Source organism: Arachis hypogaea, chromosome 17 (genome assembly GCF_003086295.3).
Source record: "Arachis hypogaea cultivar Tifrunner chromosome 17, arahy.Tifrunner.gnm2.J5K5, whole genome shotgun sequence".
NCBI lineage: Eukaryota > Viridiplantae > Streptophyta > Magnoliopsida > Fabales > Fabaceae > Arachis > Arachis hypogaea.
This window is the reverse complement of record NC_092052.1, coordinates 126,645,036-126,717,124: the sequence shown is the minus strand read 5'-3', so window position 1 is coordinate 126,717,124 and position 72,089 is coordinate 126,645,036. Positions and strand designations below refer to the sequence as shown.

The window sequence follows — 72,089 nt, the reverse complement described above, 5'->3', positions numbered from 1 at the left end:
GATAAAATATATTAATAAACAAATTAACTAAATTAACGACCTCAATTATACTTGGACTATTCAACAATTCAACAAAATCTTTTCAATTTGGAATTAACTACTAACCATAGAAAATAGACAATTTAGAGTAATTTAGTATTATTAACATTAATTATGTGTCGTAAAATAACCTAAAATCATAATATAATTTATTTTTAAAAAATTAATCAAGCATTATTGTTAATTATGAAATAACTTAAAATTATAATGCATTTTATTTTAAAGAAACAATCAACCATTAACATCAATAAATAAAAACTATCGTCAAAATGTTTTGATTAAAAATATGAGGGGTTAATTACTATTCATTATTAATAATATATCGATTATATCAAAAAGTAAAAATATAATTATCCGCATTTACATTATTAGAAGAATTAGCATCACAAGTAGAATTTTATCATAAAAAAAAGAGTAAAATTGCATATATATATATATAAGAAATAAATGTTATAAACTATATTCTTTCATAAGTAACCTTTTTAAGTTGTAGGTTATGTTTGGCATGGTTTATTTGTATATCATTTAAATTGCCATTATTTTTATAACGATCATTTATTCTTAATAATTGTCAGAGTTTTTGATGCCTTACAATAATTATCTATAAAGAAGAAACATATATATTCTGAAAAAGTTATTAAATAAATTTATTCTTTTTGTCCTATTTTTATATTAAAAAAAATTTTGTTCTGTCTTTTTTTAACTATTATCATGTTATTATAATTGTTAAATAATATTAAAAAAATCTTTAAAAATAGAAATAACGATGACACTTCGAATAATGAATTCAATAGAATTAAACTTAAATGAATAAGATGATTTAATTAATTATATATATAATAGTATATTTATAAATATTAATAATAAAAATAGTCTTACTAATGCAAATGACCAATACAATAATTATATGAAAAAATAAATAATTATATAATTGCATAATTTTCAAGATCCTATATGATTGAATTTAATGGACAAATTCAAAAATATCTATACGATAATGTCCTAATATTTTAGCATACTATAAATCATACTATAATTTTATATATCATATTATAACTTTAAGTCAGCTCTTTAAACACATAAAGTACACATGATAAAAGAGAATATTAAAACAAAATTATAGTAAGATTATTTAAAAATACCGTAAAAAAGACACATATCTTTTGTTAATCAAAAGTTAGAAGGAAAAAAATATGTGCCTAATAATGAACAACTAAAATAGACAAAAATCTTTAAAAAATATAAAAAAAATGAAATATATAAGTAGTGATAAAAGAAATAAAAACTAAATAAATTACAAAAATTGTACCCTAAACACAAGAGAGAGAGAAAGAAAGAGAGAAAAGAGAAGGAATGAGTAAAAAACATATTATGATTTCGTATAAATAGATGACATTGAAAAAATAAACTAATTAAATTAATTCATGTATTTTGTTATTATATTTATTATTTACTAAAATAATTTGATATTTACTCCTATCAAATCAAATCAAATAATTAATATAATTAATAAATTAATTAATTAGTATAATTAATTGTGAAATTTGAATGTCTAATCAAATTAATTAATTGATATTATTAATTAGTTATAGTTAATTTGCTTTACAGAATTAAAAGAAATAAATCGAGAAACACTCTCAGAAGCATGCCATGTCAGCTCCATCATTAAGTGTAGAAATCTGATTTTTATATAATAGAATAGATATATATGATTTGATTTGATTTAATTATTAGTGAAAAATATATTGAGAACCTATTTTATGCATAGATTTGTTATTTTAATGATTAATTAATTAATCTAATTAATTAATTAATACAGATAATTAGTATAATTAATTTAATTTAATAAATTAAAAAAATAAATAAAAAAATACTAACAAAACATTAAAAGAAATAAATTAAAAATACTACCAAATCAATTTGATATAAATGATAATAAATTATGTGATATTTAAATATCTAATCAAATCAATTAGTTGATATAATTGATTTATCATAATAAATTGTATTTAATGAGTTAAAGGAAACAAATCGCTAAACACTCTTATAAGCATGCATGTCACGTCAACTCCATCATTAAGTGCAGAAACTTTATTTTTATATAATAAAATAGATATTAAATAGAATATATGAGAATATGATATGAGACATATTTTAATTATGAAATTGGTATTATATAATATATTTTTTCTAAATTCTTATTACTTGTTCGTTGCTAATTTTTACGTAATTACTTAATAATTTTTGCCTATGAAACTATCAACTACCTAATACTATGATTTAATTAATAAGAATGATGACATTAATATTTTTCCATAAGTCTTGTTATTATTTATAATTAGAAAATAGCTATAAATAAATTTATTTCCTTAATGAGTGTTAAATTTGTTGTCAAATTCTATATTACCTTTAAAATTTTAGCGTAATTGAGTCTAATTTCTACATTTTGAAATGAATTTACTCAAAAAATTAATATGTAAATCACATTATTATTACAAATTACTTTTTTAACATAATTAGTGGTGCTTATTTGAACCATTAAATTTAGCTTCTAATGATATTAAAGTCAACCTATTTTATTATCTTGTGCCTTCAAAAATTTACACGACTAACATAAAAATATAACAATTGAAAAAAATAATTACAATGGGTATATTCATTTTAACAAATATTCTTCTATCTAATACTATAAAAAAATACATTGGCCACTTTGAATTGCTACAGGTCAACTTCCATCCATATTAGTAGAATGCCTAAATTAAGATATATTCATCAAATAAACAATCAATAAAACACTCATCCGTACTTTCTCATTTTGGGTACATTTATACATAAAAGAAATTATATATATATATATATATATATATATATATATATATATATATATAAAAAGAAGAAGAAAAGAAGAGTTGAAATAGTAAGAGTAATAAAAATTATGATTCTTATAATTTTGTGTGGCCATCTATATATAGTAGACCAGACAACTATGATTATCTAACAAAATTAATTATTTATTGCACTCAACTTGAATAAGTAAGAAATTATCTTATTTTAATTTAGTCTTTAATTCACATGATTTGAATTTAGCTTAATATATATTATTTGATTTGATTTGATTTAATTATTAGTTAAAAATATCTCAATTGTCTATTTTATTCATAAATTTATTATTTAATGACTAATAAATTAATCAAATTAATTAATTAGTACACACAATAAATTTGGTTTAATAAATTAAAAGAATTAAATTAAAAAATACTAACAGAATATTAAAATAAATGAATTAGGAAATATTACCAAATCAAATTGATATAAATTATAATAAATTATATGATATTTAAATATCTAATCAAATCAATTAGTTGATATAGTTAGTTTATCGTAATAACTTGTATTTAATGAGTTAAAAGAAATAAATCGGAAAACACTCTCAGAAGCATGCCACGTCAGCTCCATCATTAAGTGCAAAAATCCGATTTTTATATAATAGAATAGATAGAATATATTATTCTAACTTTAATTTCAAAGATCCATTTTTTTTTTTTTTTTTTGCGTTTAGAACAAGTTTGCCGCCTCCTTCGACAAATCTTGTCATTTTTACAAGGTTGGTCACTCCCACGGCAAACTTCGTGTAATGTATATAGTTCGCCGTACTTCTGGATAAATTTTAAACTGCTTTCTCACCAAGGCTAGTCAGTCACCAAAATCACTACTAGTGACTCATCTTTTTTTTTTATCTTCTGTTTAATCTATATATTGTCTAAAATTCTATTATTATCCATTCATTATAATGGTAAAATAATATATGATCAAGAGAAATCTATCGTGTTTAGTTCTTCTCAACCAGTATTTGTATATATGCCATCTAAAGTCGAAAGTCTAACTGCATTGAAGAATTTGATATTGCATGCCATTGGTCAACAACACACGAAAATCGTAAAAAAAATTACTACATATATCCATCCGAAGTAGATAACACTTTGTTTTAAAAAAAGTATATCATAGATTACAATTATTATTTTGTTATTCTTTTATTTGATGATAATTTTGATAAGGTTTTATGTTTTTGTGAATTAGGTATCGGTTACATGATGACAAGGACATACGTCTTATTAGCATGGTTCTGAAAACCGAACCGGACCGACCGGTTCAATCGGAAAAATCGGAAACCGGCCACCTAACCTGTCCGGGTAAGGTCAGAAACCGGCTGGCAAAAAACCGGTGAAAAAACTGGTCGAACCGGCGGTTAACTGGTGAACCGGGAGAACCGTCCGGTTTTTTCACGGTTTATTGGTTTGCATATTAAACTTCAAAACGGCGTCGTTTTGAAGGGAAAAAAAAAGAAAAAAGAAAAGGGCTATCAGCTATGCACAAACCCTAATAGCCACCACCCTCAGTATCTCAGTATCTCTCAACTCTCACCCTCTCACCCTCCCACAGCCCCTCATCGCCGTCGCGGAGCTCCTCTCCTCCATCGTAGTCGCCCAACTCGCCACCTCCACCGTCGCACCTCTCCTCCATCGCCGTCGCGGAGCTCCTCTCCTCCATCGCCGTCGCCCAGCTCGCCACCTCCACCGTCGTCGCCTAGCTCTCCACCTCCACCGTCGTCGCCAGTAATACTCTGCCTTCCACCTCGGTTCATGTATGCGGGTATGTTTCTGTTCATGGTTCTATTCCTATTTGAGTTCATGTTCCTATTTCTGTTCATGTTCCTATTTCTGTTTATGTTTCTGTTCCTCTCTATCACAGAAAACATGCTCTTTGATGTTTATCTGGATTACATGATTTTGAGTTGCTGCTTCATGTTTATCTGGATTACATGATTTTGGTTTCTGTTTGATGAATCTTGAATCTGTTTTTGGCTTTCTATTATGATGCGTTGAAGGCAGTTGGGGATTATTTTTGCTGCTTCAATTTTGCTGCTTGATGAATCTGAGTTCAATTTTTGCTGCTTCAATTTTTGCTGCTTCAATTTTGCTGCTTCAATTTTGAGTTGCTGTTTCTTCAATTTTGCTGCTTCATGAATCTGAGTTTAATTTTTGCTGCTTCAATTTTGAGTTGTTGTTTCATGAATTTTGCTGCTTCATGAATCTGAGTTCAATTTTTGCTGCTTCAATTTTGCTGCTTCAATTTTGAGTTGCTATTTCATGAATTTTGCTGTTTTATTTTTTGTTTAGTTATCAATTTTGATGTTTGAAGTTGTTTGTGAACCTCTAATCTTAAGTAATGGATAATTTATTATGTGAAATATTAAATTTTATTAAGTTATAAATTATTGAATTTTATTAAGTTTAATAATTTTATTTAATATTTAATTAAACCGATTGAACCCTGGTTGAACCCCGGTCGAACCAGTAAACTATTGAACCAGTGACCTCACCGGTTTATTGACCGGTCCGGTTCTCGCAACCTTGCTTATTAGGGTTTGACACAACTATTGGACAAATGTCCATCTGTTGGAATTATTTTTTTTTTTCTAGTCGACTTGGATGGAGGAACTTCTGCGGATATTGTTAATGATACCCTTTTAAGTGGGGCAGTTAGAATAAATATTAGAAGGACGATGGTTGACCTAAATAGGCCACCTAAAGGTAATCAAGAGGGATCAAATGTCGAGAATTCTAATGATGGTATGATGCAAGCTAATGTTAAAAGTCATGAGAGTTCTGCTATTAGAGACCCGATGATGGATCTTTATCAAGTTAATCCTGATGACGGTGAAGATACTGAAGTTGAACCAACGAAAATTTCAGATGAGAAGGAGGAAGAGATGAACTACTTCAGTGACACACAAATCGTGTTGACACAGCCTATCATTTTCGATCATATGATCGGCTGGATCACTTTTTCACACTGAATCTCGAAACAATGACTTCTTATTTATTCTAGGAGGCCCCGAAGATGATCTCACCTATGAGAAAGTTATTATGTTAGTTAAGACATATAACATTTAGAGGGTTATGGAGTATAAGATACTAAAAAGTGATCAATTGAAGTATGTTGTACAGTACATCTTCTTTTGGTCTGGTTTTTGATAGAACATACGCATATCTTATTGTCGAAAGTAGAAAAAATGGGAGGTGAGGAGATACAATCATCTCCATACTTGCATGCAAACATCAATGGGTCAAGACTATAGAAGGTTAGACTTAAAGGTAATTGCTTAGTACATATTTACAATTGTCAAAGCAGATCCAACCATCAGTATAAGGATTTTGTAAGGAAGTGTGGAGAATCACTTCGGTTACAAAGTGTCGTACAGAAAGATATGACTTGCAAAGCAAATAGTCATTGCTAGAATATATGGAGATTGGAAGGAATCATACAACGAACTTTTTCGTTGGTTATTCGCAATACAGATGTACTTATCTGGTAAGATTCATTACATTGCCTTTTCTTATCTATGCTTAATTAATTCATCACTTATATATTATAACAACACTAGTTAGTTAGGTACTTGGGTGCAACTTGTAACACAACTTTTGCTTGCTTTAGTTGATAGTGTCATGTTTCATCGAGTGTTCTGGACATTTCTTTCTTGTGTTAAGACTTTTAAGCACTGCAAACCACTTATTTCCATTGATGGCACTCACTTGTATGGTAAATATGGAGACACTTTACTTATAGCTATTGCTCAAGATGGCAATTCAAATATATTGCCTATTGCTTTTGCCGTGATCGAGGATGAGACGAAAAAGACTTGGTCATTTTTTCTTTCTTATCTGAGGCAGTATGTGACACCTCAACTAGGCCTGTTGGTGATTTTAGACAGACACAAATCGCTTGTTGCTGCATTGAACGCTGATAGAAGTATATGAAAACCGCCACATGCCTTTCAAGCGTTTTGTGTAAGACATATTGCTGCCAACTTCATGACACACTTCAAGAACAAGGACATGAGAAAGATACTTATTAACACACTTCAATAATCTAAATAAAATAATTTAAAATTATCTAACTTATTATCAAATACATTGAAAATAAATCTAAATACCTAGCCCATAAACTATAATTTTACCCTAAATTATAATTAGTTCAAATAAAATCATAAACAAAATAAATTTTTTATTAACTAACATCTATTAATCTCCTACTATAATCACATGATCGTTTAACATTATCTAAACTAATAATAAATGATAATCTAAACTAACTATATCATCTAATTATCAAACCAAATAATTATCAAACTAACAAGAAAAGTTAATCTAACTAGATAAATATGATAAAATCATAAAATAATAGAACAATAAATTAAATTAAAAAGAAATAAAAGAACAGAATTACTTAAAGTGACAAATTGAAGAGATAAAAATATCAAAACAACCAAAATGAGAAATAAGACAAAAGAGGACAAAAATAAATAGTAAAAAGTGAAAAGTGAAATCTGAGAGGGACTACAAGTTTTTATATTTGGACAAATTTACTTAAAATTTGCCGAGAAGTACAATGAAACTCATACATTACATAGAGAATGGCGAACATACTCTAGACACCAAAAAAAATTTAGATCTCCAAAATTAAAATTAAAATAATTTAAATTTTAGCAAAATATACTAGTACTTTTTGTTAGAAAATATTAAGAATTAAGTAATTAACATTTTTAAATTTTTTAATAAACATCAAAATTAAAATTTTAAATTAATACTAATTAATTTTTTATTTTTCATTTAAAATATTGTCTCATGACATTCCCTCTTTTATTATTTCTTGTCGGCCGAAAGGAATGAATTTTTTAATGCAAAATACTTAGAGCAAACATTTTAGTAAAAAATAAAAACTAAAATGTTAAATAAATAAAAGAATCTTGATCTTTAAATATTTCTAATTTTGAATATATTAAATATAATTTTAATTTTTATATTAATTTATACAAATAATCAATTATATATCACATTAAAAATAATTCATTTTTAAATTTATTATTTAAAAATTTTGGTGTAGGTATTTAATTGAAAGAAAAAAAAGTATAAAACTTTAATTGAAAATTTAGTGAAATTATAAAAACGAACAGAATAATTAAACCTTAAGAGCCTGTTTGAAATGTTAGGAATTAAAATTCACTCAAGAGTTAAATTCTTTTTCTTATTTTGGAACAACTAAAAATAAATTATTTAAATTTTTTTGAGAATTCTAATTCTCATTTTTCTTTCATTTGTAAATCAGACCAAAATGAGTTTGATTTTCAAATGAGAGAGTATAGGTGAACATGTAAATGTTGAACAACAGTTTAAAAAAAGAAGGTTAAATTAATTATTAAAATCAGATTCTCAATTCATTAGAATAATCAATTTTTGAATTTAAATTATTAGGGTTAGACAATGTTCCTATTCCTTTTCAACCCTCCTCCACTCACATCGTCGTTCATCCCAACGCTCATCCCCTCTTTTGCTTAGCCCGACACGCCTCCACTTTCGCCGGTTAGCCCAACGCTCCTCCCCCTCCGGCGCTCAGCCGCTCCCACCGACCCACCTATAGTACACCCTCGCCCATTGTTAAAGCTGTCTCACGTTCTCTCTTCATTATGTCGACATTGTAAGAAGCCATGGACGTCATCGCACTACATCCCCGTTATTTCGCTGTCGTTGTCTCTATGCAACCTTGCAGTCGCAGCTGTGCGTTTTTCATGAATTCGTGCTCCCGCCGTCATTGCGATTCACGACACCAAAACTACTACTGCAAGATACTGGCTCATGACCAAGCGTCGCCGCTTGTAACACCCTACCACATAGATCCTTATACTTAAGTCATAAGACAGAGGTGGTAAGGTATTACGACCTCTAAAGTAAAATTTTATATATTTAGTAATAGTGAAAAAGATTTTTAACTAGGAGCCTTTGAAGAAAAAAGTAAAGCAAATTCATCAAATCGAAAAGCGCAGCACTCCAAAAATCGATAACATAACCGAAGCAGACAAGGATGAGTTGATACGGACATACATACATATAAACAGAAGAGTGCCAAAATACAAATAACAAAACTCAAGACTCGGTTCGCGAAGATAACCGGTCTGAGCATATATATATATATATATATATATATATATATATATATATATATATATATATATATATACACACACATATATATATATACACACACATAGGAGAACCCCAAAATAAAATCCAAAAGACAGAATTATATAACCTGTTTCTCCAAAATAACCTCTATGAGGAGTTAATACAATATATATATATATATATATAAACAGTGGAGAATATAAGTGTCAAACTAAGTACAAATAACCAAAATAAAGCCCAAAAGATAAAGATCTTCGCGACATCAGAAGCTTCCAGCATGCCTCAGTGAGAAGTCTCACATCTTGCATCTGAAAATCACAAAATCCACATGGGTGAGAACCAGAGGTTCTCAGCATGGTAATAGTGCCCACATATCTAACATATAATGTCCTGGAAAAGCCGAAGGCAATCTTAGAACTTCCAACATATAATTAAAGCTTATAAACATAACTAAACCATGAGAAATGAAAATAGGCAACTAACTAAGGGTCTTCGGTCTAACTAAAACTCCACTTTCCAACTCCCCCGAACCTCCCAACCGCCACCGGTAATTTTATATTGCAAACACAATTATATCAAGTAAGGAAATTACAAACAGGAAGCAGATACAACAGTTAAACAAGTAGCAAGTATTTATGCAGACAATTAGACATTCCAAACAAATCACACCAAACAAACATATAAATGCATATGATGCATGCCTGTCCTAGTGGCTGATGAGTCTCATCTGTCGGTTATCAAGCCAACCCGACGTGTCCGGTAGCTAACTCGGGCATAATCTCTCTGTTGTGCCTTAATAACATTAGAGGAAATCCGTGCCCTGTCACCATTAGTCTCTCTGTTGTGCCTTAATAACATTAGAGGAAATCCTTGCCCTGTCACCATTAGAGGGTATCTGTGCCCTGTCACCATTAGAGGGTATCTGTGTCTTGTCACCATTAGAGGGTATCTGTGCCTGTCACCATTAGAGGGTATCTGTACCCTGTCACCCTTACAACCAGAGAGAGAAATACAAGCATAGTTATCCAACATTTTCCATCATGATTCATTTACTACATTCATTCATTAACTCATATAGGCAACCCCGGCATACTCGCCACATGTTCAAGCTTCCTCAATCAATCATAATCATTTAATCATGAATCATATGTATATACATGCCCAGTCCTAATTCAATGTTTATCACAGCCATCCGGCTCATAACACACAAAGCAATTTCACCATCATCCTCAGCAACTCATACAATCATTATTACTCATGATTCCTCATAATTTTCTCTTTTCTTCATCCACAAGTTACCCCCTTCCCTAACTTCTTCTTAATTACTAGGCATTCTATTGTGATATAGTACTTAAAGGATGAAAATGGGGGTTTAGAAGTTTAAAATTTGGTTTTAAAAGCACAAAACACATGTTTGCTGGAAACCAGGTCACGCGTACACGTGGGTCACGCGTGCGCGTGAACGCCAAAGAAATACCAAGTCACGCGTGCGCGTGAGCATGCATGTTGGCCCATTACGCGTACGCATGGCTCTTTTTCGCGTACGCATGCGGACCAGGTAGAATCGACTGGTCGCGCATGAGAATTTTGCGTACGCAAAATCTCCATGTCACATTTACGCGTGGGCATGCGATTTTGCCCGCGTATGGGCTGTATGCGTATGCATATAATGCAGCAACACAAAAAGCTGCTGAGCCCTAATTTTTCAGTTTACGCACCGAACTTCGATCGAGCATAGCTTCCTCATTTCAAAATATTTTTCCTCCGTTCTTCAAACAGCATAAACATCTCGGACCCAATTTTATTTCTAAAGAAGTTTGATACTAATTGGGGGTTCCGAGATTAAGTTATGCTCCACCAAAGTTGGGTTGAAAATCATAGTTTAACAAAACTTCACAAATCTCCTAATTCAAAACATACAAGTTTCCAAACCTTTTAAAAAACACCCAAAACTTACCAATTCAACATCAAACATTCTCAACCAATATTTTCAACTCCCTCATAATATCTACATCCTACCAATTCTCATCCTTCATCAATCATAACTCAATAATTGAATCTCAACTCATATTCAATATTCCAAATTCAACATCACGCAATACTTCAATTTCCAACAATACTCAACTTGATCAACTATTATACATACAAATTAATATCACATACCAATTACATACTCCATCAACAAGAACATCATCCACAATTTCCAATCTTTCCAAGTTCAATAATACACAACAAGCATTATCAATTACTCATCCACTTAGCCCCCAACATGATATCAAGTTAATCACATCACACAATCAAGCTACAACTTCCAACATCACTAACCACATATTTAATAATACAATCCATACCAACCAATCAACCAAAACAATTCAATTCCTATCTTAGGGTCTCTAGCCTAAGTTTTCACATTACATTACACTTTAAATACAGGAAATCAAAACTATACCTTAGCCGATTTTCACGTGGTTCCCGAGACAACCCCACCAAGCCAAACACAGTGACCCAAGGTCCAAAGTCACCCAAACAAAAGCACTCAACCTCCACCAAACTCCAAAGCTTACCATTTAAGTTCCAACATACACATATACACACCTATTACATATATACAACATATATACACCCACATTCAATGCCCAAAACACCAATTCAAGAATTTAACTAGGGTTGAGGATCCTTACCGCACCCACGGACCAAACGAACCAAATCCAACGAGTTTTGTAAGCTAGATTGAACCTAAGGTACCAAAACCCACAAAATCTCAACACCACCTCAATGAATTTCGAAAATGGGAAGGGATAGAGCAATTGGGGTGATAAAGTGGCTTACCTATAAAATTGTTCCTGTAGAATCGTAGAACTCGACGCGGTGGTCGCGTGGCCACAAACGATGCGGCGATGGAAACTCGAAATAAGAAGTTATGGTGGATTGATTGAATTCAAGGGTTTTATCTCTCTTCTTCCCTTCTCTTCAATGTTGCAGCGTCAATGAAGAAGGAAGGAAGGGAAGCTGAGTTCTTCAAATGCTTATTGGGTTGGTTTGGGCCTTTGGGCCAAATTCTTTGAAATTAGTGTCAAAATTCTCGTTTTATTTAACTCTATCACATTAAACTACAAAATTTTATTTTTCTAATCTTTTTGATTAATAATTAATTTATTCAATAATTATTTGCTAATCTCTCGAGTTTTACACTGCTGCTGCTAACCCAAGCTCATTACCCATTTTTGGTGTTGAAGGCGTGATATTGGGACTATTAATGGAGTCATCAATGGGTGAAAGGTATGCCGTGAAAATTTTATGTGCATACAAATATTTATTTTTCATACAAATAGAATGTTTATTCTTAATGCAAATGAGATATTTGTTCTTAATGCAAATGAGATGTTTGTTCTTAATACAGCATTCAAGTTGGTGACGACGGGAGAGGGCGGTGCGGGAGAGTTTTCTCACTGGCGAGAGGCTGCATGCTGGGGTAGGTGACGGACGGCTGATTTGGGTTAGAAGAGGATGTAATTAGGTTAAAGCGAAATTAAGTAAAGTGGTGGGTTTAGAGTGAGAGTGAAATTAGATGGTTAGTGGGCCTAAAACGCAGTGCTTGTTCACACATCTCATTATTCACATAGTGAGATTCTTTTCAAATTAACTTTCACACTCTTTAAACTTAAATTTTATTCTATTAGTATATTATAGTCATTTTAAATAATAAAATTGAGTTTTAAATAAAAATAATTTTTTTTATTAAAAGAAATCGAATTCTTTTTTTATATCTTAAATGGTTTCAAACCAGCTCTAAATTAAAATATGAAAACGTGCAAAAAGTAGAGAGGCTCTCTGACACGTGCACGTCAAAACGACGACTCTCTCAATTTTAGGAGAAAATTGAAGAAAATCAATTGGGGTTTCGAAAGCGAAGCACTTTGCCCAATTCAGGTTCCGATTCCACGTTCCCTCCTCAAATTGATCGTTGTCTTCGTGATGGGACACCACCGTGAAGCCGTAGAGGTGGCCAAGACGGTGCTTGAGGTTGCTGATGTCACTTTTGCCGCCGTCGAATACGGCCATCATTACCTCCACCACAAGCACCACAACGCCGCCGTCCAGGAACCTCCGGCCGCTAACTGTCCCTCGGATGAAGAAGAATTACAGTCTCTTCGATCGGAGAATCGCCGCCTCAGGAACTTGCTCGAGCAGAATTTGAAGCTTCTTCAGAACCTATCTGAATCGCCCTCTTTTCTGAACAATTGTCCCTCTGATGTATGTTTGTTCAATACAGCTTTATTTCCTTGAGGGATCTCGTTTTCTGACCAAAAAAAAAGTTTTTTTATTTTTTTTATTTTTTTAATTGGGCATATTGGTAGTGATAGATAAACCTTACAGTTTGTTTCTGTTGATGGTTATAGCTTCATGATCGGTTAGTTTCCACCGTGGAGTCTGATGAGTACTTGGCTAAGCTCAAGTTGTTGCAGCAGGAAGGGTTTAATGGTGCCATGCAATTTCCTTTTAAGGAAGCCACTGGTATATATGCATTATGCAATTATGCATTTATATTAAAGTTTAATTTTTATGCATTGATCATCATTCAATCAAATTCATTCGTTTAGATAACCATTTAAGTACACATCCAAAGAAATAAATAAATTTAAGTAGTGGGTAAAGAAGGTAGTTACTTTAGCTCATTTACTAATATATGATATGATATAATTAGATGTTTATATAAAATGTTTTTACATTGATAATGGATTAATTTACTTGGGTATTGAACGTTTGACAGAATTGGATCATGATTGTGCTGATATTTTGATCAATGTTGATTCCCAACAACCGAGTTGGTGGGTTTGGGTTACTGATGATCTTGAGCCAAGTAATGCGGAGGAAAGGAGTGGGATTGATGATGAAAGTTACATAGTCATCAGTGAGGAACATGTGGTTGATGGAGTTGCAAACTTCATGGCAAGATGCATTCTGTCAAATCCTAAGGCTCTGGTATGTGTTTGGTTGCTACTTATGCATGTTATTGCTTATTTGATAAGATGTATCTAATGAATTTGTGTGGTTGTGATTCGTTAATTGCAGAAGTTATCTCCAGAGCAACTGCAGAAAGGTAAATTTGCAGTCAGACCTTCAGATTTTGAATAATTTGCTTCTTCCATTAGATCTATAGAAATTATGTGTAAAGATCTAGTCTGTTGCTCGAATGAAATGGGTAATGATTCTACTGAATTGTGCCATAGTGCCCATGTACATTTTTATGCGTGAAAGGGTGAAAATAGGTATATAATAACCATAACCATAAACCTGGTTTGTCATCTCACTGTATCTTTTGAGCTGTTAAGACCATTATTATTGATGGTAAATATATATAATTGATATTCCCTGATAAATACGCTGGATGAGTGTAATACTAGTTTCTCTAGTCATATTGGTTTCTTCTTTTTCTGTTTGAGATTTTTATTAGTATTAAGATTGCCGATTAACCAGGATATTGTTTTATATACCATAGTACTAATTGTATTCACTTTTTGTTACTTCGGTTCTCTTGCATTCATGCAATTTTGTATGAAATATTCAACTCTGCACTAGCTGCAGGTGCAATCAACAAATTGATTCATCTTATATTTTAAATCATTTCATGGCAGTTCTATCAAAAGCTTTGGCTGGTACAAGCAAACTGGAAACGGTTTTTAATATCTGGGAAGCTGGGAAGTTGTTTTATGCTTTGTCTACCTGGGGACTTGCTTTGGCAGGGTCTCTCTCTCTCTCTCTCTCTCTCTCTCTCTGTGTGTGTGCGTGTGTGTGTGTGTGTGTGTGTGCGCATACTGCATACTTGTTTGGCCTCACCTTTCCTAGCCATAACAAAGATATAGACACTGCATAATGGAAACTGTTCTTTGGAACCACCTTTTGCTTCGATATTGAGTTTGAAAAAATAAGTTAATATTTTGAGCAAGGTAATCAAACTCGAGTTCACCTTAACACATGAAGCTTACATGAGTGAGATGAACTTGAATGGTAAAGCTCAACTCACAAACTCGATGAGAGACACAAATTTGTAAACTCTCTACCCTCTGTTGAGATGAGTTAAAGGTTTGATAACATTGAATTTGAGAGACTGCAAGGACAAGCATATATAACGGTTATCTATGATCTGCCATGAGCCCATGACCTATAATCCTATTATTATTGTTATTGTTATTGTTATTGTTATTGTTTTTTTTTTAAATTTGGATCCTCTAAAGTGAGGAAGCTAGTAAAGTGATAAAGTGAAGGGTTAATCACTATTGATTTTGTAATTTCCATGAAATGTGTGCCCACTATCTTAATTTAAAAGTGATTAACTCTTCAGTTTACCACTTTACTAACTTTCTCACTTTAGAGGATCTTGACCCATTTTTTTTTATCGGATTATGATTATCATTATCATTATGTAAAACCTGTCTTTTTACCTAGCATTTAGCAAATAAGACAATAAAGAGAGTTCTTTCAAGGCAGTTTATAGTTTACTGAGAATTCCTTTGTAAAAGATGTCAATGGCTATTTCCTTTATCCGCTATTCTGATTTCTTAATGTCTTTTATGACCATAATAGGCTGTACAAAAGTCGTGCTGTGTTAAGAGTTGCCGCAAAGGGTATTCACAGTGGCAGTAAACTCGCTCTAAAGGCACTCTAATGATGATGCGTCTTCCATGGCCATGTTGAATTTCAAATGAACATATCCAGCATGGAGCTTATAGGGCCTTATCCAACATGTAAAACGAATTCGTTCATTATTTCCTATCAGTTCCAGGCCTCATGTAAATAATGGTAAATAACATTTACATCTGGTGCTTGTTAAAACTGTATCATTTGGCTTCTAAAATATTGCTTTGTTTCATTGATTGATTGTACTGTATAGATTATCAAAGCATTCAATGATACTAGTGCTGCTGTTAATGTTTGAATGACCAATTCTACCATGTGATGAGTGCAATTTTTAAGAATAAACCCTAGTATGCATATTGTGAATTGGCACTTAAGAGCAGGTTTATTTTTCTGATTACTTAATAGGCGGTTGATGGTTTTTATGCTCACTTTGATCCGTGTAGGTACATGATGAGTTATTTCGGTCCTGGAAATTTTAATTAGTCAAAATAGTCATTCTAAGTAGTAAATGCAAGTCAAATTAGTCCTTTGAAAATACATGGAACTAATTTCAAGCAACTAATGTAACTCATATTGGTCTTATGGGACTTAATTTTGAAACTTGTATGGATCAAAATGATTCATGCATCATGTAAAAATTAAGCCAATTTAGAGATTATATATTATCAACTTGTTAAATATCACTTTAAAATTAAAATTGATTTCTTTCTAATAAATATTTTTTCGACGGTATAATAATTAACTCTCAAATAACAATAAATAACCATGTAAAAACAGTATACAATTACTATTTTAAAAAAATAAATACTATAAAAATTATCTTCTCGGTTTATAATATTTAACCATTTACATTTAGATAGAAGTTAAAATAAATACAATCAAGAATTAGTTAATTTTACCAAAACACTAGTTTAATACTAACCATTATTATATGTTTAACAGTGACAAGAATACTTAGGAACGTTGTAATTAGTTAATTAGAATTTTGAAAAAGACAAATTAAACCAGAAGTTCTCATCTAAGGCATGTATGTAACTAAGCCATTTGCCGCGAGAGAGAGAGAGAGAGAGAGAGAGAGAGAGAGAGAGAGAGAGAGACAATCAAGACACCTTGTACTCTGTTCATAAGGTTACCAATGCAATTCTTGATTACGTTGCCGGTGCTGTTAGACATCATTACAAAATGGACGCCTTTTAATAGAACCCAACTTTCTCCAATACAAGAAAAGTTCACGATGGTTCATCAGAGAGGAATAGATGCTATTAAATAAAGTTCGCCGCCCACCATGTGGATATGGTGCTAATAATAGCTTTCTACGGAAATGACAGGCCATTACGAAGCTTTTCTGTATCTATCCTGCTATGCAACTATCCAGTATACACAATGACCCTCATTTTTCTGGGACCTACAATGATCTCGTAAGAAACTTCAGTTGCCCAACAAGACAGTCGAAGTAATTTCTCGCCAAAATTTCGTCGCGCTGCTTACATGGAAGAGAGAACCTTGATCGATCTGCTTTCTAGTGGAAGTAACAAAAAATGTTAACCATCGAACACACCATAATGTATCAAGCTTTTCTTTTCCGGTCAGTAGATGAGGGAACATTTGATTGAGCCTGGCCAAATACAGACCTGCAGAACGTTCAAAGACCAAAAACAGGGCAAACGACATGAGATGAAACTGGAACCCTCGGGTTAAGTAATTATCATGAGACTATCCACGTTATATTCATTCAAGGTCAAAGAATCTTATATGCAGCTTAGAGGAACAGACTATCAAATGGCCATGATATAAACACTCACCCACAAGTGGAACATTTATCATGATGCTCACAGAATATGGATAAGCATACAGAGCATACATAGCCCATGTCAATTGTTTGCTTATGACAGAAGCACCTGCAAAATGTTACACAATTAGCCAGGTGTAGGTATCAAATGCATAGTCTGATTTTCACATTATAATATTCACATTTATATGGGGGATACATAGTAAGGTAATGAGTGTAATTTGGGCACAGGCCAATTAATGGAAGTAAAATTAGATATTAGATATTACTAGAAATAGTATAAACAGGAGTACTAGAAATTGTATTATCAAATGTTGAATGTTAATGAAAATCCCCTCCCCCTTTGAATTCTCACTATCTTCTCTCTGGTCAACAATCAGTTAACAAAAAAGAGTCCCAAGGGGAAACCCCACCATAATGTACCGCAGAAGCAACAATGAGAACAAAGTTTGAATAGCTATGTACTGCCTTCAAATCCACATGAAATAAGAAAGAAAGAAAAGGTACATTGGAAAAAAAGAAAAGAAAAACATAAGAATCATAAGTTTGCTCGAACCTAGGGTGCAGTCCAAATGTTCTGAGCATTATAGATGGGAGGGAGAAACATATAAAGAAGAAATGATGATAAGAGATCTACAACAGAAAAAGATAACAGCACATGAAATAACTTACGATGCACGAAAATCCACACCCACAGATTTAGGAAGCCGCAAAAAGGCACGAGAATGCAAATCAGTTGCAAACACCGTCTGTATAAACAAGTTAAACTAACATCAAAAGTCGAGAAATTAAAATCATAATATAAATAACCTGATGAAACAAAAAAAAAAAGATCCTACCGCAAAAGAAATCAAAAGTTGTAAAGGAATCATTATAAATCCTAGAATTTGTTTCCAACCATATACACCAAAGCATGTAAAAAAAGACACTTTTTTTTTTGGGTTGCAGGTTTCTAAATCTTAAGAACTACACAGATTATTACTTAATCATGAACAGTAAGAAGTGGCAAAAAAACAAAATCACAATTCCGCCAATTAAGAGAACTTACTGAAAAATATTGGAAAAGCCCATCCAAATGGGGAGGCCTGTAATATATGCCACCGGTTATGTACGAAGCCTGTTATTCATGTTATAAAATGAAATTGTTAGTGCCAATATAACATATCAGTAACTGCAACACCAAATCATTCAACATGCATTTGTATTATTTAATCACCTGTTGGAGGAATGCAGAATTGTTAGAACCAATATAACAAGAATCTATAGGGACCTGTGTTACAAAAGTATTAGTCATATATAAAAACACTAGCAATTTTATGTCCCATTAAATGACTACTCCCTAAAAAAGCCCAAGAACATAACAGCTAGCCCAGAAAAATGCCGAGGTCAAAGTGAAATACAGAGGAGAAAAAGAAAAGTAAAGTGAAGATTCACTACATACTGTTGAGTGCTGCGCAGAGAATATTGAATTCATGATTGCCACATACCTACAAGGGAGTAAAATAAAGTGAATGTTCATTGCAAAAATGAATAATGTGAAATAATAAAATATAAAGATCAGGAGGAGCATACTGTTCTGGTCCATCAGCAGATCCTTGTAAGCACAAAATCTGTTCATAAATTAGCAAATACATGAAATTTATTAGTCAAAATCTGCAAATCTTTAACAAAATGGTAAAATAAAGCCGAAACACGCAAATAAAATAAAAGAACAGGTGAATCATATCTCAATACTCATTCTACGATTTATACCAGTTCAGAATAAACTAGATTTCACAACTCATTTATAACTTGGAATGATCTTTATTTAGGTCTTTCCCTCTCATTTCTGGTAATACAATATCAACTAAAACACATGCCCACTAAAACAAAAAGATATTACTAAGCCGATCACACTTGATTAATAGCAACCCATTACATTCAAGTGCAGTATAAAACTCTATCTAAGAACACACTCATGATCAGGCATTAGGCAAGCATATAAGAATGTATATATACACACCCGAGGCTGAGGATGAATGGGTCCCGAACGAAAAGCTCTCTGTATATCTGAATAGCAAATCAGGTCAAGCAAAAATCTCACAATAAACTTACAAGTCCATAGTGAAAATTCTTAGATATCAGAAGTAATACATAACTAAACTTCTACCCTAATCATTTAAAATAAGACATTTTCATAACTAAAAGAAGCATTGAATGCAATGACTGGAAGAGGATACAACAAAGCGCCATGGACAAGGATCCCGAAAGGAGCGAAGGAGGAGGAGCTCCTCCACCTGCAGCATTATCCCTGGGCTTTGCCAAATGCTGGTCCTTAGCTAGGAAAACCTCGAGATTGTGCAGCAAATCGGAGTAGAGGGAGGGCATGGAACCGGTGGTGGAGCCATGGTTCTTATCGGAAGAAGAATCGTAGAGGTAGGTGCAGGAATTGCAGCCAGTGGCGATAACCACAACCTGATTGAGCTGACTAAGAAGCAGGATCGAGTTGAGAAACGCAAGCACCTGAAAAAATAAAGAAAGAATTAGGGGGAAAAACGGAAGGGAAGGGGGTCTAGGGTTTATGAGAGGAAGAGGATGAAGTTGGTTACATGAGAGAGGAACTCGGAGAAAGGGAAGGAGAAAGTGGACCAGAAGAAAGGGTTGGTGTCTAGCGTCACGACGAGGAGGCTGACGTCATCTGCAACGGATTGAATGAAGAAAGGGATCAGAAAATGAATGGAATTGGAAGGGCAGGTGAAAGCACAGTACGAACCTGAATAGAGCTTTGAAGGAGCAGAAGGCATGCTTCCACTTTCACACACTGCCACCGCCACTTACTCAGCCGCACTCCGCCCACATAAAATGTCTCAACTCTCAGATTGTCCTTGGTTAATGGTTACTATCTAAGACAATTTATGACCCAATTAACGGAAGCGTCTTTCCGAGTGTATTTTAATTTTAGGTATACGATATAACAGTATAAAATTAATTACAATTTAGTAGTTAACAATAGTGTATAAATAATCTTTGAGTAAGGTAATAATTAGGTAATTGAAGATTTTGATTTTGGATTAATTAATTTCTGTCTATGATAGTAAATAATAGATATGTGATGTTATTCTATTAAGAGTATTTATTTAAATTGGTCTCTAAAAAATTTTAAAGTGGATGTTTTAGTTCTCAACTAAAATTAATCACTCCGTTAGTATTTAATGTTTTCTGGTGTCAGACAAAATGATCCTTCCGTTAGATTGGTATGTTAAAGTCTAACGGCGAAGTCCAACGTGTCACATTGAGTTGATGACACAAATGGTAAGTGACACGTGAAAAAGCAGATAAAGTGGTCCCTATGTTGAATTGTACAAAAACGACAATGAAAAATTGCATATAGCCATGAAACGACGTGTGAAATCAAATTCTTCTTCTTCCTCTTGCCAAAACCCTAAATTATCGAAAGCTATAGTTGTTAACAATGACAACCGGAAAAAGTTGTGGAAGTTCATATCAGCGGCGAGTTAAAGCTAGTGGTGACGGAAGTGTTAGCAGTGGTTCTGCCCACGGTGGTAGGTTCAGAGTCGCCAGAAGAAAAATTCGAGATGTCATTACAGAGTCTATGCCATAATTGTAGAGTTTGAAACGGAGAAAAATATGAAAAGACCTTTCTTTGGCTGTCCTTTTTTGAAGGTAATGTATCGATGATTTTAAACTTTTTTTGTATGCAAAACATTATTTCTGATAATGTTGTACCCTAAACCCTTCTATCTGTATGGGTAGGAGAAAACTCCCCACTGTGATTTTTTTGTGTGGTTTGATAGGGTATTTCAATGTGATGGTCATGGTGGAGAAGATGATGATGCTCTTGCGGAGAAGGTGAAGAAGCTGAAAGAATTGCTTGATGTATTTGAGAAGAAGAACAAGAATGCCGTTGAGAATAGACGATGGTTTGGGTGCTGCAGTCCTGTGTTCTTTTTCATTCTAGGATTTATGATATGTGTTCTTGTAGGTAGGATTTAGGTAGATTGAGGAAGATTTTATCTTATGTTATATAGTTGAATAAGTAATTACAGTGTTAGCTTTTGTTTATGCAACACTAATCTGTAAGTGCTAGGACAAGCAATGAACGATGAGTAGGTGAATGATGAGTATTTGCTGATAGAGAAAAGTTGTATTAGAAATGAAATAAAATCAGACGTACTTAAATTTAAGTACCATACTTTCATTCCATATAACCAAAGTTTTAAACAAAAAGGTAGTTAGTCTTTAAGTTTTTGCTAGGACTAATAAGATATTCCACCAAAAAAGTGCAGTGACATGCATTATCAACATAATAACCAAACATAGACAGATCACATTGTCTCAATAAGATGCACTAACAACATAACAAAATATGACAAAGTTGTATTAAACTCATAAAACTACGTTAACATAGTAGGATCAAATCTATTTTGGAAACCTTAGTCCAGGTGTTGGCATGAACTTGAAGATTCTTGAAGCTGTGCTAGAACTTGTAGCAGCAAGTGTTTCAGGTGATGCTGATTGGGTAGGCCTCTGTGGTGCTGCGGAGATGGTTGGACTTGGAGAAGGTGCTGAAGTAGATGGTGGGGTAGGTGTTGGAGTAGAATGTGGCCTCCTAATTGGTTGTTTAGGTCTTGGAGGGTAAATGTTGATGGGGGTGCAACACGGTTTGACATGTTAGTTGTTTGCTCCTAATACAACACAAAATAACCAAATTGTTAGACTTTTTGATTCCCAACTAAACAGTTTATCTGACATATAGATCCCCAAATAAGAAATTTATTAGGCAAATGGATCCCTAAGGATCAAGCCAATCAGTCACTATCACATTGAAGATCATATGAATGCAGGTAGCATGACAACAACACGATCATAACAAATTCAATTGATATTTTACCTGTGGCAGTGGTTGGGATGCTATTTGGGAGACTTGGACTTCATCTTGTGATGGTGGAGCAGATGAAGTATTTTTTTTTAGCTGTTGGCTGTCCATTTCTCTTGACCTTTCGGGGGTGGTTTAGACTTTGGTGGTCCCTTGCATGTCTTTGCATTGTGACCACTCTGACCACATTTTTGGCAAGTAACCATGAATGTTCTTCTTCCCTTTTGTCACATCTGGTGAATCCTCAATAAGATTAGGTTTTCTCTTTTTCTTGGTTGGGCACCCAGGTGGTCTCTTAATGGTGGGTGGCTTTGGAGCCAAGAGATTACTCTTTTTTCAATACTCCTCTGAGTTGACTGTCTGATTACATGTCCATATGTGGCTCTAAATGCATCCATTTTGAGCCAAGGGTGCACATAAGGTTCTGGCCTATCACACCTCTTTTATATAGTTGTCAATGCATGAACACATGAAATTCCTGCTCAAGATTATCAAGCAGTAACATCAGATAAGCAAGTACATGTTAAACAACAAAACAAATTATTACATGTTAAAATCACAACTCACAAAAAATGAATAATACATCAAATTATTATCTGTTAGTTGCCACAAATTGCAAACTACAAGTGTGCCTTCCAAGATGCACACCAACTTTTTTTTAGTGTTTCTGGACTTCGAATACATTACGATTGTTGTCACCAGTCCACTGAGCTGTCCAGAACTTAGTATCCTTCATAATATCTTCCATTTTCCTCTGCTGAATTGGTGCCAATACTCTAGTGTATGTGCTTAGAACCTTCTTATGCTTGGCCATTCTTCTCATCAAGTAGCAACGGATCTCTTCCAATATGGTAAGAATGGATTTTCCCCTGTAGTGGTTTATTTTGGCGTTCCAAACTTCAATCATGTTGTTTGTCACGTTGTCAAGCTTAGGCCAATAGCTGAAATGGGCTTTGGTCCAACAAGATGGTTGGAAATTTGCAAGATAGGCCATGCACCCTCATTCATTCTCTTCAGCCGCTGTATGTGATGCTGGAATTCAGCATCTGTGCTACTCCTTGCACATGCCCAAACCATCAGAGATTGGATCATCAGAAAAGACATCGGCCTCTCTATTGTCATCAGTGTATTCTTCATTCATGTTGTTATTACCGTCATCTCTCTGACCGAAATTCATCTCATCTTCTTCCGACCATTCAACATCTTCCATTATTGGGTGGTCAAAAAACAAGTACAACTCATTAGTTTCTCTGTCCTCCCTCTTTGCATCACACATCTCTCTAATTTTTTTATCTCCATAAATAGGGTGTAAGCTTGCTTCCATGCTAGGGGCTCTTGGATCATACCAACACATCTTCTTGAATTCATGGTAGCCAAGATCTTCAAACAATTTCTTCAAGTCAAAGTAATTCACTAAGTCCAGATCCATCGGAGGAAATCTTTTTACATTGCCATTAAGATAGAGAAGTTCATCCTTGTTATCTTTGACAAAGCTCCTCCCATGTTGAAACACAGGGGTAACCCACTCAGTCATCTGTAATTTACAAAGATGGAATAGCACTATCAATGTCAGAATACTAAACGTTACCCTTAAATTCGAAACTTCTACCTAGTAATGGCATACCAAACCCTACTTCTCTTATTTGGATAAAATTTCATAATTAGATTAATCCATCAATACAATGTGTTTATCATGAAATATTGAGTCTTTTTCATGTTAACCTCATATATCTATGCACCACAACTCTTATCAGTAACACATGTGAAACAGTATCAAAGAATCAAAAACAATTTTTATTTCCAGCAACTAATAGTATTCTAATAGAAACAATTACTACATGGTCACACCGTTAAACAATGGCAACAATGATCAACTATACCATCAACAACTTAATAGATAAACTCATAACTATACTAACCTCGACCAGTGGTAGTGGTGAGCGATACACTCACAGTATCTTCTTCTGCAATAACTCTGACTCGTTCAAACCCTAGCGTCGACAATGTCAATGGAGGTGGTCGGAGGACTACAAGTTGACGTGGTGGTGGCTTTCTTAGTAAAACCTAGGAGAAAAAAGGGAGTTCAGAGTAATTTCGTTTTGGTGGAGGGAAGGTGATGAGTAGAATTTACGCAACATAAATTCCTCCGGCAAGTATACCGGATCGCTAAGTTATAACTCACTGTTGAGTGAGGTCGATCCCACAGGGATTGATGGATCAAGCAACTTTAGTTAAATGGTTTCTTTAGTCAAACAAATATTTGATGATTTTGTGTGATTAACTCAACAGAAAAGTAAATGACATAGAAAGTAAAAGTGCTGAATCTAAATGACTGAATAATAAAGGGCAAAAAGTAAATTGCAGAATAGTAAAGAGCGGAAACTTAAATGACAAGAAAGTAAAGGCAAGAATGTAAATGAAGGGAATGTAAATTGCATGAAAGTAAAAGGGATTTTGGGTATTGGGAATTAAAGGAAACTAGAAATTCAGAGGAATTTAAATGAAGAAGAATAATGGGTAAGATTCATTAGAGGTTGGAGATGTCATGATTCTTCATGAATCAATGGGTTTCAACTTCCTCTCAATCATATGAAGTAGATCCATGGCAGATTATAAATAATTGAATTCCAATTTCTCTTAACACAATCAATCGCCAATCTTTTGATCTAATTGTTCACGAGAAGAGCTGAAACTCAATTTCTAATCCAAAGGCCACATAACCTTCAGGATCTCAATTCAAAGCGGTTATATGTCACGTACCAACTAAGAATGTATTGATCAAGTAGATTATGAGAGTTAAGCCTCAAACTAAATCCTATGATCCCTTTCTCAAGGCTCACATAGAAATTCAAGTAGATCCAATCCCCCCTCTCAGTAGTAATTGGATCTATGAAGCACAAAAGCTTTCCCTTAGATAAACAACAATTGAATTGGGAAGAAGAAGAATTGCATTAATTCATTGGAATTACAACAGCGCCCTCCCCTAATGAGTGGGGGTTTAGTTGATCATCGCTCTAAGAGAACTTGAAAGAAATTGAAAGTGCATGAAAGTAAAACTACGCTAAGTACAAGCAAGTACAGAAATGTAAAGTGTAGTGATCTAATTCCTACTCCATAAGCCTTCTCTTGAAGTTCAAAACTTCATCTATTTATAGCACTTTCTCCCAAAGTCTTTACTTGATGTACTTGGGCTTTTGGACTTTGTAATTCTGGCGATTGGACCTGGCACTTGGTGCTGAGCGTGAAAAGTGAGCGCCAATTATTGTGCGTACGCACCAAGGGTTATGAGTACGCTCCTTTGCAATTTTCACCAGTTGTGCGTATGCATGAAGGGTTGGGCGCACGCACAAGTCCAAATTTCTTCTTGAATTACTCATCAATGACGCTCACTTGCGAGCTTGAGTGCGAGCGCTGGGGGCGAGCGTGACATCTCCCAGGAGAGCGCTACGCTTGCTCAAGAGCATCACCCAAAGAGCGTTGTGCACATGAAGATTGGCGCTCTCCAGCAAGCTTGCTAGAGAGCGCCACTTGAGAGCGTGGCATTGAGCTTCCTTGGATTGTTCATCGAAGACGCTCTCTGGAGAGCTTGAGTGAGAGCGTGGTGAGCGAGCGTGACACTTCCAGGAGAGCGCTAAGTTTGCTCAAGAGCGCCCTTTGAGAGAGTGACATTGGCATTGTTGGTGATTGGCGCTCTCCAGCAAGCTTGCTGGAAAGCGCCCAAAACGAGCGTGACACTGAGGTTGGTGTGCTTGTCTTGGCGCTCTTGAGAGAGCTTGAGATGGAGAGTGGTGTATGCAAGTGGCACTCTCCAGCAAGCTTGCTGGAGAGCTAGTGGGGAGCGTGGGATAGCTTATGAGTGAGGCTTTTGACAAAGGTTGGCAAGGTGTGGTGAAGGTTGCTGAGGTTGGGCAAGGTTGTTGAGGTTAGTGACAAGGTTGGGGAGAGTTGTGACAAGGTGTGGTGTGGCTTGACGGTGTCAAGGCAAGGTGACAAGGGGTGGTGCTGTCAAGGCATGATGTGAAGTGGCGCTAGTGTGCGAGCGTGGAAGCAAGTGCCCTTCAATTTTAGTGCTGATTTTCCCCGCGACGCGTACCCGTCGTCCATGTGTACGCATCGTCCACGTGTACGCGTCGTCCTTGATTATGGCGCTCTCCAACAAGTGTGGACACGAGCGTGATGGCGAGCGCTGGGTCTTAGCGCTCTTGGAGGCGAGCGTTGCAACGAGCGTGGCGCTATCAGCCTTATCACGCGTACGCGTTGCCCACGCGTACGCGTGACCCTTGTATTTTCACCTTATGACGCGTACGCGTGACCCTTAACGAAGGCGCTCTTGGACAAGCACTGCAACGAATGCTAAAGGAGAGCGTTGATGCCTCTCAGGACTCTATATCTGTGCCCCTGTCACAAACCAAAAAAAGTGCATCAAAGTGTTGGTATTTCATGATTTAACTCAAGGTTTTCTATCCTATCCAAATGCATGAAATCACTTAATCAAACCATCTTTTAAATACCACTTCTTGCATTTTATAGCTCTTGTTGTTTCATGAATTAACCACAATTTCCATTTATTTTTTATGCATTACTTCATGCAGAGATATCTCATAAAATTTTATTGTTTATTAACTACATTTGCACAAAATAAGACTAAAAATTACTAATAATAACAAGTAAAACCAACAATGATACTCATGCATCCGAAGGCCAAAGAGATGCTTCAGTCTTGATAGACTCTTCCTTTCACAAAACGATGTCGTGTCCTATTCCAAAATGTAGCATTTTGTATCAATCCGTCCAGGGACCAATTTGTCCTAATGAAACACGTGGAACTTAATGGCTGACTCATCACAGTCATGCGACACATCACCTCTTTTTGTTAGTGGTTAACGGAGATGAGAAAAAAATGATCAATTTGTCTGACGCCAAAAAACGTTGAGGACTAACGGAGTGATTAATTTTAGTTGGGAACTAAAACGTCCACTTTAGAATTCCTTAGGGATCAATTTGGGTATATACTCTTCTATTAATTCATCATGTAAAATTTAACGGTGGTGTTTATATGTATTGTTCCTTCTGCTATGACATAAATAAAACATGTCACAACAGATAATAACTTTTGGAGCAAAACTTCACTTGTTTTAGTAGAATTCGTAATAAATAAAGAATAGTTGATAAACGTTATATGAAAACTATATCCTTTCCATACTTACGTGACAACAACGAAACATGCACTCCCAATTTTGTTTCATTTTGTACTATTCATTGATAAAAAATATATGTCCAATATTTATTATCGTGAATGATCTAATTGATATTTTTTTTTTCCTTCAAAAACTAATTAATCAAAGATCAAAATTCTTGAAAATCTAATTGTCACTTCCCTAGTAATCTTTTCATATTCGAGTCACTAATTCACTATGAGTGTTTTAATATGCATCCCAAGAAGAATTCGAATGTCTCTATTTTAATATCTTATCAGGGTCCATGGTTCAAATTGTAGCCTTTCCTGTATTTCTTTAAATTGTTTTCCCTTTTTCATAAAAAATTCTATTTTAAGTTTTGCAACAAAAGATGAACAAAATTTGCCTACCAAATACTAGATTAATAAGATTTTCTTATACAAGATCTTCATCTGCGGTTGCAAAATCTTCAAAATTGAAAGCTTATAGTAATTAAATGGGATAAGTATTGTTTTGGTCCTTCACGTTAAGGGTCGGAATCAAAACCGTCCCCAACGTAATTTTCGATTTAGAATCATACTTAACGTTTTTTTTTTTTATTAAAATCGTCCTTTTAATTTTTTTTGGACAAAAATACCCTCACCATTACCAGCACAATTACCTCCTCCACCAACACCAACACCGCCACCACAACCACCACCAGCACCACCACTAACACCAACACCAACAACCACAACCACAACCACCACCACCCCCACCAAGACCACCACCAAGAAAGCAGAAAACAACACCAAACAGAAATAGAAACAACACCAAACAGAAACAGAAAACAAGAAAGCAGAAGCAAGGTGTGAGGCGGAGGCGGCGAGGCGTGAGGCGGAGGCGGCAACGTGAGGCGGCGACGCGGAGGCGGCAGAAGCGAGGCGGAGGCGGCGACGTGAGGCGGCGACGCGGAGGCGGCAAGGCGTGAGGCGGCGACGCGGAGGCGGCAAGGCGTGAGGTGGCAGAAGCGAGGCGGAGGCGGCGAGGCGAGGCGGCAAGGCAGACTCCAACGGCAGTGGCTCGCCGTCCCCCTGCCCCCTCTCCCCTTCCCCTTCCTCCTCCCCCTCTCCCCTTCCCCCCACCCCCACCCTCACCCCGCGTCCTTTCCCCCTTCCCCCTTCGCCGTCGCCGTCCCCCTCCCCCCTTTCCCCTTCCCCCCACCCTGAACCCGCGTCCCCTTCATTTTCTTCCTCTTCTTCTTCGGCTTCTTCCACTTCCCCTCCTCCCTCTCTTCGCCGCCGGCGTCATCTCCCCGCCGTCCCCCCATCCCCCCCCCCCATCCCTTTCCCCCTTCCCTCCCCTCCCCCTTCATATACCCTTTTCTTCCCTCCCCCAACGCGTTTTCTTTTTTTTTTTAATTTTATAATTTTTTTATTATAGGGGTAGTTTAGGAATAAATTAAAATTTTATTAGAAATGATGATTTTAAATTCAAATACGACTTTAAAGATGATTTTAAATCAAAATATACACCAGAGACAGGTTCGATTCCGACCCTCAACGTGAGGGACCAAAACAATACTTATCCCTAATTAAATCTTTTCGTGCTTTTAATCATTTGCCCCCACACAAGGTACAATATTGAATAGAGGAAATTCTGCATTGTTGTGTACTGAGAGATGAGAGATGGGGAGATGAGAGAGATGAGAGAAATTCAACAATTCGACATATAAAAAGTTCACTATAACATTTGTATCAAGGTTGCATACCAATACTAAGAGAGGTTTTAAAATAACTAATAAATTAAAGGCAAAAACAAGAAAATAAAATGAAAATACTAGGGTAAAGAACCTACATAAATTACAAGTGTCCCCAAAGGTGCTACCATCAATTTCTTAGAGCTGTAAGAATTGATAACAGAGAACCTAGTTACTAGTATTACTGATATAGATCATGGAGCAGAAAAATATAGTAAAGCACCAAATGATGAGATGGTAAGCATGTCGTTAGAAACTCAAATTCCCATGGTTGTTTTTATCAACATCCACAAATCAGTTCAAAGAGTTACAAATGAGTATGCAATAGATAAGAGCACCTATGACAGACAAAGCAACAGGGCCAAAGCCACCACAAAATTGACAAAAATATTACAATGCCACAGGGATCATCAACTTGACAAGTAATAACACAAGTGCAGATGTCATGGCGGATGATGGAATAACCAAGGAGCAAGCGGCAGAAGCACCAGAAGAAAGCGCGCTAATAGGACCATTTGCCGGCGGGAATCCTGGAAGACCTGTTGTTGAAGGAACCACTGAGGATTTGGGCGTTCCTAGACCGATTCCATCTGATTGAGGTGCTGGTGCTGGTGCTAGTTCTGAATCTCTCCTTATAGATGTAGGTGGGGCAATGAGAGGGGGGAATTCCCTAGACCCTGCAGCATCATTGAAAATATATTTAGAAGACATCTAAAAACTTGCATTTTTTTTTCAGGGTGAGTTCGGGAGAGTGGGAAACAGATTAAATCAGGAATTACAATCTACAAAATAGACCCTTCTTGACCACCCCACCAGCCTCTAGAACAAATTAAAGATTGCTATACTTCCCGCATTCACCTTAATCTCGATAATAATGCTAGACAATACTAAATTTAAGCTCCTCTAGTTTCCACAAACAGTTTCTACTTCAAGTTTGCATACAGCGTTCATCACAGAGTATAGGTGTCGTGTGTTTAGACTAGGTATTTTCAGGTTTCAAACAACTTAGAATCTTCATATCACTTGAGCAGCTTTCAAGTTAAAAAGAAAGAAGTTATATTTCAAAATTAACCAGCTTCCAAATGTTCAGGCTAAGGATAATATAATGAACATAAAAATGACAGAAATTCAGACATCCAACATTTTGTACTTTTGTCCCCTCAATATTGAGGCAACTTCAAGCAGTGGAATAGAAAACCTAGCAGTAGCACTAAAATTTGCTGGCGTTCCACCTAATGTAAACCCAAAATGAAGAAGAATTCCATTTTTCTTTTCTTAATTTGACAACAGAACAATTCATTTATAATCGGTGTAATGGAAACATGATTAGAAATGAAGAATGCAATCTTATGACACATTTGGAATCTAAATATATAAATTGTTGTTACAATCTGACCTGGACATCGAGGTTGAAGGGATGGTGTCAACCTGCAGGTTGGCAGGAATGAACGAATAAACTTAAAAGTGCAATCAACAAAATAGATACTACTGATATCTATCAACGAGGAAAGCAGGTGCAACGAGTATAAACATACATTGTCATTATGGTTCCATTAACAATGCCATCATAGTTACAAGAAGTAACATTGCAGCCGCCACTACCTTGTTGGATCGTAACATTCCCAAGCATAAGATTGCTGTTTTTACATTGCATGCTGGAGCAAGAAACAGCCAGCGAAGCCGGCATACAATACAAACTGCAGAAAGAGTGAAAAAACCCAAATGCACTATAGTTAGAAACAGAAAATTTCGAACCTCCATGTTTACCCTCATACCAAACTTGTGAACCTAGAAGAGAATCTAAAATTATTTACAAGGAGGAAATAACTATATTGCAAAACACAAAAAAAATGACAAAGGTGCCAAGTAAGTACTTAAGATCCCGCGGTCCACAGCTACACTGCACACAATGCCCTGCTGTAATGGCATAACTTCCATTGGGAACAAGCAAGCCAAAATCAGAAGAAGATCTTGGGAAATTTGAAGCACAAGCTACAACAAGAAACAAATACTGTTACCAATTGAATTGAAGAACGAGTCACAAGCAAGGACCAAAACATATACATAACGAATTCAAAAAAAAAAAAACATCAATCTAAAAATGTTGACAAACACAAGCCTAAAACTCAAAATTGATGAGTAATATTGGGTGTGCATTGGATTAAAATTCCTTCCAAGTCCCCATTTTAGAGAAAGGGCTTTACCAAACCACAACATCAACCCGAAATTGCATAGCCAATTCCTTAAAAACGTTTTTCTTTTCTTTTTAATAAACGCAATTACAAAACAGACCCTAAGAAAACAAAAATTCCTAACCACCTATATATACAAATCAAGGATCACAGCAACAAAAGAGAGGTAACCAAAACAAACCAATCATAATCCAAAACAGGAAATTTTACCCGGAATTGGAATGGCAAGAATATCACCATCAGTAATAGCAGTACTTCCCATGGCATTAACATCCATCAAATCAGTTAAAGTAGTGAAATACCTGGCCGCAATAGCAGCCAAAGAATCAACAGGCTGAACCACATAGGACATGTAAATCGCTGGAAGTGAATTATCAGTGCCATTAAAACAAGTACAAGGAAGAGGCACCAGAAGGCTCTGACCCACATCAAGAACCGAAGGGTCACTTATGGAGTTAGCCTCCGAAAGCTGGTCCGCAGATACCAAACCTCCATATACAGAGTCTGCAATGGAAGAAAGCGTGTCCGAAGGGCGAGTCCTGTAATGCGTTGAAACCGATTTTCGGATCCCGTCGACGCAGGAGCATGAAATTGGAACCTTGATGAAGAGCTTGGAAGGGAGAATATGGTGCTCCACGTCAGGGTAAGATATGTCGATGGCGTTTGCGGTGAGGAGAGAAATAGGGTCGATTTGAAAGAGTGAAGCTACCTCGGAGACTTTAAGGTCGGTGTAGAGTGTGTAGCCTAAGAGCGCGTTGCATGAGTCGTTGTTGGTGCAGGGTTCTATGGTGGATTTGCATGTTGCTGGTTTGGGAGCTGTGAGAATCTGCAAGAGTAGCAAGAACAAAGTGCAGTGAAGAATGGTGTCTTGCTTTGGCATTCTTAGCATAAAAAAAGTGAATTTCTTTTTCGGGATGGAGATTTTCTAGGGTTTGTTTGGAAGAAGAAGAAGGAGAAGAGTGCTTGAATGGGGTGAAAAAAAGGAGCTTGGTGTGTTTTTTCAAAAGGAGTTAAACCAAACAGGGTACAATGTGTGTCGTATAGTTGCTCTGCAACGTGTTTAAGTGGAGAGAAGAAAAAGGGTTTAGGGTTTTCTGCGTTTTGTGTGATTGGGTTGTTGGTTTTGTTTGTTCCAGTGAGAAGGAAGAGTGTTGGAGAGTGGAAAAGGTTTTGATTTCAGAGTGAAAGAGAAAAGAGAGAAGAGAGAGAGGTTTGAGTGAGTGAGTGAGTAGGAGACAGGTGGGTTGCATAGTTAGAAGGACAAGGACAGGGACAAGAGGGTCACACACTAGTCACATTCTCTGTCATAGAGAAGAGATTTCTCCATTACTAGATGTGCTGGACTATTTTGTCCCTCTCCCCAAATCATTATATCTAAGATTGCAATTATTATTATTTTTTACTCGCTATTATAGAGAGAAAGAGAAAGAGTAGGAATGTAAACTATATTCAATAATTAATATAAAATGATTTTTTCAGTTGAATTGATTGAACCATTCAACTAATATATCATTTTTGATAACCGATTCAATTTTTGAAATTTTGAAAAAAATTCTGCTTTATTATTTGGAAATTATTTTTTTTTTAAATTCATTTTTCACTTGTCCTTTGGCATGGTTTAATAAGACGGGGATGTTTTAGTAATTTGGCAGTTTTCCTTTTTCGTTTTTGTGGTCAATCAGGTATGGCCCACGTTCATATTATGTGGGTTCGTATAGTGTTCCTTTTCAGGGATTTGAGTTAGGAATTTATGGGTTTCTTGTTGCCTTGGTATACACCATAGCACCAATTTGATACCTTGCCTATGGTTACCCAAGTCGGGAAAAGCATATTAACAACAGAATTTTAGGTTTAGAACAACAATTTAGAAAACAAGGAAATCTTTACTAGGCAAATATTCTCTCGTAAATATATTTTTTTAGTAAAGTACGATTTACCTCGTAGAGAATACAATATGGCTTAAGAATGATATTTCATGATTGTGATTACATTATGTTCTATACATTTCATAACAGTTTTAAAATATATATTATTGTAACATGTTATATATACACTAAAATTAATCACTAACATAAAATATATATTAAAATATAAAAATAATTTTTAAAAATAAATTAAATTATATATATATTTATGTATAAATATATTAATGACTGATTTTGATAACTAATTTTAGTATGTAAATATTATTTTGATTATTTTATACTACAAAAGTATATTATAAAAATTAGTCACAAAAAAATAATATGTATATATATATATATATTATTTAATTTATTTTAATATACATTATATATTGCAACGTATATTTAAATGATTGATTTTTTTATTTACATCATAATTGTTTATTTATACTAGTAAGACAAAATAACTATAGTGCACTACTAACTACTATTATTATTAGGGGTGGCAAAACGGGTCGAATCTGTCGGGCCGATCTGCTAAACCCGCTAAAAAGGCGGGTCGGGCTAGGATTTGGAGCCCGCTAAATTAAAAAAACTCGCCAAACTCGCACCGTCAATTTGGCGGGGCGGGGCGGGCCGATCCGCTGGGCTGAAGATTTTTTTTTATTATTAAATAAAAAAGTGATTACTATTATAAAATTAATAATTATAGAATTTTTAAACACTTTTTTTTTATTTTTTGTTTTTATTCTTCTTTTAGTTGTTAACTTTATTTATTTTATTTTACAATTTCGTATATATACTCAAATTATATGACTTATTTTTTAAAATAAAGATGATTCTATTGACAAATATTATTTTGAACAATTTTATTGAAGTTAAAATTTAAAAAAAAATAGTAAAAGAATTATATTATAATTTGACTATTTTTTATTTGTATTTGATTTTTTAATTATTATTTTTTGGTTAATTTTAATAAATTTTATTTAAAAAAAAAAGAAGCGGGCTAGCCCACCAATCTGCCATAAAGCGGGGCAGGCTAGCATTTTGAACCCATTTTAATTGGCGTAGCGGATCGGTCCGTCCTGTTTATGGAACGGGACAGGTTGGGGCAGGCCGGCCGCTTTGCCATCCCTAATTATTATTGTTGTTATTGTTATTGTTGTTTTACATGAGAGGAGAGGTTCAAATTCGAGACATCTGATTCAAAATTTCTAATCATCTATGAGAGAAACAAATGCCACATGATCCGGCTAAGGGATAACTACTATTTTTAAATGTAAATAATGTGGTTTAGTTAAGCGCCTAAATCAAAACTAATAACATGCACAATGGCGGGAACTAAGCGGTGTTCCCTCCAAGTATTTCTAACAAACTTCAAGTCCCATTCTCTCTCCAATTTCCCCAAATTCATAAAACCCTAAATCGAAGAATCTCAGTCATACAGTGATGGAGGACCTCGTCACGGAGGCCAGTCCTGGCAAGGCCGCCACGCCGCCTCCACCGCGCCGCAGCGTCCGGCGGAGGCTGGTCCAGTCTACTCTGTTTCCTCAGAAGCCACCTGAGCACAATGCGAAGGACAACGACGATAAAGGCAACGAAAATGACGACGAGTATTGTCCCTCTAGCAAGAACAAGAAGAGGAAGCGGAAGCCGAAGCCGAATCCGAAGCCGAAGCTCACTCCTCCTGAAAAACCCTCCAAGGTCGATCTTCTTCTTCAATTTCAATCAGTTCTCGCATTGAAATTCAGATTCTAATTGCGTGAATTTTTTTGGTTCTGAGCAGAATAGCACGCCGAAGAAGAATGCATCAGCTAATGGGAACAAGAGGTCAACTTCGAAGCAAGTGTTAACTGATTCTGACGAGGTTGCGACACATGTTCCTGATTTACGGTTAGAGGCAAAAATCTCAGCTGAGGTTGGTGTGGTAGTTCTTGCATTGTTGGTTCTATAAATTCTCTGCTATGATTAGAGCTAGCATTTTTGTGGGATTATATGTTTTGAATTGTGTGAAATAGCAACTAGGTAAAAACTTGTGCCATGATTGTAACTCATTGAAGACAACCTGAAAAAATCTTAGATATGACTAGCAATCTGACTTTATTTTTTGGGTTCCATATCTATTGTGACCAGGAAAATGCGAGACTGTTTGCAGGACGGCAAATACATCCGTTTTTTTCCTCATGGAAGGCCGGGAAAAAATCTCAGGAGCAGGCTGAAATAGGAAATAAATTTTGTGCACATAAGAAGGATAGTGAAGCAATTACATCTGGTCCTATCCATGTATTTGAAAACGTCCAGGTAAGGTACTTTTGCATATGATTTGATATTGCTTTGTTATACCAAAGAGCTTTATCTATATTACCTTGATCTCTGGATTTTATATTTTCACAATGTTAATTTTTTAAGTTGGGCATAACATTATCATGCAGGAGGATACGTTATGCCTTGACTGGAGAAACTGGACCTTTTTGGGAAAGGATAACTATGTGAATTATGCTCCTGGAAGTTATGATGATAAGACTCTTAGTGCTTTGGATACTTCAGGTGTTTCAATTTCTCATAATGCATTGACTTCGTCAGATAGACTCTCTATCCAGCCAGAAAACGTTCAGGCAACATCACTGTCAGAAAACTTAGCCATGCCAGCAAATGAACAAACAAATTTTCCTCAAATGCTAAAAGATGCTGAAGTGGTACATAATTTGTTTTATATTTTGTTATTTCGATAATGAATCTATTCTATACATAGTAATCTGTCCCCTTTGCACATTAGCTGCATGTGGGTAATCCGTGGAATCTAGTGTATAGCCACTAAATGTGTCTGCTCTTTTCCTGGGTTATTGACCAAAAAATGCTCTTAGGACTTGAAAGTGGATGAGTCTGTTACTTTTTCTGGGCAAGCTCACATTTTCAGAAAGTCATATGCTGATCCACTCAGTAAATTTCTGCAAGAAAGGTAACCAAATGCCACATCCATTCGCCCAATATCTTCATTGCAATATCATATGGGCAATTAATTCTTTCTTATATCCATTTTACATTTATTTCACGGTGTTCCTTGTGTTGCAAATGCTGCTTAGAAATACCTTTTTCCTATCTTTATTTTTTTGGAACTTATCAAATACATAATAAGCTGGGTTTTTTCCTGTCTTCTTATTTTTGGATGAAATAAACTGGTTAGGATATTTTTTTATCAGAAACTCCTTAATAGGAACAAAATCAACGCCGGAGTAAATAAACATTTAAGAAACCTATGTTTAATGGAGTGAATCATTTCCTATTTAGGAGAAGAAAATAGGAGGAATTTTGGTGTAAATCTCGCCTACATAAGTATAATCTGATGTAAATAGGTTCCCTTGGTTGTTTAACGATTGAATTTGTTAACAATTAAGGATAAAATTCGTGTACTTTGTAAGATAGTTATGGTATCTTTTTTTGGTTAAATATGCTCTGGGTAGTTGGGTTGTAAGCTCATTTCCAGGAACTGAGGCTTTCATTTTTATTATTCATTTTAGTATGAAGTCTTACTACCACAACTGTAAAGATAAGGCTGAGAGCAGCTTATGGACATACAAGTACAAGCCAACAAAGGCCACCGAGGTCAGACATTTTTAAAAGGTGTATAGTTGCATTTAAGTTTCTATAATCATAACTTCTTTTCTTTTTCAATATCTGGTTATAGGTTTGTGGTAATGATGAGTCGGTCAATTTTTTGCGTGACTGGTTACAACAATGGCATGAAAGACGTTACCAGGGGAGGAAGAATTCCTCTAACAGGGATAAATGGGACATGCAAGATGGTGATGATGATGATGATGGTGATTATAAATGTTCTCTCAGTGATTATGATTCAGAAGATCTAACTGAGGAGGATTCCCTGCACAATGTTCTTTTAATTACAGGGCCAATAGGGGTGGGTGGGAATCTACTTTAGCAAAACTTAGTTACATATTTTGTTCACTGTTAGCACCTCTTATTTATATTGGCAGCTAATGCATGAATCTATGATATTGCAGAGTGGCAAGTCTGCTGCTGTCTATGCTTGTGCTCAAGAGCAAGGGTTTGAGATTTTTGAGGTATCACTATTTATCACTATCCTATCAGCATTTTTCTTTTTCAGTGTGTGCACTTATAAATAAAACATTTGTTTCCTTTGTTTTCCATATATGGCCAAATATATTAAAATTTAAAGCTTTTACTGCCGTAACAGCTCAATGCATCGCATTGTCGAAATGGGCCTGCTGTCAAACAGTATTTTGGAGATACTCTTGGTTCGCTTGGTTTCAAAAGGTTTGTTAATTTGTCCTGCCATGTTTGCTGACAAGTTATGATCTTCTTCAGCTGAGTCGTTCTGCTGGACTTCAGTTTCCTCATATTATGTGCAAGTTTTCACTTCTTCCTCCAATATTTTGTTTGCTTAGATGAGCCTTTTTCCCTCCTTTTTTTGAGTACCACTGCATGACATATTTCATAGGAAATCAGTACTTCACTGAACTTGGGGATGTTGATGCTCTTGTACAGATCAAATGTTATAGAATAAAAAATTCTCTACCGGATTGCAAGTAGTAGTGGATTATTGTCGCAAACTTAAAAAAGTTTTTTCTGTTGTCATTATGTCGGTGGGTGGATATTTACAAGCTTTAGAATGCTTCTATCTAATGGAAGAAAAAAGAAAACAGTTACATGCTAAAGAAGCTTGTAGGAATTGTTGAATGAAGATGAAATTAAGCATGAAGAAGTTTGTTATAAGCTTTTGATTGGGGGCTGAACTGGTTCCTTCCTTTCAATCTTCAATGAGATATGTAAACCAAGAGTGGGTATAATGAAAATAAGACCATCTAACTTCTGATTAAACTTCTTTGTTACATGATGTTCATTGTGTGAATCCTGGATTAGTGAAATCAGGCTACTTATTGTGTAAAAAGCTATGCATGCAAGCTGTTTTTTGGTAATATTTCTTATTTGATGTAAGTATTCAGGTTACCAGAAGACATTGAAAGTTCACAAAAGAAAACAATGAAATTATCCCCTGCTATGGCTTTGCCCAAGGATAAAACAGCTGATGAGATGGATGATGGGATGGTTGAACTAATAACCATATCTGATGATGAAGCTTGTGGCCCTGCTGGAACATCACAGAAGTTACCTTGCAAAAATAGTGTACTTACATGTCATAAAGTCCAAACTTTAATTCTAATTGAGGAGGTAGACATCCTTTTTCCTGAAGATCGCGGATGCATTGCTGCCATACAACAGATTGCTGAGACAGCAAGGGGGCCAATAATATTGATCAGCAATAGTAAGCTGACTAGATATACCTCTCTTATTCTTCACATATCTTTTATCAATTTGTTGATGTTTATAAACACATTTTTGTAAAATAGGTGATGATCCCCGCCTGCCAGATAATTTTGATAGGCTCAATCTTTCTTTCTCGTTGCCATCTCCTAAGGAGTTGCTTTGCCATTTGTACAAGGTATGTGCTTAAGCTTAATAGTTTCCCTCCTCTCCCACAAAAAGGAGGGGAAAAAATTGAAACCCTAAATTATAATGATATACATTGAATGACATGCAGGTTTGTGTCTCTGAAGGAGTCAACATCCATCCTCTTTTACTGGAGAAGTTTATACAGTCTTGTAATGGAGATATCAGGAAAACCATTATGAACCTCCAGTTCTGGTTTCAGAGAATGCAATTTAGAAAAGGTGGGTTTCTCATGTTCATTGACTTTGTTGGTGATATGTAATGGTTATTTTCATTTTATAAGACCATAATCATTAAAATTTTGGTTAACTTTTTATTTGGTTGTTCTACAGTGAAGACCTGCTGGTAGGAAGTTTTAGCTTGTACATACTACATAGCTGAGGGAATATGCTGTTATATACACTTAATGACTATTGCATAAGTTTTTAGAAGTTAAGAGTGGCCACATCCAAGGCTAAGATTGGTTAAGTTATTGTGCGTGACCTCAAGATAATTGAAACATTTATTTTTACCTCAAGATAGATTCTTTTTGTTTGCAAGAGTTCCCCTTCTTGTGATTGCTGTAAGAGTGACCTTTTTGGATCAGTGACAACATCTACTCCCTCTCTCTCTTTTATTCCTGCATAAGTTAACTATAGGGTTAAGGAACAATGTAGACTAGTGATTGAGATTGTAACATCCGTATGGCTTATTATAAATATTTACTATTCTGGTTTGAATTGTTCTTTCCTAAGAAGTCTTCAGGAATTTACTCTGGCAACCTTTTTACATATATTTGCCATGTTTTGATGTACATGCTTAGGGGGATCAATATTAGTTATTCATAATTCCATTTATCTTATTATCACTGTATTGCTATGCAAGAACTTGATCTTCCTCTTTCCTGTACAGATGGAAAAGCACAAACAGGTTGTGGCTCACTTCCATTTGATCTTGAGCTTGGCCATCAAATCTTACCAAAACTAATTCCCTGGGATTTCCCCTCAGAATTATCTGAATTAGTTGAAAAAGAACTTGCAAACTCAATATCTATAACAGAAGAAAACTCTAGGTTGCAAGGTATGCAAAATGATTTAGATGCGCATGATATGGAGACTGATTATATAGAGGCCAAGAAGTTGGAGATGATTAAGAGGAATGAGACTACAGCTGACTATACTGAGCTTGAAATTCAATATAATATTTCTGAGATTTCTGATTCTTTTGGATCCCCACAAGCTTTGCCAACACAAAATGGTGGTCGACGGAAACTTATAGTGATGTCCTCTGATTCTGAGGATGAGGATCCAAATAATGTACATCTGCAATGCACTCATGATGAAGCTGACAAGAGCCAATCCCTCAATGATAATAATGAATCTCCCTCTAAGTTTCAATTGAATGAACATCACTCTGGCACGTCATTTCGCAAATTGGTTTGTTCTGAATTGGAGGATCAAGAGGAGGAATTTTTTAGATTTTCAGAAACAGCTAACACATGTGAATCATTAGATATATCCTGTGTGCCAGAGTCAACCTATGTTCCTGAAACTGCAATAGAGAATGAAATAGAGACAATGTCTGGGGCAGTGTCTTCTGGGCATCCTGCTGTTCCGCCAGAAATTTCAGTGAATAATGAGTTGAAACCATTGGGTGTTCGTAGGCGGTTAGTAAAATTTCCAGAAAATCCATGTTTGTTGGTTAATAATGGATTTCCAGAATCCCCTTCAAAAGAGGCTGTGCAAGATTTCTATAATGAAAATCCCGAAACTGCAATTGTCCACGTGATGGACGAGTGTAGTCGTGTGGATTTCCAGCTTAAGTCAAAGTTTGTTGAGTCCACTCCGATGATAGAGACAGATACAGTACAAAAATTGTGGAGAAATCTCCGTGAGTGTCAAACAGATTTAGGACGGCATGCCACGTCGGAGCAGCTAGGCGCATTTGAAGTGGTTAAACTGGTTAGCGAGCTAAGCAATCTAATTTCAGAAGCTGATTTGTTTTTTGATCACTGTGGACAATGTGTAAGTGCCTTGCGCTTAAATAAAAGTTGTTATTCTCCCCCCCCTTCTCCCCCGTCCCTTATTTTTTAATTGTAGTGTATAGGCACTCAGTTATATATACGAATGTGCAGGATGTTATGGAACCTGCAATGTCCTTGTCTGGGGAAGCCACAGCTAGTTGGTATGATGAGGAAATAATGATGTCCACTGTTGCTGTTTCTGGGTTTTGCTTTTATGTTAATCGTATAGCAGATGAAGGATCAAAGTTAGGTTTTGAGAACAAGGTTGATTTAACTTCTGAGATGTTGGCTTCCACAACTAATATTATGACATTGGGGAAATTATCCAGAGCAGATCTCACAAAAAGCACTGATATCTATACCGGAAAGGAATCAGAGTTGGACAACCCAGTTCATGATGTGCATAAGAGGTATATGGTCTTGCCTTTCATCTATAGTTGGTGCAAATTCAGCATGTTTTACCTTTTTCTGTTCTGTTAATTATATTTGGGCATGTTGTGATGTCAATTCTTACTATGGTAGCCTTCTATGCAGTGAAAACAATACATCTCTGTTCAACATCATCCAGTCTATTGTTCCTGCAAGAATATCCTTGGTACTGAAAGGTGTTGCATTCAATGAATATCTATCTTCAATGCGCCAAATTTCAAGATCAGAAGATTTCCGAGTTTCACAAGGTGTTAGGAGACGAGGAAGGTACATGTTTGCGAAGCAAATTCAATCTTCTTTTTTTCCAGCATTGTGATTCATTAGAAAATGTTAACCAGGTATCTGAGTATTTGATCAATTACCTGATGCTTGAATGCAGGGTGCGGGGCAGTCAACATTACTTGAGTAAATGTACAATGTTATCTCCTGAAGATATATCATTAGTGAGTGAACGTGATTTCTGCAAAAAGATTTCTTCACAATGTACAGCGAACGAGGAAAACAAGCATACATGATTAAATTTTATTGATAGCTTTTGTTCATTCTATGATATATTCGCTACACAAGCAACTAGAAGTTGCTGAATGATCGACACAGGACGAGGTCCGCGAAACTTGTTTTTGCCCCTGATGATTATTATGGTCAATTTATGGGGCAGAGATTGTAAATTGAACTAGTGGTAGCACATAGTTGCAGTAGCAGAGGTGGAAATTCTGAAAATAACTTGTACTTGCTCCTTTTTTGTAAAGCTTAGGTGATTCTTTCTGTTCTCTCTTTTATTTTTATGTGAAAGCTTGATTAGTCAGTCATTGTTTTTGTAAGCAGGGAACCATAATCCGTCTGATATTACCGAACCATATGATGAATTAAGAAATTCAAGATAGCATAATATTTTATTGCCAATAGGTATATATAATGAATGCAAATAGTAGGCTGCATTTTATGGTTAGTATAAAATATACAGGATTAAGTCTTTATATTATGGTTAGTATAAAATATACAGGATTGAGTTATGTCTTAGCATCATATTTGGTTTAAGATAAATATGGAGATTAAAGAGTAGATTTGAAATTTGAAAAGTTAAATGAGTATTTTTAAAAAGAAATATTATTAAAGTGTTAGGTTCCGTTCTTATAAATTTCAGTCTTCTATATTTTCATTTTTTTGAAAATATTAAAGGGATTGAAATTGTATTTTGTGACCGAAATTTTAGCTTTAATCTTTAGTTACCAAATACAATACTCAATCTTAATCCTAGTCTCAATTTTTTAATTTTAGTTTCAGAAAACAAATACAGCCATAATGTTTTAATGCCATCAGGTAATATAATAAATAGAAATAGTAGAAATTGTATATTTAGAACTGAGTAAGTCTATAATGTTAAAAGGTTAATTACTTTCGAATCATGGAATGTGAGACTATACAAAGAAATTAATTCATATATATATGTTGCACATTCAATTTTCCTTTAGAAAAATCGGGTACTAAAATTGAATTTTATCTTTTTTATCATAAACACTTTTTACACTTTTATACAATTATTTATGTTGATATTGTTAATTATATGTTGTTTTCAAATTAATATTGGAATAAGTCTCAAAGAAATGGCCACTACTCATACTTACCTAAAAAGTCCCAAGTTCAAGTCTTTCAATTTTTGGGTAAAAGAAAAAAAGTTTCAAAGAAATGTCAATTCTTAATAACGGAAATATAGTAGATGCAATTATTGCACAAAGACGGAAGACATGCATGCAAGAAAGAAAAAGAAAAAACAAAGGAAAAAAAAGAAGATAATATAATTGCTGTAATTTGTAACATTGAAATTTGAACAAGCGAAAAATGATAGAATTTATTATTTTTTTGTTAATATTTTTAACTACTAATTTAATTCTTTTAGTATAATAATTTAACAATATATTTTTAATTTATATTTTTTAAAATTGTTGATTAACTACTTATAAAAAATAATAAATTTTGCTCACTTTATGATATTTTTCTTTGAACAAAATGAGTAAAACAAGATGCGATAAGACAAAATAACTATACTACATCTACTGAAAGCATACCTTTTCTCAGAGACATGTATTATATATAACTTTGCAAAAAACTTGATGAATAATACTAAAACAACTTCTTATAATATGTCATAAATGTTGAAATGTAGTCTCTTAAAGTATTTTCTAGAGAGAAAAAAACACACACACACAACTGTTTGTGATTAAAAGTTATAATAAATAATTTTGATGATAAAAGAAAATATTAAATGATCAATATTTTTTTTTATTTGAACTAATAATAGTCAATTTTCTTATTTTTGTTTCACTCAATTATTATTCTTCAGAAAAAAATTCTAGTCTTTCTTTTTCTTTTTTCTTTTTTCTCTTTTATCGCTTTTGCCATACCATACCTGCCAGACTCCTTCAGGCCTGGCACTCTCAAATGTATCTTTACCATAGAGAGTGCTATGAATCATGATTGCCATCAGTCTTTTTCTTTTTTCTTTGGGGATCACCATCACAAATAGAAATATCAAATACACCTTGCTATGCTAAAAGTTTTGGAAGCATTTCACAAGTATTATGGTATTGGAAAAATTTCAAGTGTATCGAAAATACTGGTGTTCCAGTTGTTTTAACCGTTGATTTCAATTAATATATATTATATATAATTTTTATAATTCAGATCAACGGTTAAAACAACTAGAACACCGGTGTTTTCGGTACACTTGAAACTCTTTCGTTGGGTATTAAGTATTTTAATATTTTTAGTCATTAATCTTAATCATGTATATATTTTAGGAAGAGCTTTTAGTATATCTGAAATATCAGTGTTCTAGTTGTTTTAATCGTTGATTTAAATTATAAAAAAAATATATATAATATAAATTAATTGAAATTAACGATTAAAATAACTGGAACATCGATATTCTCCAGATACACTACTTGAAATTTTTCTTATATTTGATGATTGAGGTTAGATATGTGTAAAATGTTTCCAAAAATTTTTATTCAGGCCATGATTTTACTTTTTTTTTTTTAGGTAAAATACTATGTAAACAACGGATTTAATAAGAAATACAAGATCTTTTGAAGCATTTAAAAATAGAATGGATATTTCAGGGAGAAACTCATCCTATAAAATCCACAACCACAACACATCATGATGAACACCATCAACAACCAAAATCAAAACTAGCTAAAAATTCAAAATCATTGATCCACATTAATCCTCAACGGAACCAGACACCGATCCCAATACTAAAGACAGAAAAAAAGGACCTGAAATCTTGTATCCGCGACAGAAAACACTACACCACAGTTATTTGTTTACAAAATACAAGATATAATAGATTCTTTAGAGAGTATTTTTCTTTTCAAAACTTTTATATAGTGTATACATTATGCATTATAATATTAAAATTCTGGTACACTTAGTAATATAAAAAGTTAAAAATGAAATTGCAAAGATTGGTCAAGTAGGAATATTTGGACCCAATAAGGAGAATTTGATCCATGAAGCTGTGTGGTTTTATTTTGGATTTATGGTATAAATAATATCAGAAATATTCGAGAAACAATAAAAATCAACCGAAATCAATCTAAAATTATTTTAATTTATATTTGTTAATTATTTTAAAAATAAATACATAATATTAGATATAATAAATATATAATTTTAAATATTTTATATATAATTATAAATATTAAATTAAATAAAATAATTTTAAATAATTATTTTTCTAGCATTACTAAAATAGAAATATTTAATAATAATAAAAAAATTAATTAAAAATAATTAAAATTTATTTTATTTAACATTCATTAATACAATAATTAATAAATATTAAATAACACAAATTCTTTTTTTTTTTTTGTTTCCTTAATATTAAGTTACTTAAATAATTGATGATACATTATCCCATTTATTTGTTAGCAGAAGATTTTCACGAGTTGCAAATTAAAGTCTCAAGATAGTTGCTGGACGCTGAACACTAATTCGTCTTTACTCTCTTTTTTACTCATTTCAATGTTCAATTGAATGAATGAATGAATGACGCTGTTCCCCCTCATCACCTTCCCTCCTTAACTGCCATTTCACGTTCTCAACTTCAAATTTAACTTTATAATAATATTCTTAAATTAAAACTATTCATTAATATAATATGCACTTTATACAGTCATTTTTTAATCGGTCAGGTGAGACATGTCATGTTATATTATTACTGAATCCTAAGAGCCTATGCATGTGAGCCATACCTCATCATACAAAATTTATGCCATTGATTTAATAATAATAATAACAAAGATTTAGTTAAAAACATATATTAAAGTTATTATTAGTAAAAGTTCTAAAAATTCTTATTTTAAAAAATATATTACAAATTTAATTTTATATTTTTTTAAACAAAATTAATTAATAACTTTAATATATATTTTTAGAATATATGTTAGTTTTTTTTTTTTGAAGTATTTTTTAATCCGACAAAATTAAAAACTAATTCGATACTTGTTTAAAAGGACGAATAAATTGATTACTTGATTAAGTCAAATTAGTTAAAATATATGTTAGCTATATTCTAATGATAAAATGAGAATTTAGTTAAGAATTAGTTATAAATGTGGTGAGAGGTATAAATATATTTAACTATGTTTAACTTTGATAGTTAGTATTAAATAAAAGGGGACCACTGAAATGATGAAATGGAAATTAAAAGCAATGTGTACGTCTTTTGCAGTTGCATAACCATATATGTCTAATTATACATCATATGTTACGTTGATGCATTAACTCTCATAGGGGGGTCATTGGGGTGCATAAATATTGGTGTATTATTGCACTTAAATACAGAATAGAGACTATAGAGTGGTGAATTGTGGAAGGAAGGTGTATTGTCTCTACCATTATTTAATTTGATCCACCATTTATGGAATATCATTTTAATGAGTTGACAACCAAATTACCATATTTCACATCTCTTATTCAATTAAGCTTTTGGAACATTTCGTTGAGGGAGGGAAAGCAAGGTAGGAGAGATCAGATATCATTTCATGGCTAAGGCATTTATGGTGAATAAGTGAAGTTTGGAGAGGTAGTTTTGACATTTGGACAAGTACTAAGGTTAAGTTTAATTTGTGTTTTAATTTTTTGTGTTTTTTATTTTAAAATTATGTAAAAAAAATAAAAATAAAAAAAATATATAAATAATAAAAATACAAACCAAACGAATCTTAATATTTTGTTTTTCTTTTCTCTATTTATATTAATAATTTATTGTTGAAAATTCAATTATTTTTATTAAAAAAATTAACTAATTAGCGTGAATTATAACACCCGAATTTTTTAAAATTAAATTTTACGCTTTGAATTTAAAAATAAAATTTAATTTAATTATGACTTATTCTATTATTTTAAATTATCTATCAGAAACTATATTAATAATTACAGTCTAAATTGATTTTTATTATTATTATTATTATTATTATTATTATTATATTATAGCCTTTTTTTTTCTTTCTTTCCCTTGGCCTTTATATACATATATCCTATTATATATTCTTATATATATACATCATAAAGAAAGAAAGAAAGACAAGCCACGTTGTGGCTTATATATATATATATATGAATTGAAATTGAAACTCGGTTACATATATATATTAATTATATTACTTAACCTTATGGAAGCAAGGCCAAACGTGGCATACATGCATATATTAATATATATATAAACAAGACACATAATCCATTACATTCAATCATCAAAACATCTTTATCCCATATTTGTTCCTTTCATCATTGAACTCATAAGAAAAGAAATAAGGAAAGGGAAGGCCGAAGCATGCAAGAAAGAAAACCGTAACCCCATCGAATTTTTGATTTCGATTTCTTCATATCCGTAATTCCAAAGAAAAATCTAATCCGATAAAAGTATTCGTATCCTTCTCCTCTACGTGTTGGCGTTACTTTTGTCCGGTGGAAGTCGACGGTGACGTAACTCCCCTATCCCTTGAGTTTGGTTAACTGGAGTTCTAGGAAGCATAGACGATTTCTGACGTTTTCTCCTTCAGCAGCTCGGTCAAAAAGCTTCTCCGGAGCTTTCGATATACGAAGGTAGGGGGTTTAACTTAAACGATTTTAATTTAAGAATGCCCATAAAGTTTATTGAGTAATTGCAAATAGTTTTAATTGTTGTGATTAGTTGATTGGCTATATGGATGTTGAATTGTGGGCTGTGGATTGATTGAATATGTATTTGATTTCTTGATTGAAAAAAGGTTGAAAATGGTTCAGTTGGGACCCGAAAAAGGGTGGCTAGCCCCGAGTTTTAGGGGAAATGCTGCCGAAATTTTATAAAAATCTGAGGTTTTATTTGAAAAATTATTTTAAAAGATTTGGTTTTGGAAAATTAAATTATTTGAGATTTATTTAGTTGGAAAAAAAAAGGGTGTATTCTATTTTTAAATTAGATTTATTAAGAAAAATATAATGTTTTTAAATCTAATTTTGTAAAGAGAGATTTTGTTTAAAAGTATTATTTTGAGCTCGGTTTATTAAGAAAAGGAATCTCTGCCACAGGAGAGCAGAGAACAAGGATTTAAAGAATATATTAATTAATGAAGTGTCTGCCACAGGAGAGCAGATGTGACATTGTTTGGGCCTTAGTGCCAAATGTAAAGTGGGGACGCCCACACACTGAGAACTGTTTTCCAGATGTACGCTTATTGATTTGGAAAGTCACACTGATGCGGCCTAGCCGTACGACTTAAAGTCACACTGATGCGGCCTGGCCGTACGACTTATAAGCACACTGATGCATCTGGAAAACCATATCTGGGACTTGTGCCCGGATAATGTCGGGAGCGGGTAGGCAACCGACACATGAGCTCATGGCCTGCGTTAGGGATAGACATGCATCATGTTGTTTGCACATTTGCATTTGATTGCGCTTGCTTGTCTTATTACTTTGTGATTGTATTGTTTGTCTTGTTGTGACTTGCTTGTACTTTGAATTGAATCTCTTGCTTGCACTACTTGTTTGTGAGTGTATTTAAGTGATTACGAGTTGACATTTAACTGAGGATTAACTATGTGGCTGAGAGACAGAAAATGTGACTAGTTTTATATTTAAAATTTGTTTTGAGTTTAGAAATTTAAAGAAAAGTAATTATTTATACGAAGTAGAAATAAAAGTATTTCCAAAGGTTTAACAAAATAGTTTTGCTAAGTAAGTTAATTATTTGCATTAAATTCATTACTTTTACGGCATTCCCATTCCCTACTGAGAACGTGTGGTTTGTTCTCACCCCAAATTCTTCCACCCTTTCAGTGACACACGTTCGAAGATTCAGTTAGAAGATGCAGACGACTAGTAGATTTACTTGTGATTCCTGTTATTTTTATAGAGTTCCCTTGCCCTTGTTGTTTTAAGTTTTATTTTATCCAGAGGGATAGGTATTGTATTTGAGTTTTATATTAAATTCATTTGTATAGCATTTATTATTATTATTATTATTATTATTAATTGTGTGATTTTAATTACTACAAATAATTTTCTGATATTTTTTTATAAACTGAAACGCGATATCGACGTAAAGGCTCAATAGTAAATTTATAATAAAGGAAATCAGGTCCGTAACGCCTTACTTTTGGTACGATCATGACGTGCTAAAAGTTAGGGTGTTACATGAATTGTTTATTAAAAAAATATTATGTATACACATAAAATTAATCTCTAAATTAATCATCATATATTTATTTTTTAATATATATTTTATATTTTAATATATATTTTATATGAGTAATTAATTTTTTGTGTGTATATATAATATAATTATTTTTCTATTTTTATATTTTTGAAATGTATGAAGTTTAACTTAAACCCTCTTTCATATCATCAAAACCTATCACAACTAAACTAATTCTATTATTTATATCAATTTGTTATCATATTTATATTGTATTACATAATGAGAATATTAGAATCTAACACTTTTAAGAATTTGATGGTTGTGGCATGTGTGGTAAATAAGAGAAGTTTAGTAGGTTAGAATGGTAATTTAGCGGAAGCGTGGAGTGTTAAGTTGAGCACTTGAGTTGGTTCAGCGAGCAATTCGGGGAGCAATAATTTGAAGGTACGACTGTGAGGTTCGCCACAGCACTTTGCATTACACCACTCCAAAAACCAAACCAAACAAAATCCATTTCACGAGGGTCCTTCTTTTATTGTTTTCTGACACCCTTCATTTTCATATCTAAACTCATTTTTAATAATCCTTTTTTTTTTCTACACTATAGATATCCTAATATAGTAGGTCAAAAATTAATTCGTCGCAAGTCAAAACTTAATTTAAGAATTTATTGTTAGTCAATGAGTTACTATATGTATAAAGTAAAATTCGAATTTTTGATATCTTTTTAAGCAGACTAGTAGACTAACTACTTTTATTGATTTTGTTATTTTTTATCATCCTTTAGTTAATAAGCAAAATTACATTGACGTTATTATACTACTTTTTTTAATATTTTCTATATTGTATATATTATATAATAAAATGTAAACTGGTAAAAGAATTAAGAGTTTATCACTTATTAGGCATGGTAAATTTAAACTAGTGTGTAATTCTATGAGTATTTTTGAGAAAAAAATAATTTACCTTAAATAAAAAAAATTTGGTATTTTAAAATATTTTCAGATTTGTTATTATTATAGACTGTCAGGTCAGGATTCTTTACTGCATCTGACCACTGACGAGTGAATGAGAAGTAAAGAAACCATTTCACTTTTTATGCAAAAAAACAATATTTAATTACATTGTATTTGTTTATGCAAAACTGTTATTACCATGAATGAATTATTAATTTATTATCATCATAACCATTTCCTTAGAAACTTGATTACTGTAATACATGTTGGTACTTAATTATGTATGTTTATTAGTTATTACTAATACTACTAAAATTTTTCTTCATGCCAATTAAAACTTTGATAGAGTTTCATTAATGACCCTCTTCCTATGCCTTTATACTTGCTCGTTTCTCTGATAAAATGATAAATCAATTGATTTTACTTTGGAAGGTGAGGCTATGGCATTGGCATCGAAGCTTCCGCCATAAAGAGTACAAAATCAAACTCTTCTTCAACCATGAAATGCTGACAATGTATGTTAATAGTGCATTTTTAAAGTGAGAATGGATCTTTTTAATTGTTAAAAAAAATTAAAGGAGTAAAGTGTGATCTCTAATCTTTTATTATTTTTTTTTATATTTTTTTTTCGTTTTATTTATAAAATTAATAGTAAGAGATCATATTTTACTCTCTCATTTGTTAAAAAAATTTGAGAAGATCGTTTCTATTAAAATTTTCATCATAACGATGATACATACAATGCAACAGGAGCATGTGCCATGATGAATAATGTTTGTACATTTATCTATTTCTTACATGGCTATGAGAACTAGACGGAATCTATCGGTTCGATCTAATTAACCGGAACTATTTACTAGATTAATTTGATTTAAGGTGAAAATTATTTGGTACAAATTCATCATCAATTATACAAATTGGTTAAAAAAATTGGTTAGTCAATCAAATTGATGTAATTTTTTAATAGTCAGTCGATTTAAAATAATAAATTAAAATAAATTGTTTTATAATTCGGATCATTCATATTGAATCACTAAATATTATATATCGTGGTAGAGGAGTATACCTTTATTCATAAAAGTTAGAAATTAGAAATTAATAGAAGAGTTGTCTCAGTATTTTTCAACTAAAATTTTCTGTATCCTTAATAGAGCGGTTGAATTACAACTCCTCTAATAAAAAAAGGGTTGCTGAGGCGGTTTTGGTATCAAACAAATCAAAATAAAGTTCACTCGTGAAACATAATCTAAAGATTTCTATAATTTCGATTGCAACTATATTGTCGTCTGCCACATAGATGTATCTTTCAGCATCACTTGGCGATCGGCTCCACAGGCAACCCTGCATAGTAACACTTACATGAATAGTAGTAGCAGAATCTACGCACCAAGTATCATTAGGTATATAACTTAAACTAGTTTCAGAACAAACGAAAGTAAGAATCATACTCTTCTTTACACGTTAAGTGACATATTTTGTACAATCTTTTTTTATGTGTCCCACATTCTTACAGAAGAAATAGGTTAACGCTTGATCCTGTTTCTTAGTCTTTTTCTGCTGAGAAGGCGCATCCGTAGCAATATCACGCTTTCTTTTATATTGAGAAGATGAAACAATGTGAGCACTTTCAGTCTTATCTTGATGTAGCCTCTCCTCTTCTTACACAGTGAGATATAAGCTCATTTAGGGACCAATTGTCCAAAGTATGCAGGAAGAGAGATCAAAATAAAATGCACGAGTAAATCTTTAAACAGCTCTAACTTTAGTTATTTCAATTTAGAAGCAAGATGAGACATTTTCAATTTTTCACAATGTACTCCTTTATGTTCTCTTTATCTTTATACCTCATGGAGACAAGTTTGCTCAAAAAGTTACTTGCCTCCGTCTTTTCATTCGTAGCAAAAAAATTTCAACATCTTTCAGAAACTGTTTGGTATCTTTGTCCTTAGTAATTAAGTCCCAAAACACCTCAGGAATTGAGCGTTTCATGATCATAATGCTCATTTGATTGGATCTCTCCTACCTCTCTATTTTAACCTCATTCGAATTTTCTGAAGAGGAAGTAGGTTTCTCCTCTTAAAGAGCTATATGCAGATCAATACAACCGAGGACAATCTGATCTCCATAGTATCCTTCCAAATCTTAAAGTTTGAACCATTCATTATAGGAATACTGCTAATTTGTGCAGAAACATTGGTAGCTGCCATAGTTTCTGGATTAGAACAAAAAAAATATGTAATAAACATTAGTTAAATAATGAAAAAAATCCATATTAAAATATCTAAAACAACATTAATTTTCAATATTTGGATAGAAAAATTAACTATAAGTGATACTCTTATTAAAGTAATAAAATATTGTCAAAAATTTCTGTCATACATTAAGCCTTTGTTTAAACTGACTGAATACGCAGATAGAAATTTAAACTTTGTAACCTATTTATTACTGCATATATTTTCTATTAATTGGCTAAATAATAACCTTCCTTTGAGCCGATTATTGACCGCATAATTAACAGAAAATAAACAAAAGTGTATAATGTTTATTATTTGGCCAAACAACTTTTGAACCGATTATTATTCGCATAAATAATGAACATTATTTTTATTACTCACATATTATTAATGTATACACATAACTCGGCCAAATATAAACTTTCTTTTGGATCGATTAATATTCGTATAAATGACATACATAATAATTCTTATTTTCAAAAAAAAAAATTACAACAAATTAATGACACACATAATTAAATCCAAAACAATTATAATAATACTTTGTATTAATATTTCAAAATAATTCAATTATTATTATATCAAATTAAAAATTGGATACGGTAAAAATTGGATACGGTCACAATAAACGTAAATATTATGAATATCATATCATATATTAGAAAAACAATAACCAAAATATAGAAAATTATACGGTACAGATAAAAAAGTATATAGATTTAAAGATATGCTTACGTAGCAAAATCTAAACCACATATTCTAAAGCCACACTTTTCACTTAAAACTGTAACTCTTCACAAAGAAAAACGTCACCTAATGAAAAAAAGTAAATTAGAAGATTTAAGAGAAGAAATAATTAAGTTATCAAAATTAATAGACCAAAAATTAATGATTTTAACTAATGACACCGAATTCTTAAAATCAATACAAAATGATTTTTCTCAAAATTTTTATTTTACTATAAATTTTATTGAGGGACTTCAAAAACCTGAAAAAACTTATTTTTCACACAGAATTTCTAAAAAATGTTACCATGGAAATGATTCCCCACATCTTTATCATACTTTTAACCCACAATTAAATTCTATAGTAGATATGCTTGAAGAAATATTAGTATCCATAAAATTTCAAAGAAATAAGGAAAAAGAGAATCCCAAAGAAGAAAAGTTTCAAAATATAATCAACATAACAGATTTAAAAGTAAAACCACCACTAAAATTATGAATATTGAAGAAAAATTAGAAGAAGTTACAATACTTTTTAAACAATTAAAAATGGCTCAAGAAAATAATATTATGGAACAAGGATTTCAAATAGAAGAAGAATTAGTAAATTCTGAAAATATAGAAAATGAAGAACACATCCTAGATTATTCTAGTGACGAAGAACCAGCAATTCCAATACAAGTAAAAAATGAAGCTGGAACATCTAAGGATAATCAATCTCAATTTAAATGGGAAACAGGTTTTGATAATTATGCTTTTAAAAAGGGGTTTATAAATAAAGATTCAAAATATACAAAAATACCATCAAAATACGTTCCTAAAATCCAGGAAATGGAAGGAGAAAGAATGCTCGATTTAGACTGTAAAAATAACGAAAAAGAAATTTTCGAAAACTGGTTGAATTCCTTCTTATTAGAAACCTTTACTAATCCAAAACTTAGTGAATTGTCTGGAAGAGACATTTGGAATTACATAGGATTTCATACTAAAGGAACTATAAGAGATTATATGACATCAATAGAAAACCAAATAATAGAAGAATTAGAAACAAAAACAACAGCTTATGATAAGATATTATATATAATGATGATTCTATATAAAGAATTTTTTGGGAAAAATATTATAGATCATAGACAAGAAGTCTATAATAAAGAATATCAAGAAGCAAAAAACCATTTAGCTAATATTCAGATATATGATTTATGTAATGTGGAGTCTTATATATGTGAATATAGAATACATTATTACAAATTAAAAGAAGAAGATAAAAATCATTATCTTAGTATGTATATAATAAAACTTCCATATCCTGCTAATGAATTTATAATGGGAAGATTTATAAGAGAAATAAATAGAGGGACAATTGAAAATAATTTTGGTGGAGCAACCTCTGCAATAAGAGAGGAAATAAAAGAACGTTGTATGCAAGAAGCAACTCAAAAAAGATTTGCAAATATAATTAGAATTTGCTGTCAGGATAATGAAGAGATACCTCAAAAATATGGTCTTAATAAAAATTTTCAAAGAAAAAGAAAATATCAATTTAGAAAAAGAAAATACTATCCAAACTGGAGAAAAAAGAGGTATTTTAGAAAGGAAAATAACAATAAAAACAAAAGACAAAAAAATAACTATTGCCCAAATAAAAAAGAAAATTGTAAGTGTTGGTATTGCCAAGAAGGATACTATGCAAATGAATGTCCAAAAAAGAAGGATAAAAAGGATCTTACCAAACAAATAGAAATCGCTAAATCTTGTTTCATGGAACCATTAGAAGAATCTGATGATAACTTAGACTATATTTTTGAATATGTTTCAGAAACAGACTCAGAGACTGAGTAATAGTGCCACATTTATTACTATAAAAATAACAGAAAAGTTTATAAATGCTTTCATAGATACTGGAGCAACACAATGCTTTGCTAGTACAAATATAAAACTTGATTGAAAAAAATTAAAGAAACCATTAAGAGTTAGAATAGCTGACAAATCAATACATAAAATTGACCAAAAAGCAGAGATGGCTGAAATTTTTATTCAAAATTATAGGTTCATTGTTCCATCTATATATATGTTAGATTCTGGAATGGATTTTATCATAGGCAATAACTTTCTAAAGCTATATCATCCATTCATTCAAGAATTAACATATATAGTTTTAAAAGCTCCACACGATTTTTCAATAAATCAAAAATCAAAACGTATAAAAATACCAACTACTACTATAGATAAGATCTTAAAATTTAAAATATTTTCTATATTAGAAACATGTTATTTAAATTTATACTTTCAAATAAATATTTCAAAAAATAATCTTGAAATAAAGATAGAAGAACTTTTGGATAAAATTTGTGCTGAAAATCCTTTAGATATTAAAAATACAAATAACGAATTAGTAAGCATTAAATTAAAAGATTCTACAAAAGAGATAAATGTTCCAAATAAAATTTCTTATTCCGCAAGAGATAGAGAAGAGTTCTCATTAGAATGTAAAGATCTTTTGGAAAAAGAAATCATAAGACTAAGTAAAAGTCCTCATGCGGCTCCAGCATTTTACGTCGAAAACAATAATGAAATTAAAAGGGAAAACGAAGAATGGTTATAAACTATAAGAAGATGAATGAATCAACTATTGGTGATGCTCATAAACTTTCAAGAAAAGATTCTATTTTAGAAAAAATCAAAGGAGCAACTTGGTTTTCATCTCTTGATGCAAAATCAGGATATTGGCAACTTCGTTTAGACGAAGAAACAAAGAAATTAACTGCTTTTACTTGCCCAACAAAAGAATCAACAAGTGTGTTGCTCTATGAATGGAATGTATTACCATTCGGATTAAAACAAGCCCCAGGTATTTATCAAAGATTTATGGAAGAAAATCTAAAAGAGTTAAATGAATTTGTTTTAGTGTACATTGATGATATACTAATTTTTACAAAACAGGATAAAGAAGATCATCTTCAAAAATTATTAATAGTTTTAGAAAGATGTAAAGAAAAAGGATTAGTGCTTAGCAAAAAGAAAGCAAGAATAGCAAAACAAGAAATAGAGTTTCTTGGATTAATTCTATCCACTCAAGGAAAGCTAAAACTTCAACCAAATGTTTTAGAAAAGGTAAATTTATTTCCTAATAAAATAGAAGATAGAAAACAATTACAAAGATTTTTAGGGTGTATAAATTATATTTCTGATTAAGGATTTCTAAAGAATATAACAGAATACACTAAAAGCTTATTTCCAAAAATAAGTACTAAAAAAGAATGGAAATGGGATGAAAAAGATAGTATGCAAATTCAAAGAATTAAAGAATTATGTGAAAAACTTCCAGAACTTTATATTCCAAAAGAAAATGACTATTTAATAGTGGAAACAGATGCTTCAGACATAACCTGGTCAGGATGTCTAAAAGCTAAGAAAGCTATAAAAAGTTTGGAACAAGAAAAAGAATCACTAGATTCTAAATATTCCCTAAAGGAATTACTTTGCAGGTATATTTCAGGGACTTTTACTCCAACAGAACAGAGATATACCACTCATGAAAAGGAAACTCTAGCAGCAATTAAATCTCTTAAGAAATGAAAAATTGATTTACTACCCAGAGAATTCACATTAAGGACAGATTCAAGTTACCTAACAGGTTTTATACGATATAATTTAAAAGTTGATTATAATCATGGACGATTGGTAAGATGGCAATTATTTTTGTTACAATATCCAATAAAAATTGAATATATTAAGGGTGACAAAAATGTTATTGCAGATACATTAACAAGAGAATGGAGTTCGTCTACAACGCATTAGATCAAGAAATTCAAAAATATGAGCAAGAACTCGAAAAATGCAAGCATTGTTAGCAAATAAGGACACAGATCCAATCCCTCAAGAAGGCCATTGAAGCAATGAAATCAACACAACAAGCAAAACCATCAGAGTTCAGCCAGCTAAGCATGGTGGACAAATCAGGTGAAGAAAAAATTTCAGAAGACAAATCAGGTGAAGAAAAAATTTCAGAAAGTAAAACAATTGCTGAAATCATTAAAAAATTCACCCAAGATAAAAAATATTATATAATTTATAATGGCCCCATGAAAGGAGTATATGATGCCTGGGAAAAAGTAGCACCATTCACACATCAATCAAGGATAATTCATAAAGGAGGGTTTCTAACACTGGAAGAGGCAAAGGAATCCTTCAAGGAATATGAAGCTCTCCATCCAGAGCAAATCCTAGAAAGAGCAGATAAAGCTCCAATTCAAACCCAGAGAACAGGAATAATAAGAAACATTCCTACAAGGGCTGAAATCAAGGAAAAGAAAAGGGTCTGTAGATCAAATCTTAGAGAAACCCTTAACATAGTCCTGAATTGGACTGAAGAAAAAAGGGCAATTTTGGGATATTATCCTATTGCTAAAGAACAGCTAACAAAGCTGGTTATATTTCCAGATGCTTCCCCATCTGACACCTATCAATTTTTCCAGTATGGATTAATTGATACAATTTTAATTTTTAATGATCTAAAAATTATTAGTGAGTTTCCTGCAGGATTCGTTGATGCAGTAAAGAGATTTAAAAATATGATTGACAATGTAAATCCAAGGGATATATCTCTAAAATTTACAAACAGTCAACCTATTTTTAATGAAGAAGAAGAATGCTTGGTTCCAGCACACCAAGTAATATTCATGTCCGTCTTCCCAGGAAATTTTCAACCAATTGATCAGATTCAAGATTTAACAATTTACAGTCATAAAGGAAGGCTAGCCAGCACATTAACAAAGGTCTTTGAAAGAACTCAAAAAATAACGAAGGAATCTCACACAAGGATTAATTATAAAAGTAGAAATACTCTGCTTGTGTCCAGTAAAAGAAATGAAATTGAAGAAAGAGAGATGAGACTCTTGGTGGAATTTGAGTCAGCATTCTACAACTTATCTGGACTTTTAGAAAAGCTCCCTGAAGGGATAAAGAGGAATCTTTGCTATTTGATAAAAGATAGAGAAGACCACAAGTGCCAGCTATGTGCCTCAGAGATATCTGAAGAAAGCAATAATGAAACAGAATCAACTCACATGATGAAGGAAGAAGACAATGCATCTAAGGGACACATGATAAAAGAGGAGGACAGTGCATCTGAAGCATCTCTCAACATTATTGCATAGTGACGTAAGCACTTAGGTCATAGAGCACTAACAATGTAGCTAAAAACAAACAATGACGTAAGCAATGACGTCATAAGAAGGGTAAGGATGGGAATTGTCCATCTAATCCAACTATTATAAATAGGTTGCTTAGGCAATTGTAAAAGGCATCAGACAATAGGAAGCAGGAGGCTAAGAGTACTCATATGCTAGGAGAGCAAGGAGGAAGCTGCCAAGACGATTCTATAGTCTGAGGAAGAATTCCCTTAGGGAAAAATAATTCTAAACTCCCCTCTGGAATTAGTATCTACAATCTCCCCTCTGGAGATAAAAACACCTTATGTAAAATATACTAAATAAAGAAAATTTTTCTCTAGAAAGGTACATCTTCATTCTAGTCTTTCCATTATGAATTATTTAGAAAGTTTAGAATTAACAGAAGAATCTGATTATTATAGATTAACTGCTTTATTAGATAATGAAAAATAGGCTGTTCTAAAAACAGAACTAAATCTCAAATCAAATGAAAATTTTAATAAACAAAATTTTTTAAAAGAAGTTTTTAATAGAAAAAATATAATATACTATGAAAAAATTCAACTTGAAGCCCCTATAAAGATAAAATCCGCCAATGGAGAACTTGAAATAGCTTTGATAAATGATGAAGAATTAAGTAAACAGATAGAGAAAATTAAGGATCAACAAAAAAGATCTAAAATTGGGTGGATTCATATTAGTACTATACAAGTCTTAATCAAATCTACATATATGAAAGGAATTAATTCACCAATAAGCTTAGCAATCTGTGACAAAAGAATTACTGATGACCCAATAGATCAAATAATTGGAATTGTTCATGAAAACTTGGCAAACGTAAATGTTAAATTCAATGCTCATCTTGGATATGCTATACCTTTATCAACTGAAAACCTTGGAAGATCTATAAGTTTGGCTTATAAATTTCACAGAAAGAATTTAATGGAACAAGATGATGAACCATTTTCAATTACATATGCAATAAATTATGCTTTAACAAATAGCCATCATAGTATAATATTTAAAAACAGAGAAAGAATTTATGTCGATGAATTATTTCAGAAAATTGTAAAAACAGAAATACCAAAATATAAAGCTATTGAAAACCCAGTTCTATTATTAAAAGAACCATCAGGAAAATTAGTTTCATCGAATTTTCAAATAAGAGAATCTAAAATTAATAGCCCTTTAAGTTTATCTAAGTTAAAGATTAAAGAAGAAAATTCTGAAATAAAAGAATTAACAAAAAAGGTCGAAAAATTAAATGAAACCCTAAACACTAAATTATGACAATAAATAAAGAAAAAATATATGTAACTTATCAAGACAAGAAACAAGAGCTCTTTGAAAGAGAAAATCGGTTGAATTATTTACAGTTTTCTGAAATAAATCAAAGAGCATTTGAAGCTTTAAAAATAATCTATGACAAGTTGAAAAGAGAAGTTGACGAACTAGAAAAATTAATAGAATCTCTAGAAAATAGTGATGAATCGATGATAGAATTTGCAGAAATTCTAAAATAAATAATGAAGCACACAAAGATTGAAAGACCAGAAAATAAAATAAAAAGAAAAAGGGCGAAAAAATTAAAAAGTAAAATAAAGGAGTATAAAAGGGAATTAAATAATCTTCAGATCGAAATTGATAACCTTATAATAAAAAGGATAGAAATAAGAATAAATATAAACAAGTTGGAGTTAAACTTAAAAAATTTATAAATGCCTGGAAAACCATATTATGACTTAAAAAAATTAAAGCTGTTGAAAGAAAAAATGGAGAATGAAGTTGAAAAATTAAAAAGATATTTAGAAACAACAGAAAGTGTAGAAATAAAAGAAGTTTTTGAAGATTTGAGAAATTATATTAAAGAAAAAGACAAACAGATAAAAGATTTTATATACAATAATCTATGCAAAAAAGAATATTATAAACTAAAACAAGATTGAAAAACTATAAAATTGAAATCAGAATTATAAATACCTAGTAATAGTAGAAATGGTCAACACTTTTGATTATGAATTTGCAAATTATTTAAATAAAGCACCACCAATCGAATCTATACAAATTATAAACTTATTCAAAGTAAAGTATGAAGAGTTAATAGAAATTTCGAAAAAGAAATTAAAAGAAAAGTCAAAAAAAAAATTGGTATCAGAGCCAAGTTAACGATTAAGGATAACACTTTCTCTTTAAGCAACACTTTTAGTGATACGCTTTTTAAATCTGTAAATCTGTACGAAGATGTATCTATACAGTAGATGGACCCCAAAATATGCTTGTATTACATTATAAACACGCAATAATATATAAAACCAAACATTTAACAAGTAATAACATATATAAATGGCGATGAGTGACAGTACACATATGTGTAAAAGAACCACAACCTAAACACGATATTTAAAGGAGAATATATATTATATATATGTGCAATAATATTAGACAGGATCAACAAAAAATAGATATAATTTTGTGTGCAATAATATTAATGTAAACAACGCATACATATACATATTTATCCAAAAAAATTAAATCAAATATTTTTTATAACTAAATTATGAATAATTTTGATATTATTTGTTGGAATAAATTGTTTTATAATCTAAATAATCTATATTGAATCACCAAAAATTATATATCATAGTACAAAATGAAAGAATTGTCGTCTTAGTATCTTGGAAATCAAAATTTTGAAGTTATTATATTTATATTTGAGTATGCCACCTATTAAATTTTAAAATTTAAATAAAAATAATATCTAAAACTCATAAAGATAATATCTGATTTTATTTTCATTTAATTTCAAATCAAAAGTAATTATGACTTATTCAATTTAGTATTTATAACAATAAATTAATTACTGTTATATAAGTAATTTAATTTGAAATAACATAATTTATGATTATAATTAATATATGTATTGCTCACAAATAAATTAAAAATTAAATAATTTTTTAATATTTAACAATTAACCAATTTAAAATAATAATTTTTTTTAAATATATATGTTATTATATCTAATTTAATTTCAATTGATTTTCAATTGAACCTTTGATTCATTAAGTTTTTATTTCTATCAATTCCATAATTAGTTCAACTTTCACAATCTTGATTTTTTATTGGTTTTATTTTTAACAAAATGAATGAATAAATAGAATACACATTCTTAAACATATATATTTTCCTAAATATGTTCATACCTGGTTACTATAATTTAGACCACGAGCATGAATTTTCCTATTAAGCCTTGAGAAATGGGGATTTGTCATTTTGATTGGACCACTTTAAATGATGTGCATCATATCATACCGAATGGCATGATGAGGTAACCCATCATAAGATATGGGTAATTTTTGTCCATTTTTTATGATTATTATATAGAAACCACTTAGAATCTGTTAACCATGACAAGAAAACGTTACCACTATTGTACTAAAGATTCTGAAACAGTGTATATGTAGCTGAAAATGATTTCTCAAAAGATCTTTTCTTGGTTTTCATCATCATCAACTAAACAGACCACCACAGCTTCTCGTGATACTTTAGCCAGAAATTCTATTTTTAATATAATTATCAATTATTCTTGGATTGATATAACAATTAAATTATCTTTAATTAAGTAGTATAACCTTGTGGAATCAACTGCTCATTTTCAGTCAAGTTTGCGTGCGATTCCTTTTTAATTCCATTTACTTTTACTATTAATTAAGAAATGGATTTCTTTGAATTTATGTCATATCAAAATATAATAAATATAATACGTTACAATAAGATACGATAATAAATTAAAAGCTAGGTTCATTCTTCAAAATTAAAAATTAAACAAAAAAGTAATTACTAATTACAAGTATATTTTAAAACACATGTTAAATACATTTAAAAGAGCTTCTTTAGATTTCTAACATATGACCGACACTAAAATGATTGAAAAATATATTACTTAATATGTATATTATATATTTTAATTTTAATGTACAAACACTTTGTAATTTGAGTATAAATTGTCGTAATTACATATATACACACAAAATTTATCATTAAATTAAAAGTTTATATAAATAAATAACGATTGATATAATTACTTATTTTTTGTGATAGCATTTTTGATAATCAAATATCAAAAACAAAGTGAAGTTAGTAAAATAAAAAAATGGTTGGTCCTCTAAAAAATTTTGTATATCAAAGAGTAGAGTAATTATCCAATTTAATTTTTGAAATTTTTAAAATTGAATATTTTAGTCTTTAATTTTTAAAATATACAAAAAAAAATTAATTCTGACAAAAAATCAGAAAAGTTTTATTTTTGTTAATGACAAACGAAAAATGTTGATATGAAAACCTGAATTAGCATAAGTTGTATTGTTTTTTTTTAATTTGTCTTGCTTGCACATCTGGACAAGATTATTTTATTTGCATACGTGGACAACCAACTTTCAAGTGTATTAATCTAAACTTTCATATAAGTATTTTTCGTTTGTTGTTGACAAAAAAAAATCAAAAACTGTTTTATCAGTTAAATTTAAGAGAATTTTTTGTACATTTCAAAAATTAAAAAATTAAAGTATCCGATCTTAACAATTTCAAAGGCTCATTTGAGTAATTAGTCTTGAAAGTATAAAAATGGTTTTCCTCCTCAAAACCCCAACTTCACTTGCTCTACGTTAACCTCTACACTACTGTACTACACTTTAAATCTCTCTCTCTCTCTCTCTCTCAAATGTTAATAGTAGCAAGCTTGTTTTCTCAGCATAATAGCCTACCAAACAAAACCTCTGCTACACTACTCTAACCCCTACCCCTTCCTTTTCTCGTGTTCTATCTTGTCATCTAGTGATTTAAACTAGTACATTATTAGTACTATTAGGCTCTCTTCTTGAGAGATACATAAAAATCAGCACATAAAAGGGGAAGATTATGCCAAGTTTTTTGAGGCAGTTAAGTTCAAAGGAGCCTTGGAAATCAACATCAAACAGGTGGAGTGGTAGCAGAACCAGATACAACAACAACAACAACAACAGCAGCAGCATTGGTGAGAGTGTGAATCAAAGCATGGAAGATTTGAACATGTATTATGGTGGTGGGAATAATAAAGAGGAGATTACTAATAATGGGGTTATGGTGAGGAAGAGGGTGATGGTGGTTGTTGATGGAACTTCACATTCAAAGCATGCAATGATGTGGGCTCTAACACATGTTGCTAATAAGGGTGATTTGCTCACTCTTCTTCATGTTGTTCCTCTTGACAAGGCTTCTGAATCTTATTCTTGTTCAACTTACCTTGTCAACTATCTTGGATCCCTTTGCAAAGATTGCAAGCCAGAGGTATATATGTATGTTTTTGGGGAAAATTAAGGTTAATGCTTAATGTGTTGTTACCCTTTTAGCATGTTCTGTTTTTAGTCTGGTAGATCTTGATTCTTATGTATAGTTAAGTGGATTTATTCAATGCTGTTCAAGAAGATTGAAGTAACAACTAGCAAGTTCCTTCTTTTTTTTTTTTTTTCATTTTTTAATTTTAAATATTTCTTTTGCGGTGAATCCCCCAAAACAACTTTTTTCTCTCTTTTCTGAGTTCTCTTGCATGAGTGCATTATTTTATACACTTTCCACAGAGTAATCATGGGAAGTGTTCAGATTTTTCAGCTTTTCTTTTTACCATATTATTCCCATCTTTGTTGTTGTTCTGTTCACTTCTCCAATAAAATAAAATAAAATAAAATCACTGATCTTGAGTGTTATGGTGTGTAACATGGACATAGGTGGAAGTGGAAGCCCTTGTAATTCAAGGGCCAAAACTGGCTACAGTGATGAGCCAAGTAAAGAAGTTAGAGGTCTCTGTCCTTGTACTGGGCCAAAAGAAGCCATCTTCTTTCTTTAGCTGGTGAGATCTACACACCGACAATTTCCAACCTGTGATGTCAATATTTTTCATATGAGAAATAATTTAATTATCTTAAAACTCATTCTCTAATCGTCTGAAAAAGATGTCTATAGGGTACATCATTACTGTTTTTTCAATTTTTTATAAGAATATAAATTTGTTTTTAATTATTATTATATTATTACAGCCTTTGTGGAAGCAGCGATAACAGCGGCACAGAGGAGTTTGTGGAGCATTGCATCAATAATGCAGATTGCTTGACGATTGGAGTGAGGAAGAGAAGCCAGGGCACGAATGGCTATCTTATCAGCACTAGGTGGCGGAAGAACTTTTGGCTTCTTGCTTAGATGCAGATTTCATAAGAGGGGTAAAATGGGAAAATTAACCTAATATATAAGTTTGGAGCCTTGGAGGGGTGTTACCTATAAAACTATTTTAGCATGTAACTAGTTCTAACTATATCGTCGTCCTTGTACCAATGTAATCATATGATGTCATCTTTGTAAGTCTATGTTACCTGAGAATATGATTAAGAAGCAACCTGCCCATGCTTGCCAATAATTTTTCTTTCTTTCTTTGGGTAGAGCCAGAAAAAGTTATTTCTAGTATTGTCCCATCACATTTTAATTCACGGGGCATCTGTAATATTATGAAATATAAAAATAAAAATGATAACCTATAATAACAGAAAACCATCTACATTGCATGTAAGAGTAAGATCATGTGCATTGGCAAATACCCGCGACAAAATAAACCAAATTCATTTGCTTCCGAAGAGAAGCAGCTAGTTTGCAGTTTGGAAAACCAACAAATAACAATAATGAATAATTGCCTGTGGCATACAATCATACAGTCCATAACAATGGCAACAAGGTAATAAAATAAATAACGGCGAAATAATTATGGTAGAAAATAGAGAAGTGACACAAAGATGGTGGGTTAAAGATAAAAAGGAAGGGGGCGGGGGAAGCAAAGGGAGAAGCAAAAAAAAAAAAAGACTTGTATTAGAAATTGTGGGTAATTATCTAACAGAATAAATAACCATAAGTCACTGATATAATTTTGTATCTATCACTGTTACTATTACTGCCTACCAAATGGCAGAAACCTGGTACTCGTTGGCTAAGCCAATTACCAATTAGACCTTATCATCTAATTTATCATTTACAAGAGGAAGCAGCTCCATCTTACTCCGAGGGGTCTTTGGCGTCCGAGGAGTTCCCGGAACAGATGAAGACTGTTGCGATAGCATCTGCCTCACATAGCCATAGAATGTACATCCAACAAGAGTAATACCACATCCAACAGCATTCATATATGAAATCGGGTTCCTGAATATCAGCCATGAAACAAGAACAGCAACCGCAACCTGCATGCAAAACATGATATAGTTAATCTGAAAGAAGCAGAATAAGTACAATAGTAAATCACTCGATTTAGATACCAAAAGAAAAAATGAGGGATCATGATGTAATAAGATTTGAGTTAGGCTTCAACATTAACGAAAAGCATAAACAAGCAAAGTTGGAAATTGAATATGAGTAACTTCATTGAAGCTAAGAACTGCGGTTATGGCAAATAACAACATGGAATTTGAATTCAAGAGACTGGTGAAATATATTAAGCTTCAAGCATTTGAATCTGCCTGATAGATCTCACCTTAAGGTTTCCAGCGACATTGAATGTCACAGCAGTGGTGGAGTGAATCACGTAGAAAATGGAAAAGTTAAGACAGAAAGCCAAAACCCCAGAACTAAAAATGATAATGAGGGCCGACCAAGGACTTGGATGAGTACTTAGCCAGTCAATAATGCCATTGCCTTCAAGTAACAAAGCAGGAAGAGCCAAGATCATAGTTGCGAAAGGTGCCATGTAATAAACTGTGTTTATGCTGAAGAGACATGGAAAGAAAAATTAGCTTGTGTACTGCTGACAATGAATACCAAATTAATTCAAAGAATCCACAATTGCCAAGTAGAACAATAAAAAATTACAGCATAGCTAACACAAATACAAAGGTGAGACAAATATCACCCATTAAACCGTGGCAACACTTCTTTTTTCATGCAAATATACAAAAGGAAACTCAAAAGATATTGTCGACAATTCAGCAGTGTATATTGATCAGAAATGCCTCCATAGATGCTAAAACACAGACTACTGATCTATAACAACAAAGATTTCCATACTCTTGCTACAATTGCATCCTTTAGGAGCTGAATTGAAAGCCAAAAAATAAAAAAATAAATTGAAGAGAAAGTTGGAGAGAAAACTGCCTGATAGAACATATATCACTAGTGCATTCCACCAAAACGATTACACGGTAGAATGGAATATTTTAAATTGTAGATGCCTAAAATTAGTAAAATATGATTGACATGGCTAAATAAGTTGGTGCAAACCTTTTTTCTTTTATGAGTGCAAGTAACATTCAGCAATTTCTATTCTAGTATATGTATGCAGTTGTAGTCGTACTTGTATTGCTGTATGTGCAATAGAAGTAGCCACCATCAAACATGGAAACACCCAAAAGAGGGTTTTTTTTTTTTTTTTTTTTGGTTGGGAGGGGGGCGGGGGGATTCGCTATCCATAAAAAAATGAGTATCTTTTGCAGACATGCAAATAACTTATATCATTGTATGCCCTATAGATGCTGGGAAACCATAAATGCAAGCATAGAAACTGCACCTGTCAAACTTGTATCCGTGCAGCAGAGATTCTGCTAGGATAGTCTTTGTAGATGTAGCCAAGCAGCCAAACAAGGCAGCACAAAATCCAAAGGCATTAAAACTAAGCTCTGTTACAGATGTAAGAAGAATCCCTCCAACAATGGGTATAAGAGAACACCAAATACGCCATTCAAAATACTTCCTCCATACCAGCCATTGCAAAACAACTGTACAAGTTCATCAAAATCTGATTAATGTACCCTTGCAGTTTCAACATATAGCAGATAGCAAATATGAAATGTTACTGAATATTGAGCCTTACCTGTGGTTGCAGGGGTAAACGATTTTATTGTCTGCATAAAAGAAACTGGAATGTATCGTAGGCTCACATTCCCTAGCACTATGTTAATACAGAACACAAAGGACATGGGAAAGATTCTTCTCCAGCGATCTTCAGGGTCAACAGTTATGAGTGGCTTAACCTTCAGCACGTGAATTACCACATATGCTCCAATGGCTGAGCAGATAAAGTGGACACATGAGACTGATAGTGGAAACTTGAAATCCAATTTCTGAAATACATCAAGAAATAAAATACAAAGGAAGTACTTGTTATAAACTTATAATCCATGTAACTTCATGTGACTTTTTGATATGATGATTGAAATAGCCAGTGCCAGAAAGAAGTCCTACACACATATATTTGGATTGTTTTTAAGCAGTGATAATGATTAATTAACCTTTTCTTCTTATAGATGGAACAAGTAAATAAAAGATCTAAACTAAATTGCGTATTGTAGATGGTAAATACCAGGCGAAAGCCTAATGAGCGTGGATGAAAAAGACATTTCCAAAAGCTTCAAAGCTACAATTATTTATTTGCAAATTTATTACACATAATGCCAGTCAGGATCAACTTTTCATGCATTTCGAAGCCATAATAAATTGTATCCTGGCGTGTGATAGTCATATTACTTGATTATTATGATTAATTTGAGCTGTTTAAGTCCTTATGACGAATCAAAGATCCAGCAAATAAATTTGCAACGATTAGCAAGCATCAAATACATCTGAAATGCAATCATGAAGAGGAAAACCAACAGTGTTCATAAATCAAATCCAACATGTTCCAAACCCCGTCTAATATAAAACTTAGGTATTCATTGCGATTAAATCAACAACACGAACACAAAATTAGTGGTCGAGTATGTGGATCAGCAAGAATTCAGATATTGCAACAGGTCTAGCTCAATGAACTGTATGAATCAAAAGGTAACGCCTAAAATTATAAAAACAATACAAGAAAACAGTAACGCATAGCATTTCTGAGCCTCACTCGGACGGATTTCTAATATAGCAAACATGAATCCTGAGCTGCATGCCACCGGTGGAATCTAACAGAACTAAACAGATCACAAATTTTCTCGGTATTACGAACATACAAACTTAAAAAACAAAATGAAATCACATAAAACAAGAAGAAAATTGCAGGATTCGTCATTTCTGTTATGAATTCGAAATACAAAAACAGGATGAGGTTTATATATACATATACAAGAGAAGAGAATTTCAGTGGGAAACCTGGAAGATCCACTTGTTAACGATGATAACGGTGACATTGAAAGCCCACCATTGAAGAATGGACAAGAGAGATCTGATAACGTTCCACTGGCAAATGATACTCTCTTCCATCGTTCGTATCCTTCTTCTTCCGATCCAAAAGTATCAAAACAGAAGAGAGAAGGAGCTACCGCTACTAGTGTGAAGAATAATACAATACGAATGGAAGAAGAAGAAGAGAGATGGTGGTGGTAACGGTGAATGAGGCACCTCTTCCCACACTCATGCGATTTGCGTCCTCACTCTTTTCTCTCTCTCTCTCTGGCGTTTCCTTTTAGCAAAAAATCGAAACGTTTCAACTTTCCCCTCTCTGGGAATGGTTTTGTAATTTCGATTTTGATTTGTAAGGTCAAGTGAAGGTCCCATTGACGTTACTCTCCTCCGTTTCTATTACACTCCACCACCGTTTGCTGGGTCACGCACTGTTGATAAAAACCCCTTGGACGCGGTCAATTCCGTCAATTAATTTAACCTCGTTTACACGTGGAAATTCATTAAATTAAGTAGTTTAATTTCCATTATGATTAATTTAAAATATTTAATTAAGAGTGTTACTAATAAGTAGCACTTATTCATATTCTTATGGCTGCATTTATTTATACGTACGGAACATTTAGATAGAAAAATTAGAGACATAATATTATATTTAGTAGATACTACGTAAATAAAGATATTATGTGTAAAAATATTAAATTAGTGTATTTTGTATATATTTTAATAAAAAAGACACAAAAATATTAACAAAAAATATAATTTATTTTTTATTTTTTATTATTTTTATTAATTTTTTATAATTATATTTTTTATTATTATATTTTTTTAAAATTTTTTAATAAAAATAAAATAAATTAGACTTTTATAATTTATTTTAATTTATTACTAAATAAAATACTAAAATATTAATTTTATATTTCTATTTTTGTATCTTATTCTCAATTCTCAGTGTCTTATCTTATTATGAACCACTCGCAACCTATTAGAATGAAATGTTTCTTTAAAGCGAGAGAATGCTGAACAAATCTGGGAAGTTGGTACTTATCAAATCTGTGTTGAACAGTCTGCCAGTATACTATTTGAGCTTGTTCAAGATGCCGAAAGCGGTGGCTGAGAAATTGATTTCACTACAAAGAAGATTCCTGTGGAGCTCAGAAGAGGGTAGGACTGGTATGGCATTAGTAAGGTGGGAGGTGGTGCAGGCGCCGAAGAAACTAGGTGGACTGGGAGTAGGGGACGCTATGGTTCGCAACACAGCGCTGTTGTTCAAGTGGTGGTGGCGATTTGCAAATGAAGATTGCCCCTTGTGGAAAAAAGTCGTAGCTTCTTGTCATAATTTAAACCCCAATGAGCCTTTGTGGACTCAAGAACCGCCTACTAGAGGAGGACCATGGAAGGATATTTGCCAGTTACACATCTTGAACCAACATTTAAGGGATAAGATGGTTGCAGGCCTGTCCATGGTGGTTGGGGATGGGCGTCGGACACGTTTTTGGGAGGATATATGGGTGCTTGGTGGATCTCTGAAGAACCGATTTCCGAGGCTTTTCTCTGTTTCAAACCAGTGTGGATCCGTTATAGGGGACTGTGGTTTTTGGGATGGACTTGAGTGGATTTGGAACTTCCAATGGAGGCGAGAGCTCTTCCAATGGGAGTTGGAACTACTGAGTGCATTACACGAGGTTTTGAGACCTGTGAACTTAATTCATAACAGAGAGGACAGAGTGGTATGAAAATATGATAGGCGAGGTGTTTTTACAACTAACTCATTTGTGCAGGTGATGCAGGAAGAATTGATCCCAGAGGAGGTAACCAGTTATAGCTTCACCAGGACTATTTGGAAGGGGCTGGTCCCGCCTAGAGTGGAGCTGTTTGTCTGGTTTGCTCTGATAGGAAGAGTGAATACAAAGGACAGGTTGAGCCGGTTTGGAATCATCAGTCATGAAGATGTTACTTGTGTTCTCTGTAACAACGGGGTGGAGGATGTACATCACTTGTTTCTAGGATGCATATTTGCATGGCAGGTGTGGAGTGCTTGGATTTCAGCTTTTGGCCAACGGTGGTCTTACCCAGGATCGATGAAAGAACACTTTCTTAGTTGGACAGAAGAACCGAGGAGGATGGAAGAGCGTAATCACCGGTTGAGGTGCTTCTGCGCGATCGTCTGGAACTTATGGTTGAAAAGAAATAGACGGATTTTTCAGCACACAAGCAAAGGAGTTGAAGAAATCATCAACATGTCTTCGAGTAGTACTAACGAGTGGAGCGGTGGGGATCCCTTTAGTTGTTGATGGCTATGCCGGAGATGACATGGGGTCGGATTTGTGTTGTTATATTTGGTAGGTCCTTTTGTTTTTTTTTAATTTATGTAACTTGGTTGATCGCTCCACTTCTATTGTGTTGAGCTGTTTGATTTCAAAAAAAAAAAAAGCGAGAGAAGATACAGAATGTATTTAGTTACAAAACTAACTATTAATTTGGATTGGTTTCACTTACTTATTTTTTTTTTTTTACCAAAAATAAGAGACTTAAATTCGCAACATCTTAATTGAGTATAGGGAGATTATGCTATTTGAGTTATAATTCATTAACATTTCACTTACTTATTTAAGTGATAAAAAAATATAGAATTTATTAATTTTTTTTATTATTATTTAATTATTAATTTAATTTTTTAATTTAATAATTTAATAATATATTTTATTTTATATTTTTAAATATTAATAATTAACTGATAATTTTTTAACATTTTTATCAAAATTTAAATTTTATTTTTTATATATAATAATTTATTGATTAATAAAAAAATTTTTAATAGAATTTTAATTTGCGGACAAATTAATTTTTTGTATGTCAAATTAAAAAAATATCGTCGAAAAAAAAAGTCTGCTACTCTATCTCTATTAGAATAGCTTTGATATGAGAGTTTCCCTCGGATGAGTATTGGAGACTCAAAATTTCAATTATCTGCCCAGGTGTCATCTATGTTCACAGAATCTTTGTTGCATATTCTTTATTCTTTAATATTTAATCCTAGAGAAAAATTTTCAAGTGTACCGTCATACTAATGTATCAGTGATTTTTAACTGTTGATCTTATATATATAATTAAGATCAACAGTTAAAAATCACTGATACACTAGTATGACAATACATTTGAAAATCTTCCAATACTAGATTTAAATAGAAATGCAAATATTAACATCCCATTTTTATTTTTATTTTATTTTGTGATAACAACTACTACAAATACAGTATACCTAGCTACTTTTTAGTGAAGTTGACCCAAACAGATCAAATAATTAAGTTTATGTTGACATACAAAATTATATAAGTTTAATTTAATTTTGGTAACAGAAGAATCAATTAAAAAGTACATTCTATTATAATGTTAAATATTTTAATCACATGAAATGAAACAAATCATGCAACTCTTAGTCGAAGGGATTACGTATGCCACCTGTTTTAATAAAAGATATTCTCTTTGTGTTATAGGTCGGTTTCACGATGTTATGGAGGCATTAGTAGCTTTTGTTTTGGAGTGCAATATTCCCTAAATTTGAACTCAAACGTGATACCTGTAAAAAAAATTTCGACATTTAAATTAATGAAAATTTTTTTAAAAAAATGAGTAAAAGATTGATATTGTGTTATTATTATTATTTTTTTTTGCTTTTTATTGTCGGTCTCCACCCTAATTTATAGTTGTTGAGACTGAATTATTCGTCGGTTTGAATCGAAATATATGTGATCGATTTTAGGGTAAAATTCAGGAGAAAAATTTATTCCATAGAATTACTCATATTTAAATTTATTCGACTCGAAATATAATCCGTTTTTTCGATGTAATAAGAATA

At 32.7% G+C, this 72,089-nt stretch overlaps 6 protein-coding genes and 1 long non-coding RNA gene across 7 annotated transcripts; 4 read left to right on the top strand and 3 right to left on the bottom strand.

Moving 5' to 3' along the window:
• The first annotated feature begins 12,848 nt into the window (after nt 1–12,848).
• On the top strand, nt 12,849–16,040 carry LOC112765063 (uncharacterized). The gene is made up of 6 exons (XM_025810925.2): nt 12,849–13,313; nt 13,460–13,574; nt 13,831–14,042; nt 14,133–14,160; nt 14,696–14,804; nt 15,645–16,040. Exons 1-6 carry the CDS (start codon nt 13,035–13,037, stop codon nt 15,724–15,726), a joined length of 825 nt encoding a protein of 274 aa, XP_025666710.1. The 5' UTR covers nt 12,849–13,034; the 3' UTR covers nt 15,727–16,040.
• A 776-nt stretch (nt 16,041–16,816) lies between these two features.
• Nucleotides 16,817–20,459, bottom strand: LOC112765475 (general transcription and DNA repair factor IIH subunit TFB4). Its single transcript, XM_025811374.3, has 11 exons — nt 20,240–20,459; nt 20,076–20,164; nt 19,707–19,989; nt 19,490–19,536; nt 19,060–19,097; nt 18,929–18,974; nt 18,704–18,757; nt 18,536–18,604; nt 18,160–18,236; nt 17,501–17,596; nt 16,817–17,329 (listed from the first exon to the last, which is right to left on the bottom strand). Exons 1-11 carry the CDS (start codon nt 20,268–20,270, stop codon nt 17,266–17,268), a joined length of 894 nt encoding a protein of 297 aa, XP_025667159.1. The 5' UTR covers nt 20,271–20,459; the 3' UTR covers nt 16,817–17,265.
• A 9,068-nt stretch (nt 20,460–29,527) lies between these two features.
• LOC112764701 (lysM domain-containing GPI-anchored protein 1) lies at nt 29,528–32,744 on the bottom strand. The gene is made up of 5 exons (XM_025810435.3): nt 31,681–32,744; nt 31,153–31,270; nt 30,814–30,975; nt 30,675–30,706; nt 29,528–29,955 (listed from the first exon to the last, which is right to left on the bottom strand). Exons 1-5 carry the CDS (start codon nt 32,357–32,359, stop codon nt 29,669–29,671), a joined length of 1,278 nt encoding a protein of 425 aa, XP_025666220.1. The 5' UTR covers nt 32,360–32,744; the 3' UTR covers nt 29,528–29,668.
• A 1,846-nt stretch (nt 32,745–34,590) lies between these two features.
• Nucleotides 34,591–42,195, top strand: LOC112765194 (uncharacterized). The gene is made up of 16 exons (XM_025811075.3): nt 34,591–35,078; nt 35,161–35,292; nt 35,508–35,675; nt 35,807–36,070; nt 36,239–36,333; nt 36,893–36,977; nt 37,060–37,290; nt 37,394–37,453; nt 37,588–37,667; nt 38,357–38,676; nt 38,762–38,853; nt 38,953–39,082; nt 39,753–40,864; nt 40,975–41,273; nt 41,398–41,559; nt 41,672–42,195. Exons 1-16 carry the CDS (start codon nt 34,824–34,826, stop codon nt 41,805–41,807), a joined length of 3,621 nt encoding a protein of 1,206 aa, XP_025666860.1. The 5' UTR covers nt 34,591–34,823; the 3' UTR covers nt 41,808–42,195.
• A 4,739-nt stretch (nt 42,196–46,934) lies between these two features.
• On the top strand, nt 46,935–48,822 carry LOC140181062 (uncharacterized). Its single transcript, XR_011875667.1, has 2 exons — nt 46,935–47,403; nt 48,620–48,822. It is a non-coding gene; the product is annotated as an uncharacterized lncRNA (long non-coding RNA).
• Nucleotides 48,823–62,672: 13,850 nt separating this feature from the next.
• LOC112764204 (uncharacterized) lies at nt 62,673–64,511 on the top strand. Its single transcript, XM_025809749.3, has 3 exons — nt 62,673–63,391; nt 63,829–63,950; nt 64,138–64,511. The coding sequence occupies exons 1-3, from the start codon at nt 62,984–62,986 to the stop codon at nt 64,295–64,297; spliced, it is 690 nt and encodes a 229-aa protein (XP_025665534.1). The 5' UTR covers nt 62,673–62,983; the 3' UTR covers nt 64,298–64,511.
• Nucleotides 64,512–64,930: 419 nt separating this feature from the next.
• Nucleotides 64,931–68,644, bottom strand: LOC112764203 (UDP-galactose transporter 1). The gene is made up of 5 exons (XM_025809748.3): nt 68,201–68,644; nt 66,942–67,191; nt 66,639–66,846; nt 65,610–65,841; nt 64,931–65,319 (listed from the first exon to the last, which is right to left on the bottom strand). The coding sequence occupies exons 1-5, from the start codon at nt 68,309–68,311 to the stop codon at nt 65,089–65,091; spliced, it is 1,032 nt and encodes a 343-aa protein (XP_025665533.1). The 5' UTR covers nt 68,312–68,644; the 3' UTR covers nt 64,931–65,088.
• Between the last annotated feature and the right edge of the window lie 3,445 nt (nt 68,645–72,089).

Coding starts and splice junctions, on each gene's coding strand:
- LOC112765063 (XM_025810925.2), top strand. CDS start 13,035: ATGGGACACCACCGTGAAGCCGTAGAGGTGGCCAAGACGGTGCTTGAG. Junction 13,575..13,830: donor TCCTTTTAAGGAAGCCACTG/GTATATATGCAT, acceptor AACGTTTGACAG/AATTGGATCATGATTGTGCT. Junction 14,805..15,644: donor TGGGGACTTGCTTTGGCAGG/GTCTCTCTCTCT, acceptor TGACCATAATAG/GCTGTACAAAAGTCGTGCTG.
- LOC112764204 (XM_025809749.3), top strand. CDS start 62,984: ATGCCAAGTTTTTTGAGGCAGTTAAGTTCAAAGGAGCCTTGGAAATCA. Junction 63,392..63,828: donor GCAAAGATTGCAAGCCAGAG/GTATATATGTAT, acceptor ACATGGACATAG/GTGGAAGTGGAAGCCCTTGT. Junction 63,951..64,137: donor CCATCTTCTTTCTTTAGCTG/GTGAGATCTACA, acceptor ATATTATTACAG/CCTTTGTGGAAGCAGCGATA.
- LOC112764701 (XM_025810435.3), bottom strand. CDS start 32,359: ATGCTAAGAATGCCAAAGCAAGACACCATTCTTCACTGCACTTTGTTC. Junction 31,271..31,680: donor TCTTGCCATTCCAATTCCGG/GTAAAATTTCCT, acceptor TTCTTGTTGTAG/CTTGTGCTTCAAATTTCCCA. Junction 30,976..31,152: donor TGTGGACCGCGGGATCTTAA/GTACTTACTTGG, acceptor CTCTTTCTGCAG/TTTGTATTGTATGCCGGCTT.
- LOC112765475 (XM_025811374.3), bottom strand. CDS start 20,270: ATGCCTTCTGCTCCTTCAAAGCTCTATTCAG. Junction 19,098..19,489: donor CCATTCATCCTCAGCCTCGG/GTGTGTATATAT, acceptor ATTTATGAACAG/ATTTTGTGCTTACAAGGATC. Junction 18,605..18,703: donor ATTCTGCATTCCTCCAACAG/GTGATTAAATAA, acceptor CATGAATAACAG/GCTTCGTACATAACCGGTGG.
- LOC112764203 (XM_025809748.3), bottom strand. CDS start 68,311: ATGGAAGAGAGTATCATTTGCCAGTGGAACGTTATCAGATCTCTCTTG. Junction 67,192..68,200: donor TTAACAAGTGGATCTTCCAG/GTTTCCCACTGA, acceptor GATGTATTTCAG/AAATTGGATTTCAAGTTTCC. Junction 66,847..66,941: donor GTTTACCCCTGCAACCACAG/GTAAGGCTCAAT, acceptor GAACTTGTACAG/TTGTTTTGCAATGGCTGGTA.
- LOC112765194 (XM_025811075.3), top strand. CDS start 34,824: ATGGAGGACCTCGTCACGGAGGCCAGTCCTGGCAAGGCCGCCACGCCG. Junction 35,676..35,806: donor ATGTATTTGAAAACGTCCAG/GTAAGGTACTTT, acceptor ATTATCATGCAG/GAGGATACGTTATGCCTTGA. Junction 41,560..41,671: donor GGTGTTAGGAGACGAGGAAG/GTACATGTTTGC, acceptor GCTTGAATGCAG/GGTGCGGGGCAGTCAACATT.